Source organism: Emys orbicularis, chromosome 18 (genome assembly GCF_028017835.1).
Source record: "Emys orbicularis isolate rEmyOrb1 chromosome 18, rEmyOrb1.hap1, whole genome shotgun sequence".
In the NCBI taxonomy this organism is placed as follows: Eukaryota; Metazoa; Chordata; order Testudines; family Emydidae; genus Emys; species Emys orbicularis.
This window is the reverse complement of record NC_088700.1, coordinates 22,159,999-22,230,050: the sequence shown is the minus strand read 5'-3', so window position 1 is coordinate 22,230,050 and position 70,052 is coordinate 22,159,999. Positions and strand designations below refer to the sequence as shown.

At 55.2% G+C, this 70,052-nt stretch overlaps 2 protein-coding genes across 2 annotated transcripts; one reads left to right on the top strand and one right to left on the bottom strand.

Moving 5' to 3' along the window:
* Positions 1-28,972: 28,972 nt before the first annotated feature.
* Positions 28,973-29,386, bottom strand: CYSRT1 (cysteine rich tail 1). The gene has a single exon (XM_065419001.1). The coding sequence runs from the start codon at positions 29,384-29,386 to the stop codon at positions 28,973-28,975; it is 414 nt and encodes a 137-aa protein (XP_065275073.1).
* A 7,148-nt stretch (positions 29,387-36,534) lies between these two features.
* LOC135891444 (zinc finger protein 436-like) lies at positions 36,535-46,979 on the top strand. The gene is made up of 7 exons (XM_065419000.1): positions 36,535-36,588; positions 36,832-36,888; positions 39,589-39,641; positions 39,946-40,005; positions 40,453-40,568; positions 41,075-41,164; positions 45,460-46,979. The coding sequence occupies exons 1-7, from the start codon at positions 36,535-36,537 to the stop codon at positions 46,977-46,979; spliced, it is 1,950 nt and encodes a 649-aa protein (XP_065275072.1).
* Positions 46,980-70,052: the final 23,073 nt, after the last annotated feature.

The following is a 70,052-nucleotide window of genomic DNA, read 5'->3' as shown; positions in this document are numbered from 1 at the left end:
CTTGTGTACAAAGGCGACTCAGTGGATATAGTGTATCTGGACTTTCAGGAAGCCTCTGACAAAGTCCCTTACCAAAGGGTCTTAAGCAAAGTAAGCTGTCCTGGGATAAGAGGGAAGGTCCTCTCATGGATCAGTAACTGGTTAAAAAATAGGAAACAAAGGGTAGGAATAAATGGTCATTTTCACAGTGGAAAGCAGTAAATAGTAAAGTCCGCCAAGGATTTGTGCTGGGACCCATGCTGTTCAACATATTCATAAAGGATCTAGAAAAAGGGGTAAATAGTGAGGTGGCAAAATTTGCAGACGATACAAAATTAATCAAGATAGTTAAGTCCAAAGCTGACACCAAAGCATTACAAAGGGATCTCACAAAACTGGGTGACTGAACAACAAAATAACAGATGAAATTCAATGTTGATAAATGAAAAGTAATGCTGGAAAAAATAATCCCAACTATACATACAAAATGATCGGGTCTAAATTAGCTGCTACTACTCAAGAAAGAGATCTTGGGGTCATCATGGATAGTTCTCTGAAAACGTCTGTTCTATGTGCAATGGCAGTCTAAAAAGCTAATAGAATGTTAGGAACCATTAGGAAAAGGATAGATAACAAGACAGAAAATATCATACTGCCATTATATAAACCCATGGTACGCCCACACTTTGAACACTGTTGTGACACAGGGCCAGAAAGGGTTATACAACTAGCGGACTAATTGACCCAGATTCAACCTTTAGAGACATATTATTAGATAATGTTTGTGGTTTTATGTGTTTACATATATATTGTTAGAGGTTGACAATGTAACAAAACAGTTCCTGTCTACTGCTGTATTCTGTTAATTCAGAGATCAAAAGAAGATGTTAACATTTAAATGAACTATGAATGTTGTGATATCACTGTCTTAAATTCTCTTGGAAGTCTGTAGCAAACTACCTGCAAATGGCGGGAGATAGGCAATTGCCTTATGTTAATCCATGTAGCTAAAATGATGCTTAGGAAATAGGAGGTCTACTTCAAAGCTAGGATAATTGCCTATTGTTCACCCAACGTCTGCATACTGTCAAAAGGCTGCCTGGGAACTGTAGGCTCTTGGACCCTGATCCTTTTTATCTCAGATCTGCTTAAGCTTCATCAGGGGAAGTTTGAGTTGCAAGACTGAGGTCTCCAGTTCCATTTTGGATCACCCTGATATTGGATATTTGGACATTGGACTATAGTCTGGTGAACTGATTCTGGAAAGGACTCTTTGCAACTTTAAAGATCACCATCTCTACTATGAAACTGACCTAAGAAATCTATTCAGACCTGTATGTATAATGATCTTTTAATCGATACTCTCTCTTTTCTTTTTTAATAAATCTTCATTTAGTTAATAAGAATTGGCTGTACACGTGTATTTGGGTAAATCTGAGATATTCATTAACCTGGTGGGTAATGTGTCCGATCCTTTGGGATTGGTAGAACTTTTTATATGATGAACAAGATTTTCAGTCATCTTCATCATATTTGACTTGGCTGTCTGGGTGGAAGATCAAAACTGGGTTGCTTTAAGGAAGCTGTGTTTTGGGTAACCAGTAAGGTATCGTAGAAGCTGTTTTGTTGCTGGCTTGGTGAATCTAAGTATTAGAACAACCACCAGTTTTGGGAATGTTCTGCCCCATTCTTTGCAGTTTGCCCTAATTGAGCAATCTCAGTATGGCCCCCCTGGAACCCCGGTCACAACAGTTCTGGTCGCCCCATCTCAAAAAAGATGTATTGGAATTGGAAAAAGTACAGAGAAGGGCAATAGAAATGATTAGGGGTATGCAGCAGCTTCCATATGAGGAGAGATTAAAAAGACTGGGACTGTTCAGCTTAGAAAAGAGACACCTGAGCAGGGATATCATAAAGTTTTATAAAATCATGGAGAAAGTGACTAGAGAAGTGTTATTTACCCCTTCACATAACACAAGAACCAGAGGTCACCCAATGAAATTAATAGGCAGCAGGTGTAAAACAAATAAAAGGAAGTACTTCTCATAACACACAACTAGATAAGTTGATGGAGGATAGGTCCATCAATGGCTACTAGCCAAGGTGGTCAGGAATACAACCCCATGCTCTGAGTGTCCTTAAACCTCTGACTGCCAGAAGCTGGGAGTGGGCGACAGGGGGTGGATCACTCAATAATTGCCCTGTTCTGTTTATTCCCTCTGAAGCACCTGTCATTGGCCACTGTCAGAAGACAGGACACTGGGCTAGATGGACCTTTGGTCTGACCCAGTCTGGACGTTCTTATGTTCTTATGTGAGGGGCACAGGAGAGGCGGCAGCAGGCCGGGCGAGGGAGAATGGGAGGGGAGATGGGGCCAGGGGAGGGGGAACAGGAGAGGAGGTGGGGTCAGAGTTGGGGGAAGCAAGAGTCTGGGGGAGGGGAAATGGGAGGGGAGGCAGGATGCTGGGCAAGGGTGGGGTTGTGGGAGGGGAACAGGAGGGGAGGTGGGGCTGTCTGAGGGGGAATGGGAGGCAGGGGCAGCTGGGGAAGGAGGAAATGGACATGAGGGCAGGTGATGGGGAATGGGAGGGGAGACAGGAAACCTGGAGGGAGCCCAGTGAGACATGCTCCCTTTCCTGCTGAGCCCCGGCTGGCCGGGCACTGAGTAAAGAAAGGGCCTTGTTTTTGTGACCTCCTGCGTAGGATCTGCACCCTCAGGAATCTCACCTTTACAGTACAGCTCGAGGGGGCAAGACGGAGCGAGGGGCTGGCAGCCCCTCTGAGCCCTGCACTAGGCACAGGCCAGGCTAGATCAGGAGCCACCTGACTCGGCCCAGGGCAGAGGCCAAGCGTTTGCAGGGCTTGCCTGGCGTGGGGAGGAGAGAGCCATGCAGCTCAGGTTGCCTGGCAGAGCTGTGCAGCCCGGAGCCCTCTGCGGCGGCCGACGACTAGAGTCCTGACAGGGAAGGAGAAGGGGCTATGGAGAGGGGGCTCAGCTGAGTGCCCTGCTGTGCCATACCACACTGGGGGGCATTTTGGGGGTGTCTTCTGGGCCTCAGACACGAACCAGTTCCCATCACGCAGTCCAGGGAGGTGACTGCCAGCCGCATGTGGGGTCGCCCTGGTACCCTTCTCCAGCTACATTCCTACCTGTCCCGGTGGCGCTGTCACCTCTGGCAGGGCTCAGCAAGGCAGTGAGAGGGCTGCGCAGTGCCGGGGGGTTGCAGCCTCTCATAAGGAGCAGTGGGGGGCCCTGGTGTATGTGTGGCTCTTCAGGGAGCGTCTTCACGCAGATCGCAGCTGCTGCTCCTCACTCTGGTAATTATCCGGGGTTCACGTTTCAGGGACAGGCGCGCTATTATATCTGCCAGAGGGAAGCCAACCCAGCTAGGTTGGGTTACAAGAGCCCTGGCTAACAATGGCCTCTGAAATCCAATAACACCTTCCCTCTCTGACTTCCTGGGAGGATTTAATACCCGACTCTCCCCTAGCTCAGAGATCTCATTAGTGAAAGCAGCAATTTGTACGATGCCCTGGGCTTTACCCGGGTAAGGAAATGTTTAGAAAATCAGCTTTGCCACATGTGAATGCATGATGACTCTGCCCACCCGTCAGATCTTAAGTGCCAGCCGGCAGCCACGGGGGATGTGTTATGCAGCAGGCATGACCCCATGTAGTTAGCACAGTCAGTGTCAGTGCAGGAGCTTCCCCCAAGCAAGGGGGCCTGTGCTCCAAACGGCCCTATGCTCAGTGGAGCCAGCTCTTGAACATCCGCTCTGTACCGAACGGCTCCAGGAGTCATAGAATATCAGGGTTGGAAGAGACCTCAGGAGGTATCTAGTCCAACTCCTCTGCTCAAAGCAGGACCAATCCCCAGACAGATTTTTACCCCAGATCCCTAAATGGCCCCCTCAAGGATTGAACTCACAACCCTGGGTTTAACAGGCCAATGCTCAAACCACTGAGCTATCCCTGCCCCCCAGTTTAGATGCTGCTTAGGAGTCCTGGTCGTACCAAGGAGAACGCTCCATGAGAGCGTTGCAGCTGGAGACGCCCCCTGGAGGCAGGGGATTGTGTCATTAGACACAGCGATCTTGGTCATGTGCTGGCCATGAGAATCTTTGGCGACTGGCATAGTGGGTGTGTTGGAATTATGAGTATTTTGCAGGGCATTACCACGACATTAATTTAACCATAAATTCCTTTATTAAATCCCAATGCCAAAATGGCATTTATACAATTGCTGTAAACATGCCTGTAGTGGGGTGGCTGCCCCACTCCCTGAGAGTATAGGCTGCGGCAGGCCAGTGGGCCGGCGCCGATGAACAGCCAATGAGAGAAGGGCTTAGTGGGAGCCAATCAGGGCCCAGGTTGGAGACGGCCAATCAGGGCCAGGTTCAGCCCTATAAAAGGCTGCACAGGGCGAGAGCAGTCAGGCTGTCCCAGGCCTTCGAGAGGGGAAGGTCTATCTCCAAACTGGGAGACTAGCACCGCGGACAGCGCAGTGCTGGCCAGGCTCAGGGACCGGAAGGGAGCTCTAGCCTGAGGCCTGCCAGGCTGCAGGCCCTGATTGGAAGGGCCTAGCGGGTGCAAGGGGCCGTAGGGGAAGCGGCCCAGGGAAGCGGACAGACGAGGGGAGAGAAGGAGGACAGCGAGGCTGTCGCCCGAGGGTCCCTGGGTCGGGACCCAGAGTAGAGGGTGGTCCTGGGTCCCCCCCATCCTCTTGCAGTACATCTAGCCATTGGCCGTAAGGAGCGGCCAGTACAGACCACGCCAGATCCCTGACGGGAGGGATTAGACTTTGGGGTGTGTGGTTGACTACGGTGGCTGGACGAGGAGACTGCTGATTGACCCCCCCCCCCCGGAAGGGGGTGTGGAAGGACTGAGGGGCACTGCCGGAGGGCAGTGGTCCCGAAGAGGACGCCGCGAGTTGGTGAGCGACGTGGGCTCAGACACGCCAACCGAAGGCGAGACGACGGTCAGGACACCACCAGGAGGGGGCGCTCCACTGGACTGAGCTAGTTCCCGGAACAACCAGTAGGAGGCGCCGTGGTGGTGAGTCCTAACCCCGTTACAATGCCTAAAAAGCCTAAATAATAAGCCATGTACTACACCCGAACAGTAACAGAACACTGATAAGCATTTGCTCAAGAGACTTACAAACAGGCTAAACCAGGGGCGCTTCGACCCATACTGGTCCGGCCCCAAAGCGGTCAGGCAGGTATTAGCAACGAACTCCTTGAGAGTTCACTTTTGTATACACTTTAACAAACAAGTGATGTCATTGCCAGTTACTGACTTCTGTGAACCACCTGTTTTATGACAGCTCACCCTTATTTCCAGTCTGGATCCAGATAAGATTTACAACCTCATTTCTCCCAAGGCCTTTCCTCCCTGTCTCTCCCTCCTTCTTGCTGACCAAGTTTTCCCTTTGCCCCTGGGTTCACACAGGCCCTACTTTTTGAGATAACGCTGGTATGTGGGGTGGGAAGGGCCATGCTGGCTTATCTTAAGACAGATTCTCTGTGTCTTATTTAAAGCCATCTGCAGTGACCCCTCTCAGAGGCCTTCTTTTTAGAACTTCCCTTCATTTTATTAGTTATTCTTTGAACCAGACATTCTCCCTACTTCATTCCTTCTGGCCTTATCACTCATGATTTTCAGGCCTTTCCTTCTACTTGATAGTCAGGGCCTTTCTATATTTCCTTAACCAAACTTAAGCTAACTCTTATTTGGAAACTCTTCAACCTGTCCCGACTTAAGTCAAAGACCAAAGTCAAAAAGGTGCTAACCAGGGAACTTCTATTCGCTGATGCTGCTGCCCTCATAGCCTACGATGAAGATCTATTAAGAACTCATGGACCGCCTTTCAAGTCCTTGGCAGGCATTTGCTCTCACCAACAGCATTAAGAAAACAGTTGTATTAGGACGGGGGGTCCACAAGATCCTTCAATCACCTTAAATGCCAACCAGCTAGAAGTCGTCCAAAAAGTTCAGCTATTTAGGTTCTACAGTGACCAACAACCTCTCACTGGATGAAGAACTAAATGTTCCCATTGGAAAGGCTGCCACCACCTTCAGCAGACTAACTGAAAGAGCCTGGAACAACTCAAAGTTTACCATCAAGACCAAAATGCTAGTGTACCAAACCTGCTTCCTCAGCACTCTCATGTATGGTGGGGAAACATGGACACCTTATGCTCATCAGGAGAAAAGGTTAAACAGTTTCCACCTACGTTGCTTACACCGCATACTCAACACCAAATGGCAAGATAAAGTCACCAATGCAGAGGTTCTTCAAAGGACAAATTTACCAAGTGTGACAGCCCTGCTCAAGCAAAGACGACGGCGCTGGCTGGGCCATCTGAGTAGGTTGGAAGACGGACGTATACCCAAGGACGTGCTATACAGGGAGCTATCAGAGGGGACATGAACAACAGGACGTCCCGAGCTTCGCTATAAAGCCACATGCAAGCAAGATATGAAGGAATTTGGAATTGATCCTGACCAATGGGAAATCTTGGCAAGTGATCGTAACAAGTGACCCTGATGGAGACGATGGCGCATCAAAGTCCATGACAAGAGCTGTGGGGGATTATTCAAACCAGGAGCTGGGGGAGCCGATGGAGCCCTCAGGGATATGCTAGTGGAAGGCAGTGACACAGCGGGCACTGGGCATCTGAGGGTAAAGGGTTGAATAAGAGCAGGGACAGGGGAGGGGGGACTCACAGAGACCCATTCAGGGAAGTAGCCTGGGGCCAGACAAAAGAGAAATAAGCCAGAAATAAAAATTATAAGGGCCAGGTGCTCAGGTGCACCAGAGCTCTGCATGGTGCACGGTGGGGGCCTGGACAAAGATGGCTGAAGGTCACTTCCCTCCATCCTGGGTGAAGATGGGTTTCAGAGGTCCCCCTTGTAAACCTACAGCAGCCTCGGGGCTATTACAATGGCAGGCATTGCTAGAGAACACCCTGCCTCCATCTCCCCAAGTACGCTCCTGACCCAGCCTCTGTGCCGGGGCTGGGGTGGGGGGTGTGGAGCCAGCTACACTGTCTTTAAGCTACCAGGAGATTCCCCCATATGAGGGGAATCTTCCTCTACCCACTTATGGCAACTTTAAGTCTCCTTTGCCCCCCCAGAATGGCACCAAAGGGCTGGAGCCAGAATGGCTGGACACCAGTGTGAGGAACTTACCAGCAGAGCGAGGTGAGCTGGACCATGTGGCGCTGGGACACCGCAGATCACACTAACGCACTCCAGAACCACCCAGCGGAAGTGACGGAGCATTCCGTCAGAAATGGCATGTCCGCAAAATCAATATTTTCCACAGGAAAATAGCTAGTTAAAGGGGAGGGTAATTACCCACTGGAACAATTTACCCAGGGTCATGGTGGGTTCTCCATCACTGGCAATTTCTCAAATCAAGATTGGCAGTTTCTCTTTTTTCCTGTGAATTTTTTGTTAATTTTTTAAAAATATATGTACAGAAATAAAACAAACATAACAAACCTCACACAAACGTCTATTGACCCTTTGCTACCTAACATTTGCTATACTTGAAACATTTAATTATAGATATTGGGGATGGCCCAACCATGGCTCACAAGCCGCATGCAGCTCTGTTACACTTCAAGTGCAGCTCGCAAAGCCCTCCACACTCCTCCGTTCTCCGCCTACCAGACTGGGGCGAGGGGAGCTCGGGGCTTCTGCCCAAGCAGAAGGAAGGTGGCATGTTTATGCTGCTAGATATATTTCCACTCCATCTTCATCTCCACATTGAACCTTTCCTTTAACATTGTCAAAGGGAGGAAGGTGTTATGTTCAATAAATTAATTGGTGGTCAGAATCCCAGTCCTAATCCAATCTGGCCAAATGACAGGTTGCCTATGTCTGCTCTACAGAGTTTCCAATTACCTCAATTAGAGGCCTTGGTCTATAGAACGGGACTGGACGTGTGTTGGTGTCACCCTGCAAGTAGTAACTGTGACATTACCCAGGGTACAACCTGGACCGTTGAACAGTTGTGTCCCCTCAGTTCTTCAACCTGGGATGCCTTTTACATGGCTTCCCCCAGCCTGTTACTGCCCAGCTCTCTCCTGGACAACACAAGCACATATAAAGTCCGTCATTTTATTAAAAGAAAATGATATGAACTAATCTTGTTACCCCAAATGGAGCTTCAGTCCAAACACATTGGATCTAGATAAAACAGTAAAAGAAGTTTATTAACTACAGAAGATAGAGTTTAAGTGACTATAAGTAATGAGACATAAAAGTCAGAATTGGTTACAAGAAAATAAGAGTAAAACGCAGTGCTTGGAGAGGGGTGGGGCTTTGACCGCCATGCCATGTAGTTGTGAATGACGATGAATTATGATTCCGGTGGGCAAGGATTCACAGTATGGATTCATAGAAGTGATTGAAGTGTGGCTTGCTGTACCTAACTGCATAGAGGAATAATGTTTGCTTGCTAATTCCTAATTGTTCCCTGATCACATGGAATCATATGGAATAGCTAAATTATTTCAAACGATGATGCGATGCAGTGACAGCAACAAACTTTCTTGATGACATTTAAAACTTTATATTTAAATGTGTGAAAACAGTGCACCAGTCACCCATTGCCAGGCAGGCCAGCTGCCACTACGACCCAACCTTTCCAAAACAAAAATAAAAGTGCATGAACAAGTGCACACAGAAACCCCCTCTCGCTGCATATCCCCTGCCCCCCCCACTTTCTCCTTTCACTTGTGTCCCTGTTCTCCGCATACTTGGCACCAGGAGTGAGGTACGGAGACATCCGCAGGAGAGGGGGTCAAGACGGGGGACTTCATGGGGCTACGGTGCCCTGCCCAGCTGCTCATAGGGCCTGATCTCATGGAATTTTCTGTGCTGTTTCTGGAGTGAGGGTGGTGTCAGCTGGCGTGCGTGTGCTCGCTTCGTGCGCTGTCCCAGCGCTGCTCAGGCAGCTGATCCTGCAGACCTCGCTGATATTCCCCAGAAAGACCACAGACTCGGTTCAGTGGCGAAGGCGCTCGGCCAGGCTTATTGTTAACCAAGCATGAGTCCTGGTGCCCCATAAGTGCTACAGCTACACTAACACGTGTGCCCGTTACAATGGACCAGCGTCGTCAGCAGCGGGGCTTTCTGCTGCCCCCTAGGCCAGACGGAGATGCTCCCCTATGATTTCTCTTTTCTACGTCCATTCAAACAAGTTACGTGTTACCCTCTTGACGTAGCTAGTTACCACCCTACTCCTTGCACCTGTTGGTTTGAACAAAACATCCCCCTCCATTCTTCTGCCTTCCTGACTTTATCTGACGAGGGGTCGGTGTGTCCCTGTACCATCATCAGGGAGTGTGTTTACATGAATACCCAGTACCTTGTACTTAGGAGTGCCTGTGTTTTTGCCATGCTAACTGTATTTTTGCCAAGTTCATGTACCAGACGGAGAACTTGTGTGCAAGCATCTGCTTTCCGACAGGGTCTGCATTTGGTTCATAGCCTGGCTCATGGCTGAGATGAGCCGCTCCAACAGTTCTCTCTGCTGAGCACTGTCCTCCTCCCTTCGCCATTACTCCTGTTCCAGGACCTGCGTCACAAGTGCCTGCTCCCACACTGAAACCCAGCCCTCCGGTTGTGCAGCAAGCCCCAGCCTTTCCTCCATGCCTTTGCTCTAGTCCTACATCCCTCTGGTTCTGGTACTGGACCTGCTTGGTGGCCCTCTCCAGAACTTCAACCATCGGCCATCACTGAAACGCTTCCACGGCCATGAAGGTCCATTGGGCCAGGCTTGTATTGCACTGAGGTCGAGCTGTGAAGGTCCAGCAGCCAGCAGCGGTCGAGGGACATGCAATAGGACAGGACACAGAGGGCTGCTGTCTCAAATAGCTCAGTGGAGGAGCTCAGAAAAATTCCATGTGGAATTTCAAGGACATAAAATGTTATTTCAAAGCTGGACCTCAGTATATTGTGAAAGGGCTGTCTCAGGCCACAGACGCAGCCTGGTTAATCGCCACTAAAGAAGTGCAGCGTCACTGGTGAGTTACAAATTCTACGCGGTTTTTGTTTTATAAAAATTGCAGAACTGCTTGGCTTGAGGGGGCTGTTCACTGGCCTTGCTACAAAAGCTTTTTCTCTCATGTCAGGCCTTTCACACTGTTCTTGTGGTGCCCTGTTAGCAACGGGAGCAGTTATTCCAAACCACTGGTGGGGAACCCGTAGTGAACAGCACATGTATGAGTGGAGTGAGCTGGTCAGCTACTGAGGTGGCCCTGGGCAATATGCCCTCCCCAGGGCCGGCTCTAACTTTTTTGCTGCCCCAAGCAGCAAAAAAAAGCGCCGCCCCCCCGAACCCCCCCCTCCCCCGCCGAGCGCCGCGCCGTGCCACCCCCCCCGAGCGCCGCGCTCCGCGCCGCCCCCCCCGCCGAGCGCCGCCGAAACCCCCCCTGAGCGCCGTGCCCCACGCCGCCCCCCCCGCCGAGCGCCGCGCCGCCGGAGCCCCCCCCCCGCCGAGCGCCGCCGAAACCCCCCCCGAGCGCTGTGCCCCACGCCGCCCCCCCCGCCGAGCGCCGCGCCGCCGGAGCCCGCCCCCCCCGCTGAGCGCTGCCGGAACACCCCCCCAGCGCTGCGCCCCGCGCCGCCCCCCCCGCTGAGCGCCGCGCCGCCAGAGCCCGCCCCCCCGCCGAGCGCCGCACCGCCAGAGCGCCCCCGCGCCGCGCTCCCCCCGCCGCCCCTTACCAGGTGCCGCCCCAAGCATGTGCTTGGGTGCCTGGTGCCTGGAGCCGGCCCTGGCCCTCCCCCGCAACATGACTGCCTAGCTGGAGTTCCTGCTTCAGGAAAAGTTTGCAGATATCAGTACCCGGGACGGGGTCAGAATTCGTGAGTGAATCAACAGGATGCTGCGTTAGCTTCCACATGGTGGACACTGTTATGGCTGCATGCAAACACGCAGCCCTCCACACACAGCCTTCCCCCTCCCCACTCCCAGCACACGTCTGGACAAAAATTCAAAGCCCAGTCGTACTTGGGACAAATGATTTTCTCCCCTATGGACTGCGTGGACTGCCTCCAACGGAAATGGACTAGATTTGGAAACGGGACACATTTCTGCAAACACACACACAGAGTTCACTGTTTCCAGGTGGCTCCCTAGACCGTTGAGTGATCACAGAGCGGCAGACTGAAGAGCACAGCAATGTAAGGCCTAAGCAAAAATCTGTGACTTTCCAGTCAAAATCATCTTTAAAGGTGTTCCTTACTGCTTGAATTTCCCAGTCACCATTATGAACGCCACTGGTGGGACTGGGGGGGACTCCTAGGCACTGGGATACGATCCGCTATTAGCAGATACATGTTGCTAGCTGGGGCTTCTCATAACTTTTGCATCAGTTCATAGAGCAGACACCCCTCCCATTACTGTAGCAAGAAACATTCAAATGGAGCCGGCAACGTCATGGGCTCAAGGGCAGCTTCTGTCCCTTCTGTGTCTGCTGCCGGCTCACCAGCGGGCTGCTCCTCAGGGGAGCATCAAACAGCTCCTCAGACAAAAAACCCACAACACCCTCCACCACCACCACCACCCCTGCCCGGGCTACAGCTGCCAGGGGACTTTCCCCTTCATGCTCAGACCCTCCTGCAGGATTCTTCCATGGTCGATGAACTGAGCCCTGCCTCCCCCACGGCTTTCTCCCATAGCAAGGAATGAGCAGAATTTCACACTGGAGTCTGGCAGTTCCTAGTCTGGAGCAGGCAAAAAGGTGACAGGAGCAGTGGGAAGGGGGACAGAAAATCGTGGCTGGGCTGTGAAAAAAGTGCCTTCCCGCAATTCTGATGGTAGCCACAAGAGGGCAGCAGCAGCACACTCCCTGGCACCGGCAAGTGACCACCCAGGCGCAGAGTGCAGCACTTGTGAGCCAGCCCCCCAAATATCATGAGATTTAAATAAATCCTTTCTCTGCCTTCTGGCTCCTGAGCCCAGGACACACGCCGGCCACATCTCACAGCCGTCTCGACAGCCCAGGCTGAAATGACAGCTGGAATTCTCCCATTATCACGGGACTCCAGGAGCTGGGGCTTTAAGGGAACCACCAGCTATTGTGAAGATTGAGACAAAGCCACAAGAGGTGCCTGCACTGCATCGGAGGCCCAGGGCTGGACTCCCCCGTGCAGGCACGTGCAGCAGTGGGCATGAAATGCTCCCGTTCTCTTTGCACAGGTGCAGTGTGGTAACCCATGCCCTGGCACTAACACACAATGCAGCAGCACAGAACGCTGGCCTGGGCAGAGAGACAGCCAATGAGAGGGCAGCTCGAGCCGGGGCGGGGGGAGGGGGGGTTCGCAATCTGCCAATGGGGCTGGGGGCAATTAGAGAGGAAGGAGGAGAAAGCGGCAGCGCTGGGTGAAAAGGGGATTGGCTGAGGAAGCTGGACCATGAAGGGCCCTGTGCAAGGAGCCCAGCCACAAGGGGCGCAGAACTATGACCAGTGGGAGGCCGACCCAGGGAATAGCGCTTGGGCCCCTGGACCAACGGGCATGGCCCTGTGGGCAAGGCGCTGTCATTCGCACGTGGACCTGCTGGAAAGAGGTGTGAACGTCGCATCGCAAGGGGGAGAGGGGCGCGGGCAGGACAGTGGGTGACGCGGGACGTCGCAGCCAGGAGGAGGAGCTGATGCCCTCCTGGGGTGACTGAGCGGAGGGATGAAAAACGTCTTCTGTGCTGGTCATTAACAGTTGCTTATGTTCCTGCGCGAGTTCCGCTGGTACTTTCTGTCCTATTATTACTCCCCTATTGCCATGATATTATTGTCCCTGCCATGTTTTGGGGGAGGGGGGGTCCTTCATAAGGTTTACAATTTAAGGTTTTCTCCATTGTGTTGGGTTGCTTCTGCCTCTCCTCACCATAGCCTGTCACTGCACAGGGCGAGGAGCCCAGCCCGCAGCCTGCGTCTGGGACGCCCCCTCACCCCGCCTGTGACCTGAGCCCTGCCGGCTGCCCTCAGGAAGTGGAATGTCTTGGTTTCTGAAATCTTCAGCTGTAGCCCAGCCAGACTGACCTGTTCTGCATCCCCCTTGGGATGGCACAAAGCAGCCCCCAGCTCTGGGAGTTGAGACCTTGTGCCGCATGGGTGATGCGCCCCACAAAAGGGGTTTAAACCCTGGCTCCCAGCCCCCGTTCCCCTCCAGACGGTGCCCCTGCTCTGAGCTTCCTGCTGGACCGGCCCAGCCCTGCCCCCAGGACACAGTCCGTGCTATGCGAGCCTGTGGGGTACTGGTGGGGGCAGACGGAGCAGCAGGAGCCTGAAGCCGCCCCCCCTTCCCCCAAGGAGGGGTGCGCAGTGAGCTGGATGCAGAGCACCCAAAGAGCTGCCCTGGAATCACAGCTGGGGACCCCGTCCTTGCAGGGAGCCTGGTGCAAAGGCCACACAGATACGGGAGGGCTGCCAGTGGTTGGGGTGACCCCGATTTCTCAAGGCAGCCCCCCAGCAAGGAACCCACATGCAGATCCCACCCCACACAGAGATGAGAGAAACCCGCGAGGTCCCTTAGCCGTCCAGCCCTGCCTGCCCTGGCCCCAGCAAGCTCAGACTATCCCCGAGCCTGGGGCGATGAGGACTTGGGGCACGGCCAGACACAAGAAGCTGCTGTGGAAGCCCCGTGGTGGCCAGGAGCAAGGCAGGAGTCACGCAGGGAGCAGGCAGGAGCTGGGATTCGGGGGAGTCGATTGGGGAGCATGGGGTTACTGTGGCTTTACGAGAATCACTAGACTCTCCGGGGTGTATAATTCATTTGAGTTTAATGTTAGAGAATGAGCTGACTATGAGTTTGTCTTAAAAAATCTGAGGAATACTGATCACCAAAAGAAAAGATAACAGGAGTACTTGTGGCACCTTAGAGACTAACAAATTTATTAGAGCATAAGCTTTCGTGGGCTACAACCCACTTCAGCTTATGCTCTAATAAATTTGTTAGTCTCTAAGGTGCCACAAGTACTCCTGTTATTTTTGCGGATACAGACTAACACGGCTGCTACTCTGAAACCTGTCAAAAGAAAAGAAACATTTGAAAGATTTCAGTTTCACTGAAGAAATCAAATGGAGGAAGAGACTTTTGAATCATTTTTAACCATCTAAAGATAAGAAGTCAGACATTTAATTTCCAGAATCTGAGTCAAGGATAATAAGAGATCACATTTGGATGGGTATCAAAGATACCAGTGTAAGAAAAAGACTCTTAGATGGGTTAGATCTAAATCTGGAAAAAGCAGGGAGAATTTGCCAAACTGCTGAACTTAATCAACAATGACTGCACACTCTAGAATGAAAACAAACTGCTGTGAATATAGATTTAATAAGGAAAGGCAAAAAACAAGCCTATGGAGGAAAACAGAGTGAAAGTTCAAACATACGAGCATGTGACAGAATGTTCTAGATGTGGAAGGAGGCACCAACCAGACTGGCAGGGCAGGAGGCTGTAGGCGTGGGGTTAGACTGGCAGCTGGCCTGGTTCGGATGCTCTGGCTCCATGTTAACTATGAGTCTAATCCAGACTCTTACATTACTTTAGAACCTGAGAGTTACGAACATCAGAGTTACAAACCGACTGGTCAACCCTCATTTGGAACCAGAAGTACGCAATTGGGCAGCAGCGGAGCCCAAAATGAAAGAAAGAAAGAAAGAAAGGGGGGAAGCAAACACAGTCCAGTGCTGTGTTATAACGTAAACTACTCAAAAAAGGGAAATTAAAAAAAAAAAAAAAAAAGGATTGACAAGTTAAGGAAACTGTTTCTGTGCTTGTTTCATTTAAATTACGATGGTTAAAAGCAGCATTTTTCTTCTGCACGGTAAAGTTTCAAAGCTGTATTAAGTCAATGTTCAGCTGTAAGCTTTTGAAGAACACCCATACCGTTTTGTTCAGACTTACAAATTACCTCCATTCCCGAGGTGTTCGGGACACTGAGGTTCTACTGTACTGCAATGAATGATCATTAAGACTAGTGATTTACTTGAATACAAAACCAAAAAACAGGGAACAGATGGGGCCTGGCCTGGGGGGGAGTCGAAGAGGGAGCAGGCAGGGGCTGGGCTGGGGGGGGGGAGTTGAGGCAGGAGCATGTGGGGGCTGGTCTGGGGGGGAGCTGAGGGGGGAACAGGCAGGGGCTGGGCTGGGGGGAAGGCAAGGGGGGAGCAGGTGCGGGCTAGGCTGGGGGGGAGTTGAGGCAGGAGCAGGTGGGGCCGGGGGAGGTGAGGGGGAGCAGGTGGGGGCTGGGCTGGGGGGAGTTGAGGCAGGAGCAGGTGGGGGCTGGGGTGGAGGTGAGGGGGAGCAGGTGGCGGCTGGACTGAGGAGGAGTCGAGGCAGGAATAGGTGGGGGCTGGGGGGGACTCGAGGAGGGAGCAGGTGGGGGTTGGGCTGGGGGAGGTGAGGGGGGAGCAGGTGGGGCCTGGGCTGGGGGGAGGTGAGGGGGGAGCAGGTGGGGGCTGGGGGGAATCGAGGAAGGAGCAGGTGGGGGCTGGGGTGGAGGTGAGGGGGAGCAGGTGGGGGCTGGGCTGGGGGGGAGTTGAGGCAGGAATAGGTGGGGGCTGGGCAGGGCCGGCTCTGGCTTTTTTGCCGCCCTAGGCAAAAAAGCCACCGGCCGCGCGCCCTCCCCCCCCTCATTGCAGCAGGGGAGGGTGCCGAGCCCGGCCGCGGGCCGCAGTCCCCGACCGGCCGGAGCACCGGGGGGAGGGCGGAGAGCCCGGCCGGGGCCCCGCTCTCCCCAGCCACCGGAGCGCCGCGGGGAGTGCAGCGAACCCAGTCGCGGCCCCGCTCTCGGGCCGGAGTGCCCCGCCGCGCCACCCCCCTCCAGGCGCCGCCCCAAGCACACGCTTGGTGGGCTGGTGCCTGGAGCCGGCCCTGGGGCTGGGGGGGAGTCGAGGCAGGAGCAGGTGGGGGCTGGGGGGGAGGTGAGGGGGAGCAGGTGGTGGCTGGACTGAGGGGGAATCGAGGCAGGAATAGGTGGGGGCTGCGGGGGAGTCGAGGAGGGAGCAGGTGGGGGTTGGGCTGGTGGAGGTGAGGGGGGAGCAGGTGGGGGCTGGGCTGGGGGGGAATCGAGGCAGGAGCAGGTGGGGGCTGGGGGGCAATCAAGGGGCAAACAGGCAGGGGCTGGGCTGGGGGGAAGACGAGGCAGGAGCAGGTGGGGAGATGAGGGGTGTCACGGACTCACAGATCGTGCCCACTCTTGGCCCCGTGCGGTCCGTGGGGGGGTGCCCCTTTTAGTGAGACAGCCCTTCTCGGGGGTCCACTCTCTCTCGGGGTCCGGCCCCTCCACCTCCTGGATCCGCACCTCTCTGAGCCTTAGCACGTCTGTCTCTGCCGTGGGCCCCCTCAGGGAGTCCACGCGCTCTGGACCCCCGGGGCCTCCACCCCCGAAGGGGTTGATGCAACCCTGTTCTCTAGACCGGAGTGACTCTCAGCCAGCATGAAACAGAAGGGTTTATTGAGAGTTGAACACAGCACAGGAACCTCTCTGACCCTCAGGCCTGGCCTCCCTCAGCCCAGCACATCCCAGTCTCTCTGCATCCCGGTGGGCTCTGCCTGCTTCCCCTCTCCAGCCCAGAGCCCCCCTGCTCGCCGCTGGGCATCCGAGATCCCCGGCCCCAGGCCCCGCCTCTGTCCATTGTCTTCCCTCCAGGTAAACAGGGTCGTAAACCGGGGCCTCCTCTCCTGCTTCTCCCTCTGGCTGGAACCGGCTGGTCAGGTCACTGGGTCCTCACTCTGCAGCCCATTGTCCTCCAACTGGCCAGAACCGGCTGCGTCTCCTCGGCTGGGCCTCTGGGTCACCAGGTCGCCAGGTCGCCGGTCGCTGGGGTATCCATCCTCCCGGCCACCGGCTGGGTCCCCACGTCCTCTCTCCGGTCCTCTGCAACACACACTCCCTCTCCCCTCACCTCGTTAAACCAGTAACACCCAGGGAAACTGAGTCCCACCCCCTCCGCATGCAAACCATTGAAACTCCACAGAAAACAAGAACACCCCCCACTTCGTCACATCTCTCCCCTCTTCGAGGCTGAACGGAGCAGGGTCACGTAGCCAGTGACCTGGGGAAGTTCAGGGTCCCCGCCCCGCGATAAAGCATCCGCTATAACATTGGCGCTCCCCCTCACATGGACCACCTCCATGTCATACCCCTGGAGGAGCAGGGCCCACCTCAGCAGCTTGGCATTAGCCCCTTTCATTTGGTGCAGCCACGTCAGGGGCGAATGGTCGGTGTACATGGTGAAGCGCCGCCCAAATAGATATGGCTGCAGTTTGTTAAGGGCCCACCCCATGGCCAGGCATTCCTTCTCTATGGCCGCATAGTGCTGCTCCCGGGGCAGCAGCTTCTTGCTCAGGTACACAATGGGGTGTCTCTCCCCCTTAGTACCTGTTTGCATCAGCACCGCCCCCAGCCCTGTGTCCGAGGCATCGGTGAACACCAGGAAGGGTTTGTTAAAATCCGGGTTTACCAGCACCGGCCCCTGGATAAGTGCCCCCTTCAGCGCACAGAGAGCCCTCTGGCACTGCTCGGTCCAGACCACCTTGTCCGGCTTTCCCTTTCAACACAGCTCCGTGAGGGGTGCTGCCAGGGAGCTAAAGTGGGGCACAAACCTCTGGTAGTACCCCGCCATCCCAATGAAAGCCTGGACCTGCTTCTTAGTCTGGGGGGCGGGCCAGGCCTTGATTGCCTCCACTTCGGCCGGCTCCGGCTTCAGGTGGCCACTCCCAACCTTGTGGCCCAGGTATAAAACCTCTGCCATCCCCACCTTGCACTTTTCAGCTTTTATGGTCAGTCCTGCATCCTGGAGGCGACCCAGCACTCTCTTCACCTGGGACACATGTTCCTCCCAGGTCTGGCTAAAGACACAGTTATCGTCAATATACGCTAGTGCAAAGTCCTCCATCCCCCTTAGTAACTGATCCACCAGGCGCTGGAAGGTGGCAGGTGCCCCCTTGAGGCCGAAAGGCAGGCCCAGGAACTCGAAGAGCCCTATTGGTGTGGTGAAGGCGGACTTCGCCCTGGCGTCCGGGTCCAAAGGCACCTGCCAGTAGCCTTTGGTAAGATCCAGGGTAGTGAGGTACCGGGCACCCCCCAACTTGTCTAGGATCTCATCGGTCCTAGGCATGGGGTAGGCATCGGACACGGTGATGGCATTGAGCTTCCGATAGTCCACACAGAACCGGATCGACCCGTCCTTCTTGGGGACCAGCACCACGGATGAGGCCCAGGGACTGGCGGACGGCTGGATCACCCCTAAAGCCAGCATGTCCCCGACCTCTCTCTCCAGGTCCTGGGCTGTTTTCCCAGTGACCCTGAATGGGGAACACCTGATGGGAGGGTTGGTTCCCGTCTCCACCCGGTGGACAGCCAGGTTAGTGAGCCCAGGCCGGCTGGAGAACAGCTGCCGGTATGAATGCAGCACGGCTCTGATCTCTGCCTGCTGGGCAGGGGTTAGCTGGTCTGAGAGGGGAATTGATTCTAGCGAGGGGTTAGCCCCAGCCTCAGGGAGGAGTCCCACCAGGGGGTCCTCTCCTTTCTCCTCCCACTGCCCACACACAGCCAGCACCAACTTCTCCCTGTCCCAGTACGGCTTCATCATGTTGACGTGATACACCCGGTGGCTGTGAGCCCGGTTGGACAGTTCCACTACATAGTTCACCTCGTTTACCTGTCTGATGACCGTGAAGGGGCCGTCCCAGGCCGCTTGCAGCTTGTTCTTCCTCACGGGGATGAGGAGCATCACCTGATCCCCGGTAGCATATAAGCGGGCACGGGCTGAGCGGTCGTACCAGACCTTCTGCTTCCTCTGGGCCCTTGCTAGGTTCCCCCTAGCCAAGCCCATGAGCTCCACGAGCTTTTCCCAGAAAGTCAGTACATACTCTACCACTGATTCCCCATCGGGAGAGGCCTTTCCCTCCCACTCGGCTCTCATCAAGTCCAGGGGCCCCCTCACCCTCCTTCCGTACAGCACCTCGAACGGGGAGAACCCTGTGGATTCCTGGGGCACTTCCCTATATGCGAACAGCAGGTGGGGTAAATACTTGTCCCAGTCCTGCGGGTGCTGGTCCATAAAGGTTTTCAGCATCCTCTTTAGGGTCCCATTGAACCTCTCCACTAGCCCGTTGGACTGAGGGTGGTAGGCTGAGGCCCAGGTGTGTCGGACCCCACACTTCTCCCACAAGCACTGGAGCAGGGTCGACATGAAGTTAGACCCCTGGTCTGTAAGGACCTCCTTGGGGAACCCCACTCTGCTGAAGATGGTCAGCAGCGCGTCTGCCACGAGGACAAGGCCACCGCCTCGGGGTAGCGCGTAGCAAAATCTACCACCACCAGGATGTATTTCTTCCCTGACCGGGTCACCCTGCTGAGGGGCCCCACTATGTCCACGGCCACCTTCTGGAAAGGGTCTTCTATGATAGGCAAAGGTCTCAGCGGGGCTTTACACTTATCCCGGGCCTTTCCCACCCTCTGGCAGGAGTCACAGGTCCTGCAATACTGTCGGATAGCGTCAAAGACCCTGGGCCAGTAAAAGTTCTGCAGCAGCCTCTGCCTGGTGCGCCGGATGCCCTGATGCCCCGAAAGGGGGATATCGTGGGCCAAGAACAACAGTTTGCGGCGGTACCTCTGGGGAACCACCAGCTGCCTCCCGACTTTCCAAGATTCAGTTCGCCCTGAACCAGTCCATTCCCGGTACAGGAATCCCCTCTCCCACAGGAATCGCTCCCGGCAGTCCTCCCCCTGGGATCCTGCACTGCTGGGGCCAGCCAGGGCCCTCAGTTTCTCCAGGGAGGGATCCACCTGCAGCTCCGTTTGGAATTCAGCTGCTGGGTCTGAGGCGACAGCCCTGGCTGGTGGCGCCTCAGTTTCCCCACCCTGGGACGGAGGCTTCGGCCCAGCCCTGTCGAGCCCTACCCTTGGCGCTTCAGCCCCCCCCCCTCGGGAGGTCCCGCGCCCCTCGCGGGCTCTGGCTCCGGGTAAGGACCAGGGCGCTATGAGTGTCATCCGGCCAATTCTCCAAGTCATCACCCATTAGCACCTCGGTAGGCAGGTGGTCGTGCACCCCAACCTCTTTGGGTCCCTCCTTAGCCCCCCATCTACTGTCCACGAACTCATCTGCCAGCGCCCCTGCACGGCGCAGATCTTTGGGCTTCCGGTCCACTAGCCACATCTTAAGGTCCGGAGGGCAGATGTCATACAGCTGCTCCAACCCCACCAGGTTATACACATCCTCTGCGGTAGTGGCCCCTGCGCCCTTCCCCCACTTGCGGAGATATTCCCCCAGCAAGTTGGTGACCTCCTTGTAAGAGACACCTGGGGTCTTGCGCACACCCCGGAATCGTTTCCTGTACGCCTCGGGGGTCAGTTCAAACTTCAGCAGCAAAGCCTCTTTGAAAAGGTCATAGTCCCCCTTCTCAACACCATCCATTTGGCTGAGCGCCTGTATGGCTTTGGGACCCAGCAGGGGGGTCAGCCAGCGAAGCCTGTCTGCGGGGTCAATCTGGTTCAGTTCACAAGCCTTCTCAAAGGCTGTGAGGTAGGCATCAATATCCCCCCCCTCCTTGAACTGGGGCAGCAGTTTGGTGTCTAGATTCCCCACACCACTGGCGTCTCAGGGCCCTTCCCCACTTACCCCGTGGCAGGCCCTCTTGGCCCGCCTCTCGTCCATCTCCAACTTGTGCTTCCGCTGTTCTACACGGTCCGCTCGTTCTCTCTCTCTGTCCACCAGCCTCCGATCCTCTAGCTCCAGCTCCTTTACTTTCAGCTGCAGCTCCAATCTCCGCAGCTCCTCTAGGGAGGAACCCGACGGGGGTCTCCCTGTACTGACTGGGGAGTCAGGTCTGACCCACTCCCGGTCACTACACATACTGCCCCCACGGCTACTCCCCGGCTCTCCGGGCACCCCGGGAGCCCCCCCGGGGTCTGGAGCCTGCGCCTCAGACGGGTCATTCTCTACAAGCTGAGTAATCAGCCGCTCCTTAGTGAGCCTCCCCACGCTCAGCCCCCTCTCCCTGCAGAGACGTGCCAGGTCGCTCTTACAGAGCTGGTTCTAGGCCATTTCCAGGCTGGTTCCATTCAATACCCTCGTTCTATCGCTGGCAGCCACTCACTGCAAAGCGCCTGCGCCCGCAGCCAACGTCTACAGGGTGCATCCGCGAAACATCCCACTCCTGACACCACGTTGTCACGGACTCACAGATCGTGCCCACTCTTGGCCCCGTGCGGTCCGTGGGGGGGTGCCCCTTTTAGTGAGACAGCCCTTCTCGGGGGTCCACTCTCTCTCGGGGTCCGGCCCCTCCACCTCCTGGATCCGCACCTCTCTGAGCCTTAGCACGTCTGTCTCTGCCGTGGGCCCCCTCAGGGAGTCCACGCGCTCTGGACCCCCGGGGCCTCCACCCCCGAAGGGGTTGATGCAACCCTGTTCTCTAGACCGGAGTGACTCTCAGCCAGCATGAAACAGAAGGGTTTATTGAGAGTTGAACACAGCACAGGAACCTCTCTGACCCTCAGGCCTGGCCTCCCTCAGCCCAGCACATCCCAGTCTCTCTGCATCCCGGTGGGCTCTGCCTGCTTCCCCTCTCCAGCCCAGAGCCCCCCTGCTCGCCGCTGGGCATCCGAGATCCCCGGCCCCAGGCCCCGCCTCTGTCCATTGTCTTCCCTCCAGGTAAACAGGGTCGTAAACCGGGGCCTCCTCTCCTGCTTCTCCCTCTGGCTGGAACCGGCTGGTCAGGTCACTGGGTCCTCACTCTGCAGCCCATTGTCCTCCCACTGGCCAGAACCGGCTGCGTCTCCTCGGCTGGGCCTCTGGGTCACCAGGTCGCCAGGTCGCCGGTCGCTGGGGTATCCATCCTCCCGGCCACCGGCTGGGTCCCCACGTCCTCTCTCCGGTCCTCTGCAACACACACTCCCTCTCCCCTCACCTCGTTAAACCAGTAACACCCAGGGAAACTGAGTCCCACCCCCTCCGCATGCAAACCATTGAAACTCCACAGAAAACAAGAACACCCCCCACTTCGTCACAAGGGGGAGTAGGTGGGGGCTGGGCTGGGGGGGAGTTGAGGCAGGAACAGGTGGGGGCTGGGCTGGAGGGGAGGGGAGGGGGAGTAGGTGGGGGCTGGGGAGGAGTCGAGGCAGGAGCAGGTGGGGGCTGGGCTGGGGGGAAGGTGACGGGGGAGCAGGTGGGGGCTGGGCTGCGGGGGCGGGTCGAGGCAGGAGCAGGTGGGGCCTGGGGGGGCAGTCGAGGGGGGAACAGGTGGGGGCTGGGCTGGGGGGGAGGTGAGGGGGAGCAGGTGGGGCCTGGGGGGGCAGTCGAGGGGGGAGCAGGTGGGGGCTGGGCTGGGCGGAAGTCGAGGCAAGAGCAGGTGGGGCCTGGGGGGGAGTCGAGGCAGGAACAGGTGGGGGCTGGGCTGGGGGGAGGTGAGGTGAGGCAGGAATAGGTGGGGGCTGGGCTGTGGGGGAGGTGAGGGGGAGCAGGTGGGGGCTGGGCTGGGGGACGGCGAGGGGGGAGCAGGTCACAGGTGGTGGCTGGGCTGAGGGGGAGTCGAGGCAGGAGCAGGTGGGGCCGGGAGGGGAGTCGAGGAGGGAGCAGGTGGGGGCTGGGTTGGGGGGAGGTGAGGCAGGAATAGGTGTGGCAGTCTCTGTGTCAGAGCGACAGGAGCCCTCCTCCCAGACAGGTGCCAGCTGAGGGCTGGGCAGGGCCTGGTCCGGTCACATTCCAGGCCCAAGGGACTTTTCTGGTGGAGCTAAAGTGAAAGTGAAGTGAGCCGTGGGGCGCATGCTGCTCAGGCTGATGTGGGGCCAGCTGCCAGCTGCCCACAGCAGGGCTGCGTTGGCTGAGGGCAAAGGGGTCCCCATGGCTCTGGCTTGGGCAGGGACTGCAGCCCGAGGGGGGGGGGCAGCCTGGGGGCGAGGAAGCAGGAGCTTCCCTGGACACCAGAGACCCTTGATGGGGTGGGAGGGAGCCAGGTGGGTGTATCCCAGCAAAGCCCCTCAGTGCCAGAGGGGAGGGGGCAGTGGCTGGGCAACCGGAGAACTTCAATCCAGGGCAACAACTGCCACATCTCCTTGACAGTGACTAGAAAGAGCCGCTGGGCTCATGCCCCCGACGACCCTCCAGCGCACAGGCCTGGCCCTGTGGGAGGGGCTGTCACGGGAACCGGACGGGTGCCCTACAGCAGCACTAGGCAGCCCAGAGCTCTGGGATCAAGGCACCAGGGCAGCTGTCACTGCACCTCTGGGAGAGCAGGAGGGGTTCACCCCTCACTGACCAGGGGCAGCACCCACAGGCAGTGCCAGCCCCAGCTCTGCACCCCCTCCCCCCACAGCGTGGGCCATTGCTCAAGTCGGGAGAGCCTGGTGGCTCTGCGCAGCCTGAGGTATCCAGCCTTGTTTCTCCCCCTCCTGCACTGGTACGGGGTGAGCTTGGTTTAATCATTGCCGAGAAAGCTGGCAGGCAGAACTGTGCCCAGCACTTCCTGCTCCAAGGTGCAGCCTCCCAGGCAAAGTTTAAACAAACTGAGCGAAGGGCAGCGCGTGCGACGTCACAGTGCCGACTAGCCCTCACAGAACAGCCGGGATAGGGCTAGCCAGCCAAACGCTGCGCCACAACCCTGTGGCCCGTTCAGTTCTTGGCCTCTGCTGAGGATGCCAGTTCTGGGGCAATCAGTGTCACGTCTGCAAAGCTTTTTATGGTGTCGGCAGCAGCCCCAGGAGCTGGACCAACCCCAGAGCAAACCCTTTCCCACAGGCCCCGAACAGCTGAGTGATGAGAACAGCTGTTAGTCACATGGCCAGGTTGGAACCGGCGCCCTAGAGGGGAAAGGCCCCATATCTCATTTCCTAACCCTCAGCAGCCAGCCAATCCCCCTGCCCCAGGGATGGAGCTCAGCCAGTGCCCTGGAAGGGGAAGGCCTCGCGTCCCATTCTCTAGCCCAGTGGTCATTAGCCCATCAATCACCTGGGGACTCTCCCAGTCGATTGCCATCTCTGGCCGCAGCGGCGCAGCGGGGCTCCCTGCCTGCTGTGGCCCCACGCCGCTCCCAGAAGTGGCCAGCGCAGCATGCCCCCAGGGGTCCTCCATGTGCTGCTCCTGCCTGCAAGCACCGCCCCCACAGCTCCCATTGGCTGGGAACAGGGAGCTGTGGCCAATTGGAGCTGCAGGGGCCATGCCTGCAGAAAGAGGCAGCACACAGAGACCCCTGGCGCCCACAGGGGCCAGGGGCGCGTTGGCCCCTTCTGGGAGCGGCGTGGCCACTTGGTGCACTACTGGCTGGCAGGGTGGAGGGATGGCCCGGTTTGTGATGGTGAGGAGGTGCTGATGTGCCTGAGTGGGGCCGGGGCAGGCAGGGAGCCTGCCTTAGTCCCACTGCGCCGCTGACCAGGAGCCACTAGAGGTAAGTGCCTCCAGCGGGATCCCCCTCCCAGAGCCAGCACCCAATACCCACTCCTGCACCCCAAACTCCTTCCCAGAGCCAGCACCCCATACCCCTCCTGCACCCCATACCCCCTCCCACAGCCAGCACCCCATGCCCCCTCTTGTACCCCAGCCAGGAGCCCCCTCCTGCACCCATACTTCCTCCCAGAGCCCACACCCTACACCCCCTCCTGCACCCCAACACTCTGCCCCAGCCCAGAGCCCCCTCCTGCACCCATACTCCCTCCCAGAGCTTGCACCCCTCACCCCCTCCTGCACCCCAAGACCCCTGCCCCAGGCTCAGCCCGGAGCCCCTCCCACACTGCGAACCCCTTGGCCCCAGCCCAGAGCCTGCACTTCCTCCTGCACCTCTACCCCAGCCTGGTGAAAGTGAATGAGGGTGGGGGAGAGTGAGCGATGGAGTGGGGGATGGAGTGAGTGGGGCAAGGCCTTGGGGAAGGGGCAGGGCAGGTCCTGGGTTGCCCTTAAATTCAAAAAGTGATCTTGGGTGTAAAAGGGTTGGAGACACTGCTCTAGCCCTAGGGTGACCAGACAGCAAGTGTGAAAAATCAGGACAGGGGGTGGGGGGTAATAGGCACCTACATAAGACAAAGCCCCAAATATCGGGACTGTACCTCTCAGTACATCTGGTCACCCTATCTAGCCCCTGGGAGCCAGCTAGTCCTCCCCATCCTGGGGCTAGATTGGAACCGGTAACCCCTACTCCATCCAGAGACACTGAGCTTCCCCTCCCCAGCTGAGCTCCACAAAGACCCGTGGCCTATGTGACAAAGCTGGGGAGGGGATGGGGGCGCGGAGGAGCATCAGAGAAATAACAAGGGCTGGACACTGGTCAAATTACTTTATTCACAGCAACAGTGACAGGGGCACCAGGAAACGCCAGATTTCTCCGCAGGGCCCAGGCATTGTTCAGCAGCCACTTGAGCCAACCACAGTGAAATCCTGAATCGTCTGCTCCACACAGGGGCTGGGACGATCTGGGTCCGAGAGCACAGGCAGAACCAGAGCCCCACTCCCAGCACAGGCGCTCTGTGTAGCAGCAGCACCGTGGACAGCCCAAGGCTTTAGCACAGTTCAGGTGCAATCACACCAGATCCGGGCTTTAACCGGGTCCAGGGTGAGCCCTGCTGGGAATGGGTCCTCCCACAGCCGTGTTATAGACAGGACCTCTGCCGCTGTCCCAGCAAGGGCAGTCCTGTAGCCATTTGCACACAATGCCCATTGAAACCATGCAGAGTTGGCAGCAGCAGCATCCAGACCTGGCTACGCGGTTGCATGGTACCCCGGCAGGCAAGCCACAGGCCTCACCTGGGGGTCTAGGGGAGGCATGCGCTGCAGCTTCCATCAGAGATGGGGGCTGGACACCCCATGCAACGCTCTTTACACTGCAGCTTGTGATCCAGGGACCGGCGACATTGCACGGAGCGTTCACACTCACCTGGCAAGGGACAAATTGGCCTTTGGAGGCACTAGTTGGAGTACAACTGGCCTATTGCTCTAGATCACCTGCAGGGGGGAGCAACGCAGCTGAGGGACAAGAGGCACAGATGGGCTCCTGGGTCACTCCTTGCGGGTGATCATGGCTCAATGCACTTGGGTGAAGGCCACAACGAGCTGGAGCTCTGCAGCATGGCTCCTTGGTCCCACCCGTGGAACCCCATCCCCCTGGCCTGTACGCCCAGCATCCCAGTGACACTCCAGTCCACGGAGCTGACACTGTCCCCTGCTGCAGAGCTCTGGGCTGGAAACACTCCTGGATGTTGGCAGGGGGAAGTTCTGGCAGCTGGGCAGGGGACAGCGGGAACTTTTGGTACCTGGGGATATCTGGGAGGCAGCTAGGGTTAGGGTGAGCAAAAATGAGCTGGGTGTTTCTGCTACAGTGATCAGCAGTGAAATAGTTAAAATGCTGACATCATTAGGTTTGAGTCAACACACATCAAGAGGGTGGGCCCTCTCCGAAGGATTGTTTCAGGCTGTCTTACAGCGAGCCCTCACGGGGAAGGTTTTCTTTATAATCACCAAGGTAGGGTTGGAAGGATTCGACTTTTATCGGTAAATATCCATGAACATCGATTTCACCATACACACCCAAATGACCAAAAACTGTTTCCATTGATAATACCCCAAATTTACAGATCGCCTTATATCAAAGCAGCATTTTTCTTACATTGCCTACTTCCTTTGTATACTTCGACAGTTTGTGTTTTAATGGTTATAAATCTTTAACTTTTTGAATCTCATCGTCTATGGTCATTAAATAATTGTCTGATCCTCCATTTTCTGACCCTCCAATAACTTCCCCTACTGTGAAAATTTAAATCAATAAAACTAAAAATATTCTTAAAAATAAACATTGATACTCTCCGTAGAGATCACAAACAAATAAAAGCTGAATTCTACCCAGCCTACACAACGGTTAGAATCTTCCTAGCCGGGCAAGCTGAGATTCTGCACACAGGACCCTGGGCATGGTCCCTGCCCCTCCTGCTGCACTACTCAGTCAGGGCGCCTGCCCCAGAGACAGTGGCCCGTCTGCTCTCGAGGAGTGATGCAGCAGGTCTAGCAATGGGGTAAGCGCTAGCACAGAGCTCAGGGAGTTTTACCACCGTGCCCCAAGCCCCCTGGGCCCCGGCTGTGCCAGCACTTACACAGTGCAGCTGCTGCAAGAGAAACACCCCTTGTCTAGGGCAGAAACTCACCTGTGAGGCAGGTCGGCGCCGGCACCAGCGCTGCATGGGGCTGTTTATGAAGGACAACAGTGGGTCTGGTTCAGGTTTCACATGCAGACCACTTGGCCTTGCACAGAGCACGCATGACACCTGGCAGGAAAGCCAAGTCTGGGGCGACACTGACAAGCTGCAGAGGGACTGAGCAGCAATCAGCCAGCTGCAGTGCATGGGAAGGGACACCCAGCGTAAAGGGCCGAGAGGTGCTGCCTCATTCCCCTTGCTCATTGCCCAACCAGCTGGCGCCCCTCTGCCCGTGCAGAGGACAGCACCGCTACTCCCCATGGCCCTGCCCCCCACATCAGGGCTGGGGCTTCTGCTTTAGAAACTCCCCCAAGGGAGCAGACCCAATGACTTCATTGCACCCTATTCCTGGCCATCTGACAACCCCAGTGGCTTGGAGTCTGGCAGGTCCTGCACAGCTGACTGGGGCCTAGAGGACTCCACACCCCTTGTCCCACTCCTTCCCTTTCCCCCCCCCATTTCATTCTGAACCCTCCTCTGCAGCCTGCACTAGTCCCACAGCAGCACTGGCACTAACACCAACAGCCGGGCACTGGCCAGGCCCTGCTGCCCCCTCTCCAGACCAAGCTGGGGGTACAAGTGCACAGCCCCTGCCTGCGCTGCAGGGACAGCAGGCCAGCCAAGCCCTGGAAAGCAGCTCCTGCCAGCACCGAGGGGGGTGAGGTGTCAGAACAGTCTCCTCCCACTGTGAGTTTAGACCCAGAGGCCGGTGTGTCCAGCCATGGCACATCCCCAGAGCAGAGCCCAGCACATTCTCCAAGCTGCTTTGTTTGTTTGTTTGTTTTTCCTGGGTGTGTTTCCTTTTGTCCGGAGGGTGAGCAGGCAAGGACTGGCAGGATCCTCATTCCAGCCTGCTTAGCAAACAGAGTTTGTACCTCTCACCCGTGTGGGTCAGGGGTGTGAGCGTTACCTACCCCGTTCGACCAGCCCAAGTCCCAGCATGGACACAGCTAGAGCAGGACCCAGGTGCTTCGTACCAGTACAGCTCATTCCCTTCCCCTACCAGATGCTAGGCCAGTCTGAGCACCTTTCCCCAGCCACACTAGAGAATTGTACCACATTAACCATGACTGTTGTGTGTAGACAAGGACTTGGTTTGCAAGGCCACTTCCCCGCACAATCAAGAAGCACGCAGCCTTTGCAACTAGACGAGACTGTTCCCCGCATGCCCCAGCCACGGGGTGGGGCAGTGAGAATCCACAAGCACCCATGAAACACTGCTCAGGCCCCCCCAAGCTCAGGTTCTTGCTTCTCCAATGGGTGAAACCGGGGCATGGCTTTGTCTGCGTGGGGGTCAGCACAGCTGCACCGCCTGTTGCATCAGGGCTGTTCCCCAGCCAGACAGTAAGTGGGAGCAAGCGGTCGAGTTTCCACCACAGGGCACTGCACAAGGCACTCCAGGCTTCATCAGCATGTCTTGAAACTCCCCCGAGGCCTGGCCACGATCCTGGCAGCACATCACTGCTACGTGCCCATCACCATGGCACCTGAGCTCACTTTCCATAGGATAAACAAGGTCTAGAAAGCCGCCCTGCAACCAGGGCAAATATAGTCACACCCCCTCCCCACGCCCCGAGAGAGCCAAAGATCACTGAGAGTCTCAGGAGACTGCAAGGCTGCTGTTGGCTCCGCTCGCCCCCAGAGGCGCCCCACAGTTCCTGCTAGGATGGGCACCATAGCTCAGGGGCTGTCCATCCCAGCCCCCTTGCTGCAGTTCTACCGGCAGGATCCCAGCTCCTTAAGGAGGCTGGCTCAGGCCGACAGCCTGGGTGTGGCAAGGGGTCACGGCTCGTGGGGTTAGGAGACGACACAGCAGCATTTCCGGCAGCAGGGGCAGTACTTACAGCAGCAGCAGCCACTGTCCGTGCCCACCTCAGGACTCTTCTGGTGCTTGTCTAGCTCGATGGTGTAGAGCGGGGCTGAGGAAGCGCCATTCAGCAGCTTCAGGCTGGCATAAGGGTTATAAGGCTGGGCCCAGGACTCCCGCGTCAGGACTTTTGAACCATCCCAACTATCCAGTGGCACCGATTTACTGGCCCCATTCAGCTGCTCTGGGGCTGGGTAGGTGGGCACGGCCCCAGGATTAACAATGACAGTGGGCGAGGGCAGCTCCTCCCCCAGGTAGCGCTTAATGAAGCTGTTCTCGAGCTGACCTCGTGGAATATTCACGCTGGCGTAGGGGTTCTCAACAGTGATGCCACCGCGCTGCATGTTCCCCCAAGGCAAGACGAGCTCTCACAGGTCCTCTCTTGCTGCGGTGCCTCCAGCCACCTGGCAAACTACGGCAGAGGGAGCTAAGTCTGTGCTAGCAGCAAATCTGTACCACGCCCATCCACAGGGCACGCCGACCCAGGCCAACGGGCTCGGCCCCAGCTCAGTTCTCTGGGCGGCTGCAGATCTTCCCAGATCCTAGGAGAGAGAGACTCCATTAACCCAGGAAGAGTCACTGGACAGTCTGGGCAGCTCCAAAGGAACCAGGGCAGCAGTGACGGAAGCTCTTCACAGTAGTGTCCAGCTCCTAGGGGCCAGTGGCCAGGCCGCCCATCTGAGCCCACAGGGCAGGCAAGAGACTGAGCCCTTCCCCCTCCAAACTCCAGCTAAACCCAGCCTCAGTCCCAGAGGCAAACAGTGGGCACGGAGAACGTGCCAGGAGCTTTAAAATCATTGCCCTGGGCCCAGCCTGCGGGTGCTGGGGGGGGTGTCCCCAGGAACAGCCAAGGGCTCCACTGGCAGGTATCAAGTTCCGAGGTAGGGGAGGAGAGAAGGGGGCCAAGTGCCAGATGGGGGGGAGGGGGTTTGAGGTGGGGGGTGAGAAAAGGGAACTAGATATCAGGTGCAGAAGGGGGGGGGGAGAGGAAGGGAGCCAGTTGGGGGGAAGGGGAGAGAAGGGGCCAGGTAAAGGGACATGCGGGGGGAAAAGAAGGGGGTTTGGGGGAGAGAAGGGGGCCAGGTGCCAGGTTCTGGGGGAGGGGAGGAGAGAAGGGGGCCAAGTGTTGGATGTGGGGGAGGGGGGTGAGAGTAGGGGGCCAGGTGTCGGGTGTGGGGGGGGTTAGAGAAGAGGGGCTGGGTGGGGGAGAGAAGGGGCCCAGGTGCTGGGCTGGGTGCGGAGAGAGAGAAGGGGGCCGGGCTGGGGGGGGGGGAGAGAGAGAAGGGGGCGAGGGGCCGGGCTGGGGGGGGGGAGAGAGAAGGGGACCAGATGCAGGGCAGGGGGGTGAAAACGGGGCCAGGGGCCGGGCGGGAGGGAGAGAAGGGGGCCGGGTGTCGGGCTAGGGGGAAGAGGGAGAAGGGAGGCAGGTGCGGCGAGGGGGGGGGCAGGTGCCGGGTGCGGCGGGGGGGGGAGGGGGAGAAGGGGGCCAGGTGCGGCGGGGAGAAGGGGGCCAGGTACCGGACTGGAGGGGAGAGAAGGGGGCCAGGTGCCGGGTGCGGCGGGGGGGGAGGGGGAGAAGGGGCCAGGTGCGGCGGGGAGAAGGGGGCCGGGTATCGGGCTGGGGGGAGAGAAGGTGGCCAGGGGCCGGGTGCGGCGGGGAGAAGGGGGCCGGGTGCGGAGGGGGGGAGAGGGAGAAGGGGCCAGGTGCGGCGGGGGGGGAGAGGGCCGGGTATCGGGCTGGGGGGGAGAGAAGGTGGCCAGGTGCCGGGTGCGGCGGGGGGGGAGGGGGAGAAGGGGGCCAGGTGCGGCGGGGAGAAGGGGGCCGGGTGCGGCGGGGAGGGGAAGAAGAGAGCCGGGTGTCGGGCTAGGGGGGAGAGGGAGAAGGGGGCCAGGTGCGGCTGGGGGGGGGGCAGGTGCCGGGTGCGGCGAGGGGGGGGGGGGACGGGGAGAAGGGGGCCAGGTGCGGCGGGGGGGAGACCCAAGCAGGCCCGGGTGTGGGTTCCCCTCGGGGCCACTCACCGCCCCTCCGGTCCGGCCCCTCCGCCGGACACTCCTGCCGGCGGCGGCTGCAGGCTCCGGGCAGCGCGATCTGTGCCCGGAACCGCTGCGGCTTCCTCCTCCTGCCCGGCAGCCGCACCCCGGGCGGGGCAGGGCTCAGCCAAGGACCAGCCTCCCGACCAGCCTCCCGGCCCCCCTACCCCGACTCCAACAGCCCGCAACTCCCCAGCCCAGCTTCCCTAACCCGGGCCCCCCGCCTCGAACAGCCCCTCAGCCTCAATACTTTCCTGATACCCCCACCCCCCTGACACCCCTTCCCTTGGCCCTGCCCAGCCTCTAATCCTCTCACCCCATCAACCTCCCACCCCATAGCCCCTCAAGTGACACCCCAGCCTACACCCCAACACTCTCCTGACACCCCCAGCTGAGCCCCAACACCCCTCAGCCTAACCTCCCCCTGAGCCAGCCTCTGACAGCCCCCCAACACTCCCTGCCCAGCCACCAACACCCACAAGCCAAACTTCTCCCCCCAGCCCAGCTTTGGACACCTCCTGGCCTCACTCCCAACCTCCCATCCCAGCAGCCTCCTCTCCCACCTCCTGACACCATGTAGCCCCCAGGCCTGCGCCGAGACCCCCCCCTCCAGCCCAGTCTATGGCACCCCGCTCTCCTTCCGCCCCTCCCCACTGAATGCACTTTCTGAGGAGGTACAAATAAATCCAGAGTCGATGGCTGTTAACATTAGTCAAGAAAGGGGTCCTTTAGGCTGTGTGTCAGCCCCTTGCTTGTCCCTGTTGATCTCAGCCCAGGCATGGCCTGTTCACACCAAGCGTGGTGGAGAAGTGGCCAAGATCTGGTGCAATGGATAGTTGTTGAAGGGGTGTTTTTAGAAGTAATGGCCATTTTCCTGTTCTTCTCCACAACCCAGCCTTTCTCCTGCAGCAGAGGATGAAGAATTCTCCTGTAGGGACACATGCCAAGAATTGCCCTCTTTCAACATGGCCACCATTGCCATTATTCTCAATGGAACTGATGCCACAAGTTGCCCTTACTAAAGATGGCTACTGCCAGCCTTCCCCTCCTCCTCTTGCTTCCTGAGGGAGCTGGTGGCCATTTTGAAGAAGGTAGTATTTCATGGCATTCTCTGCAGAAGCACATGCCCTCAGCCTTAGTCCTGTTTTCAGAATCTACTTGTTGCACCACATCTACTCTACAGGGACTGCAGGAGGGATGGGGACCTGGGGAGTAGGGAAGGGGGAAAGAGGTGGGTGGGTGCCCATACAGGGACCGTGGAGATGGGGAAGGGGATCTGTGATGTGCACTCCTGCTGCTCTGGTGCAAAGCAGCTTTAAGCACCTCATAACTAGCCAGTGCTCTCTGTGCTGCTCTACGGTGGAGTCTCCTGTCACAGATCGTGTCCTAGTTTCCTATTTTGATTTAATTTAAATTGGTTTAGCCCTTGTCTACAAACAGAAGTTGTAGCACTTTAACTCTACCCGCAGAGTTAAACTGGTACAACCACTGCAGTGTGGATGCAGTTATATTGGTATAGTGGTGTCTGGTTAGTCCTGTGCGGAAAGCGGAATAAGCTCTACTGCTATATGGCACCTTGATACCAATCTCACTGCATCCACAGTAGGGGACTGATTTAACTATTTGGGTAGAATAAACCCCCCTGACAGAAATAGTTCTCCCAGCACCAAGTCTGCGTGTAGAGCAAGCCTAAAGCCTAAAGCTACATCCAAATAGGCCACTTCGTCCGAAATAAGTGTCCATCCATAGACAGAATGACTAATTGTGTGAATTAAAATCCATTTGGGGGAAGGCATTGGCTAGTGTGGTAACCAGTCCTTACCTAGGCTTGGTCTACATTAAAAGCTACAGGAGCTAAAGATGTGACGTTCAATGATTTAACTGGATGTACATTTGTGCGAGGGCACTATGCTATCGACTGAACCCTGCTTTCTAGCGGTCTGGCTTGTGTCGATAGATATCTGGGGCTAAGCTAAGTTGCTATAATTGCTCTTACACTGATAGAAGAGTGTCCTCCCAGAGGTTTGCATCAGTGTAAATCGGACTTTAATTTGGTTTCAGTTACACTAGTGACTTAGTGAAGCCTCTGGGGCAGGGATCATCTTTATTGTGTATGGCTAGAGCCCAGTACACAGAGGCATTGATTCCTGACAGGGCCTCTGGAACTACTGCAGTAGAAATATTCATGCTAATAATACTAGTTTCCCTGTCACTTGGGCTGAACGGACCTTGCAGATGGTCACCTGGACCACGCACTGGTCTCCATGGAAGGCCTCTGGGGTGGTGACACTCACCTTTCTGTGCTCACAACCTGGGTTGGGAATGCACAGGGATCCTTTTCGTAGCTCTGGTCTCACTACTGCAGCCAGCCTCCAAAGTCCACTGCATCCCTTGCGTTAGAAGGGTTTGAAGCTGCCTGCTCCATCAGTGGGAAGCAGAAAGGGGGTAATGATGTCACTGGCTTTTTGTATCTACGCTGCTTTAGAACATAAGACCATAAGAACGGCCATACTGGGTGAGACCAAAGGTCCATCTAGCCCAGTATCCTGTCTTTCAATAGTGGTCAATGCCAGGTGCCCCAGAGGGAATGAACAGAACAGGTAATCATCAAGTGATCCATTCCCTGTCGCCCATTCCCAGCTTCTGGCAAACAGAGGCTAGGGACACCATTCCTGTCCATCCTGGCTAATAGCCATTGATGGACCTATCCTCCGCGAACTTATCTAGTTCTTTTTTGAACCCTATTATAGTCTTGGCCTTCACAACATCCTCTGGCAAGGAATTGCACAGGTTGACTGTGTGTTGTGTGAAAAAATACTTCCTTTTGTTTATTTTAAGTCTACTGCACATTAATTTCATCTGGTGACCCCTAGTTCTTGTGTTATGAATAAGGCTGTGTGTCTGTCACGGAGGTCACGGATTCCATGAATGTCCGTGACTTCTGCAGCACCTGGTCCTGGCTCAGGGGCTGCCTGAACTGGGCAGCCCCTGGGCCAGCAGTAGCAGCAGCAGTTTGGGTGTGTGGGAGGGGGCTCAGGGCTAGGGCAGGGGGTTGGAGTGTGGGGCAGCGCACAGCTCAGGGGAGGAGTCCCCGGCTCCGACCGGCATGTCCCTGCAGCTCCTAGGCGGAGGGGCCAGGGGGCTCCGCACGTTGCCCGCATCTGCAGGTGCCACCCCCACAGCTTCCATTGGCTGTGGTTCCCAGTCAGTGGGAGCTGCGGAGCTGGCACTTGTGGCAGGAGCAGCACACAGAGCACCCCTGGCCGCCCCTCCCCCTAGGAGCCGCAGGAACATGTCAGTCGGAACTGGGTAGGGAGCCTGCCAACCTTGCCAACCCTCCCCCCCAGCACCAGCAGGGGTCCCGGCTGTGCGCTGCCCCCCACCAGTGCCAGGCGGGGGTCCTGGGCCACACGCCACTGCCCGCCCCCACTCAGCCCCAGTGGGGGTCCCGGGCCACCACCCCCAGCACCCGTGGTGCCCTGGACCGCCCCTGCAGAGCACTCGGGACTCCCGGCCCAAGTTTTAGTTACGGGTATATAGTAAAAGTCATGGACAGGTCAAGGGCCGTGAATTTTTTTACTGCCCCGTGACCTGTCCATGACTTTTACTAAAAATACCCGTGACTAAAATGTAGCCTTAGTTATGAGGAGTAAATAACATTTCCTTATTTACTTTCTCCACACCAGTCATGTTTTTATAGACCTCTATCATATCCCCCCTTGGTCGTCTCTTTTCCAAGATGAAAAGTCCCAGTCTTATTAATCTCTCCTCATATGGCAGCTGTTCCATACCCCTAATCATTTTTGTTGCCTTTTTCTGTACCTTTTCCAATTCCAATATATCTTTTTTGAGATGGGGCGACCACATCTGCACGCAATATTCAAGATGTGCGTTTACCATGGATTTAAATAGAGGAAATATGATATTTTCTGTCTTATTATCTATCCCTTTCTTAATGATTCCCAACATTCTGCCCACTTTTTTGACTGCCGCTGCACATTGAGTGGATGATTTCAGAGAACTATCCACAATGACTCCAAGATCTCTTTTTTGAGTGGTAACAGCTCCACTTTAGGACTATATCAAGAATTGCTTCTCCCCTTGTGGGTTCCAGGACTAGCTGCTCCAAGAAGCAGTCATTTAAGGTGTCAAGAAACTTTATCTCTGCATCCCGTCCTGAGGTGACATGTACCCAGTCAATATGGGGATAGTTGAAATCCCCCATTATTATTGATTTTTTTATTTTAAAGCCTCTCTAATCTCCCTGAGCATTTCACAGGAAATACTGAAAGGTGAAGCCCTCCAATGTGGCCATAGGGCCAAAGAGAAAGAAAGAGCACAAGACAAGCCCTCCACCACTCCATTATTTCTATTTCAGTGCCTCCTTGAGACCCGGTATCTGCCCCCAAAGGGTTTGAACGCTAAGCACATGGTGAGACAGCAAGAGAGGGATACAACAGATAAATGGGGAGAAGACAAGCTAACAGCAAAGCCATCATAATAGTGCAGCAGTGCCAGGATGCCCAGCGCCCGCCATTGGGTGCCATCCCAGCAGGGAGGAGTTGTAAGAAGGGATTTGAACAAAGGCATTGGTGGCTTTGTGGAGAGCACCTGCTATGCAAGGGATTCGGTCTGGTCCTGGTCCTGGCTGCTCTGGAGGGTTCATTACTGATCACTAGCCCCCCCCCCCCCCCCCACTCTCCTTGTGTGCTGGGAGTCTCAGAGAAACCATCTCCTGGAGCAGCAGGGTTGCATTCAGGGTGTGGTTCCTCATCTTTCTGCTGCTTGCTGCCTCCTTCCTTGGTGAGGAGGAGGAAAATCTCTCTCCCTTGGAATGGGCATCATGCTAAGCAGCTTTCCATCTGTAGCTGAATCATGAGGAACTAGTCTGGGAGGTCAGTTACCCGTTCCAGGTAACCTGAGAAGGCAAATGGAAGCCAAAGGAATAAGCATCAGATTTGGTGCTGGGTGCAAGGAAGATGGTCCCAGGGAAGAGTCTGGGAGGGAGAAGGTGAAGGAAGGCCCAGGCCGTTATTCTTTTAAGGGCCTGGGACCTTGAGCCTTGCAGGGTGGGTAAGGCAAAGCTCCTCCTGCTGGCCCAGACAGATGTTTGGGGCAATTAGACCCTCCCGGGAAGAGTCAAGGAGTGATCAGGTGACTGGAGGTAGGTGACAAAAAACAGGTTTAGTTAGAGACTGCTTAATGAAGAACTCAGCCAGGGCCCAGTCCCAATGAGGGGGGCTGTGAACCCCTGAACTTAAAGGGAGAGTTTGCAGGCCTTGCGGCGCCCCAAACCTAAGGGGTGGGAGTATCAATTGGGTTCTTTTGGGAGCTGGATGTTGTTTAATAGAGCAGACACCGGGATACTGTTTAATGACTGGGGGTGGAAGTAGGTCACTCCTGATACTTGGAGGGAAACTGAGGCCAGGGCTGGCGGTGGCGAGCGCTGCCGCAGGCGGGCATGTCCGGAGACCGCCCCACTCTCCTGCAGGGCGAAGCTCCCTTCCAGGCGCCGGTGGGGTGGGCAGCCAGCGCCCCAGGAGCGCGCCCCGGTAGCCCAGGCCTGTCGCCTGCCCCCTGGGGACGTGGTCGGAGGCTGGCGGCCCTGAGGCAGGAGTCGCTGCGGCCGGGGAAGGGCCAGGCGGGCGCTCCGCAGCGGCGGGGCCGGGGTCACGGCTCCCGGGCCGGCTGAACTACGTTTCCCACAGGCCCTTGCGCGGGAAAGCCGCTTCCCCGGTGCGTCCCCGGGTCCGTGCAGGGCCGGGCGGCGGGCGAGGAGAGGCGGGCGCCCGGCCTGGCTGCGGAGCGGGCCCAGGTGAGTGCCGCGGCGGGGGCAGGGGGCGTGGAGCCGGGGCCCAGCGAGGGGCGGGTTGGGCCCAGCGGGGGGCCCGCGATCCATCGCTGCGTTCCGGGGGCGGCCGGCACGACCCCCCCCCGTGCCTGGGCCGCGGGCTGGGCTCGTGCTCGGGGCTGGCCGGCGCGCTGCGGGCACATTTGGAGGGGCCAGTGGGGCCCAGTGGATGGGGCCCGGCCCGGGGAGTCAGCAGAGCTGGGTAGCTCTGCCACTGACCTACTGGGTGACACCAGGCCAGTCACGCTGCTGTTCTGTGCCTCAGTTTCCCCACCTGTCCCATGGCCCATACTAAGGCTGCTGTTTAAAGTGCTCCTAGTGGACGGGTGGTCAGTACCTTCTATCTAAGGCAGCCCGCACCTCCCATTGAAGTCAAACTCCCACTGACTGGAAAGACCTTGTGTCACTTCACAAGTGTAAAGCTGGTGGCCACTTTTTCCATATTCCTTCCAACTTGTTATATTTTGCCTATCTAAATCAATCCTCTTCCTTCCCCCCACCCCCGCACTTTCAGTTGGATATGAGAGTTTTGCCTTTCTGCCCCAGTGTTGCTGTGAACAGTGGTTGCTGTGTTTCACCCCAGAGGCAGCTACGCTGCTGTATAATGTGGTCTCTAAACGTATGGACCAGATATATCTTAACAGCTCATGGTGGTGGCCTTGCCTGCTCTAGGGAGAAAGTATCAGGGGGTAGCCGTGTTAGTCTGTATCTACAAAAACAACAAGGAGTCTGGTGGCACCTTAAAGACTAACAGATTTATTTGGGCATAAGCTTTCGTGGGTAAAAACCTCACTTCTTCAGATGCATGAAGAAAGGAGAAAGGGAACCAGTCTGCCCTTCAGAGCTAGATTAGCAGGTTGCAAGAACTACACACACCAGTTACAAACCCCTGGGGCTTTCTCTCACAAGAAACATGCCCAAAGCCCTTTTCCCTGGATAGGCATAAGAAGAGCGATTCATGGATTCTAAGGCCAACAGGATCCATTGTGACCCAGTCTAGGGGTATCAGCCAGATCACCCATTCTGTTAAAGTTGTGGGCCAGCAGTGAAAGTGTCACTTCAAAAGGTAAACTTTGCAGCTCCGTTTGGTGCAGAACATTCCCTGTTAAGTAGGGCAGTTACATATTGCATGTAAAGGCAATAGTATGTTTTTTATGTAAATGCCTCCTATGCAACCCCCTGTTCTCTGCTCAGTAATGTGCCTCGGCCCTCTCCAAGCCAGCCCAATGTGTCCAGCCACTCACAGGACTGCAACTTGCTAAGTAGAATTTCTTGAAAAAACAATTCTCTTTAAAGCAATAGACAACCAGACTACTCAGGTCCAAAGCCCTGCACGCTTACTGCCTGAAGCTAAGAAGGGCATGTTGTACCCATTAGTAGCTGCTGTTTAAAATCCTTCTAAGATATTATTGGAGTAAAAAGAGTATCATCATCATCATGAGACAACATCATCTGTTTTTCCCCCCACAAATACAGAACTGAAATATTTATTAAACCCTTCTGACTTTTCTGCATTATTATTGCTACTTCTACCATTTACATCTACTAATGGACCAATACCATTGTTAGGATTCTTTTTGTTCCTAATATACTTAAAAATTTCCTTCTTATTGTCCTTAGCGCTCTGCTGGCCATAGATTTCTCCTTGTGTCCCTTTGCTTCCCTTAGCAGTTTCCTACAGTTCCTAGCTTCTGATTTATATTCAATACAGTACTATCCATTTCCCCCTTCTTCCATTTTTTGGCTTTTTGTGCATCCAGTAAAGTGTCTTAACCAATTCCCAGTTGTCATTCACATTTTTCTGATTAAATTCTTCCTCCCAGCTGATTTGTCTCAATTGTTTTCAGGTTTGTGAAACTCGTCCTTTTAAAGCACTAAGTATATATATTGCTGTTTTGAACTTTTACACATTTAAAATGTGATCAGGTCATGATCACTTGCATCTAAGCTACCATTAATTTTTAGTTCCAAATGATAGGCTCTTGGGTCCAAATGAGTCATCTTGGGGAAAGTAAAGGCAGCCCAAGGCAGAAGGCGTTGTTCTGAGACAGAGCTGGCTGGCTGCTGGAGCTATGGTTTTGGGGCAGGGTGTATGCATTAATAATGGTGGGGATGTGACTGCCAACTCAAACTGCTGAGATCCTGAGCTGGCCTGTTTTTAAATCTGCCTTCCAGGAAACCTGCAGCTCATTCCTCTTGTCCTTTGAGCCTGGTCTCCCTTCCTCTCACCCGTAGTCCTGAGAATGGCTCCCCTTTTCTGAGGTTTTGCTTCACCAAGGGCAGCCCAGACTTTACAGGCTTCTGTCCCTGTAAGAGATGGGGCACTGTCTCCCCATATCCTGCGCCACACCTCTCCCACTGACACCCCCCACCCCCCAACTCCACACTCGTTGGCAATAAAGGTGCTACTGTCCCTTCAGGGGGCTGCCCGCTCCCCATAGCCTGCTGCAGCCCAGCCCCAGCCCAGCAGGCCCTCTCCCAGGCAGCCTCTTCTCTGGGCCTTGGTCCCAGCAGCTGTTTCTGCCCCAGGTTCCTTACTGTCCTGGCTCTGGCCCTCCATCCCCCATACTGCTACGCTCATGCTAGGATCTCTCACCACCAGTGCTGCCAACCTGAAGAGAGAAAAAGTCCTGCGATGTTCTGGGTGACTGTATTGTGTTGTAGGGTTGGACTGCCGTGCCCACCCCTGAGTGCTGCCACGCTCCCAGCTGGATTGGGTGAGGGGATTTTGGCTCCTGCTGCAGGAGCTCTCGCCCACATCTGCCCATCCCTGCCCAGCAATTAATCCTGCCCCAATCTCTGCTCCCCCTGGGCTCTTCAACCCCTCTCCCAGGCCTGGGGGGGTGCAGAGGGGTCCCCTCTACCCCTTCCAGGCTGGGGAGTGGTTCCAGGGGTTCAGCCCCCCACTCACTCAGGCGGGGGAGGGGGGAGGACACCCCAGTGGCTTTGGTTTGCTGAGGGGAGGGAGAGAGAGAGCTCCGCCTGCAGCAGCTCTGATCAACTGCCCGCCCCTTTGGGCAGAATAACCAATCAGAAGGCTCGAATTGACCTGAGAACGTGGCCCGAGCTGGCCCTGCTGCGGTAGGCCTCACCCAGCCAAGGCCGGGCAGCGATGCGCTCCCCAGTGCCTGCGGGGTCCTAGACACTGCTCCCTCCAAGAGCCTCCTGGCAGTCGCCCCTAGGCCCCATGGCTGGGTGCCTGGCGTCCAGGCCATGTCTCCAGGGTCGCCCCAGGAGAAGGAATCTGGGTAGTGAGTTTGTAGGTGTTAAATGCAGGGCTCAGCTGCCTGCAGCAGGGGACGAAGCTGGCTGCAGTGTGGCCTGGGCCCTGGAGGGCTCTGGCACTGTCTTCCTGGCCTTTTGGCTGCGTTTGTGGGACTCAGCCTGGCCTCAGCCCTCCAATTTCAAGTGTGTTTTCAAGCTGCTGGCTCTGCTCCTCCTTCCCCATCCCTGGCCTGGGCAGGCTGGGCCCTGGGGCCAGGGACAGCACTGGGGGAAGATATTGCATGGGGCTATCTGTTGTTTCAGGTGCTGCTGGTTTCGCCAAGATGCCTGTGACTCTTGGAGGCTGAGTGGGCTGTTTGGCCAAAGGGCAGAGGCCCTCTCCATCATGCAGGAGAATGACCAGACTCTGCTCTCTCAGGGTAGGGGATTGATTTTACTCAGACCTGCTCTCAGTGACATGCATGGATCGATTCCAGCCCATACGTCTTCCCTGGCTCCTTACGCTTCGTGGCATTAAACTTTGGGCTCATGCAAGGATGGTAAAGCACCGGGAAAGGTGTGGGGGCTGTAGATGTGACACCTGAACAGCAATCCCTGGTGCTCCCCTTAGAGCTTCGTGGGGCAAGGCCAGGTGTGTATGTGTATCGGTGTTCTCATGCTCCCCTTAATTCCCTTCTCCCTCCCCTGGGACTCCAGGTCCCCCGTCCTGGGGGGGGCCTGGGCTCTGTGCAGGTTAGAAATGGGAAACTGACTAATAGTGGTGGTGCGCTGCGTTCGGGGTCCCCGTGGAACATGGCACATCTCCCAACAGATGGCTGACTTCCCTGACGTCCCCCGGCGTTTTCCCTCCATTCAGGCTGTGTGTCTCCTCCAGCCCAGCATTTGGAGTTTGTAACCTGCTGCCTGTTTCCTTTCCCCTGAGCAGGATTTGTGATCTCCTGGATGGAGCAAGAGGAAGAGCTGCAGGTCCTGGATCCCCAGGACTTGGAGGAAACCGAGCTCCCAAGGTTCACAGGTGAGGGCTACAAGCTAAATCAACTCAGGAACCATCGGTGCGTGAACCCAAGAGCTGGAAAGCCAAGAAGAACTGAGCTGTCACTTTCCTGCCCCATCTCACCAGTCTCCTGTGCAAGGGCTGAAGCCCACTTAGCCACCTTCCTCCCATGGGGCTTTTCTGCTTCATTGTGATCAGCCTGAAATTAGAGCATCACAAATGAAAGCCCCATTTAGTGGCAGGTCTGGTTGCGGCAACCCAGTGCTCACCCATGCGAAACTTCAAAAGCACAGAAACAAGAGGTCAAGAGCAGAATCTGCTGCATTCCTGGCCATCGTCCCGTCACATACGGTGCTCTCTGGACATCCCCTCCCAAACGCTAGACAAGGCTCTTCCCCTTCCACCTCCAGTAGATACCTCAGAGTAGCACTTCCCCCAGCTTCGTCCAACTCCTGCTTTACCACGCAGCTTTCACTCGACCCTGGTGCTAAGAAACCTTCACACCATCCTATGGGTAACGCTGTGGTGCCTGAACACTGCCCAGGTTGTATGAAAGCGCGAGTTGGATGGCGAAGGGGGACGTGCTGCTTTGCAGTGTCTGGTAGAGGTGGATGGGAGCGCTGGACAGTGCTGCTGACCGTCCTGTAGTGAGCCTGAGTCAAAGACAGGGAGCGCTGTAGTTCATTAGCCCCTTAATGCCGGGAACGGAAAGAGACGTCAGTCTTCCTGTTTATTCCTATCAGAGATGTCATGATTTTGGTTGGAAGGCAGCTCTGCCCTCTGCAGGGGTTGGGAGGACAGGTCCTCCGACAGCGCAGAAAACCAGGAGTGTATTCTCCACCAAGGGAGCAGCACCACATTGGAAGCAAAAGGCTGGACGGCTTCTGGCAGGAGTCAGTCTTGTGAAGAAAGTGGGGGGCGAGGAAGGGAACAGCCAGCTGGCCCCCTCCCCCTGAGCAGGATTTTCAGGGAAGGGGTTTTCATGCTGCATCTCCTGGGTTGTCCATCTTCTGGCAAAAACCTCTATACTCTGCAGTGCTGCCATGAGGAGAGAAGGAGATTCTCCAATCCCCCATCTGGCCTCAGCCTGATTTGCTTTCCCTTGGCCTTCCCCTTGCATCCATTAATGATGGTCCCCCTGTTGCCCCCCACAGCCTCCTCCCTAGATGATGGGGAAACCTCTGTGCTGCTTGCTCTCTGGGAAGGGAGGGGCTCTCCTTGGTCTTGGGCCCGCCCGCCCGCTGGGGCTGGGATCCAGCAGTGCTAGCTGACTGGCCTTGGCATTGCAGCTCAGTGTGAGCACTGCAGGTGTCTCACATTTAGTGAGTGTAGGCAGCGACCTATAGTTAAGGTTACCTGACACTTCCCATTATAAGACCCTGTTTTCAGTGGCTTATGACTTTAAGTTTAGCAAACTGCTTGGGTTGAAATTTCCCATTCTGTGTGTCTGCCTCAGCCTGGATTTTTTGTTTATTTGTTTTTAATTTTCAGCTAAAATGGTCTGCCATTTTCGAGAACGAGATTAGGGGAAAATAATGGTTTTGTCCATGTTTAAAAAACCCCAAGAAACCTTACAAGCATTTCACTGAGACACTGTAGCACCTTCTTGCTTTGCAGCAGGGACTTAAAATTTGGCAGGGGGTCACCCTGAGGTCGGGGTGTACCTTTTGCTCTTACCATGGAAAAATACCCACATTTGGCCAAGTTACAAAACTGAACAATTTCAGTTCACGCTCTCAGGAGAGACTTGTTAGTCGAAATTCTCCAAAGATTCCATTTGCGCTGAGCACACTGCAGCCCCCACAGCGCCTGTGTGTGACCGGAGGGCGCATCCACCTCCCACAGAGCACCTGAGCTTGCACAGGGCCTGCTCAGGACGGTCACTCATCGGGGCAGCCAGGGCTGAGAGCAGGGACCTGCCTCTCCTGTGCTCTCAATGCTCCCCCTGCTGGGCCCAGGCAGCGGGGAGGGGAGGAAGGAGCAGCCTGGCTGGAATGTGGGGTGGGGGGAGATGAGGGGAGGGATGATGGGGGGATGAAGGGAGGAAGAGAAGCCGGGGGTGGGGGGAGATTAAGGAGGGGTGAAGGGAGGAAGAAGGGGAGGTATGGAAGGGAGGAAGAGAAGCCGGGGAGATAGGGGAGTGGATAAGAACAAAGTGGTCGAAGGGCAGGGACTTGGGTTGGGGGAGGGTAGCTGGGGGAAGGGCAGGAGCCATGGCAGAAGGGGTGGGTATAGGAGCAGAGTGTGGGACAGGGCAGGAGCTGGGGAGGGACAGAGACCGTTTGAGGGGACTGAGGCAGCAGGACCTGTGAGCACTATAGCACCCCCAGGAGCCCTAAGTCTCGTCCCATTCTCAGTTTTCATAGGACCCCTGCCTGTCAGAGCACAGGATGGACAGTCCTGTCCCTGCCTCTCAGTTCCTGGGTGATGGGCAATCAGATAAACCAGCATTTTCATAGGTGGCCACTATGTGTGCCTCATGTTCTGGGTGCCCAGTTGAGACACCTGGGGCTGGGCTGTGGAAGTGCTGAGCACTCAGAACACAGCTGCAGCTGATGTGATGGGAGTTCTGCCATGAACACACAGTGCGGTAACTTGCCGAGTGCTCTGAAAAGTCAGGCCCTCGACATCCCAAATCGGGCACCCACAGTGAGTTGACATTGACACCTTTGGTCTCCGTTCCCAGGTGTAAAATGGAGGTAATTCCTCCTCCCCTCAGAGCTAGTGCTGTGCCACCATTCATCAATTAAGGCAGCCCTTGAAATCAATGGACGGTTGGAGCCTAACTACCCTTGAGGATTGGGCCTAAGCTGCTGCCAGGAGAGCGACCTAGAGAAGCCTGCGAAGAAATGAATAATTCTGAATTCGGGCAGGGTTTGGACGGGGTCTAGTAGCACTGCATAGGGCCACACACTGACTGGTGAGGGCGAGAAGAAATACGGAAGTACCTGTTCTCTGAGCACCTTCTGTCCCATACACTGAATGAGGCAGGGTCCTGTGGAAAAAAATAGCATGTGGTCATGTAATGAAAGACTGTCTCCTAATTCATATGCCCCAGGGCGCAGGGTAAGGCTGCAGAGCAACCTTAATTCTGGCATTTCCTAACTTCTGCGGGTTTGACTCTGCAACCTTAATGTTTTGTTAATATCATTTAGACATTTATAAACCCTTTCCGGGTGCCCTGTCTCGTTCATTAGAACACATGCTGCACGATACAGTATAAAGAGCAGCTCATTCCAGGGCTGACTGGGGACAATAAATAAACCTCTCTCTCTCCCCAAAAGCCTGGAATGTAGACAGGCATTGCAGGCTAACAAATCCAGGTTCTGGTGGGTCCCAGAGAGAGCAAGGTCCAGCACTGCTGGAGGCCATCCCAGAGGTGCCGTCAGCCCTTCCTCCTCATCCATATTGAGGGGCTCCTCCTGCAGTGCCTGTGTGGCTCTCAGCAGTGGCACTGAGGCTGCTTAGGGCTTTATAGGGTAACACCATCTCCTCAGATTCCAGCTGGAAGCCTGATGGAGCAGAACTCGAGAGATGGGCTAGTGCTTCTCAGGGGTGGAAGCTGCCAGGAGAGGCAAGGGGAGGGCAAATAGAGAACATCCCTAGGCGTGCTGTAATATTTGGGGCATGTATCTCAGCTGGATGGGAAGCGGGTGTGTAATTGGGCACAAGAAGGCAGCTTGCCTTGTGTGGTGCGGGCACTTCATGGAGTAGAGGAGCATGCACGGGAGGCAGGGATCTCAGGGACCGAGCAGATGTTGGGGCAGACGCTCCCAGCCTGGAATGAACCTGTTCCAGAAGGAAGGTGAAAGGGGCTTGGTGTTGAATGTCTCTTCAACCCAGAGCTAATCCGAGCTCTCCCCAAGTCCTGAGGGGGCTCTGGGAGAATTCTCATCCTTGCTCTGGGTGTTAAGACAGGATGTTGGCCTGTGCTCTGTCTTGGGAGGGTGTACAAATCACCTGCTGATTTTCAGTCTTCTACACTAGGAAGTTGCTGTGTTTTAACTTTAGGAGTGAAAACCCATTTAATGAAACTGGTTCAAACTCCTGTGTGTGGACGCTCTGATTTTGCTTTGAGTGGCTTAAAACTTATGCCCAATTGACTTAAGCTACGCTGAAATAAGCGCATTCACACAGCCTTTGGCACAGGCTTGACCAAATAGATTTTGGATCACATCTTAAGTTAAACAGGTGCCACTCTGTAGACAAGGCCTCAAACGGGCTGAACCCCCATGTCTGTGTCTGCAGCACCCCCCCGCTCCCCCCGGTTGCCTTGGCACATGGGCTGAGTCATGGCCAGATTCTCTTTGTTCCAGCAGTAGATGGGGGTTTGGGTGACAATGTGGTGGAGACGCCTGATCCTGAGGAAACTGATCTGCATGGGACACTGCTAGGGGGATCCAGCGGGGCCCCTCTCCAGAGTCCCAAGAGTGACTGCAAGGCGGGCTGGGAATGGCAAGGCCCTGCAAGCCAACCCACCCCCGGTGAAGGAGCTACAGGGGATCACCACGATGCTGCTGCCCAGCCAAGAGCCTCCACAGGGGATAAGCCCTATAAATGCAACGAGTGTGGGAAGGGCTTCAGCCAGAGCTCTGACCTCATCCGGCACCTGCGCACCCACACCGGCGAGCGCCCCTACAAGTGCCCCGAGTGCGGCAGGGGCTTCAGTGACAGCTCCACCCTGCTCAAGCACCATCGCGCGCACACGGGCGAGCGCCCCTACAAGTGCACGGAGTGTGGCAAGGGCTTCATCCTCAGCTCCTACCTCATCCAGCACCAGTGGGTGCACAGCAGGGAGAAAGCCCACAAGTGTGCCAGCTGTGGGCGCTGCTTCGGCCAGAGCTCGGAGCTGGCGCAGCACCAGCGCGCCCACCTGGGCGAGCGCCCCTACAAGTGCAGCGAGTGTGGGAAGGGCTTCAGCCAGAGCTCTGACCTCATCCGGCACCAGCGCACCCACACCGGCGAGCGCCCCTACAAGTGCCCGGACTGCGGCAAGGGTTTTAGCGACAGCTCCACTCTCATCAAGCACCAGCGCATCCACACCGGCGAGCGCCCCTACAAGTGCCCGGACTGCGGCCGGGGCTTCAGTGAAAGCTCCACGCTCATCAAGCACCAGCGCACGCACACGGGCGAGCGCCCCTACGTGTGCACCGAGTGCGGCAAGAGCTTCAGCCTCAGCTCCACGCTCTTCAAGCACCAGCGCACGCACACGGGCGAGCGGCCCTACCTGTGCACGGAGTGCGGCAAGGCCTTCAGCCTCAGCTCCAACCTCCTGCAGCACCAGCGCACGCACGCGGGCGAGCGCCCCTTTGCCTGTGCCCAGTGCGGCAAGCGCTTCACGCAGAGCTCCAACCTGCTGCAGCACCAGCGCACCCACACCGGGGAGCGCCCCTACCAGTGCACCCAGTGCGGCCGCCACTTCAGCCTCAGCTCCAACCTCCTGCAGCACCAGCGCACCCACTTGGGCGAGCGCCCCTACGCCTGTGCCCAGTGCGGCAAGCGCTTCGGCCTCAGCTCCAACCTGCTGCAGCACCAGCGCACCCACACCGGGGAGCGCCCCTTTGCCTGCGCCCAGTGCGGCAAGCGCTTCGGCGACAGCTCCACCCTGAGCAAGCACCGCCGCACCCATGTGGGGCAGTGCCCCTATGCCAGTGCACGGTGCACTGAGGGTTTGGGGGACAGTGCCACGCTCCTGCAGCACCCGCGCACCCACCGGCATGAGCAGCCCTACCAATGCACCCAATGCAGCAAGGCCTTCAGCCAGAGCTCCGGCCTGGCCCAGCACCAGCACACCCACAAGGACTGGCCCCTCTGTGCCATCGCGCCCTGCCCCTAACCTCAACCGTCAGGTCCTGGGAAGTGCCAAGGGGCCCTGCCCCTAACCTTGGCCACCAGGCCCCAGGGAGGGAAACATCCACCCAAGGCCCTGCAGCCCTCTGGCAGCGCCATAGCAGCATGGGACAAATGGAGAGCTCAAGCAGCCCGCCTTGGGCTCAGTGTCCCAGCGACTGCCCGTGGGCTGGCATGCACTGATTACCTGCAGGCTACCAGCGGTGCCCTCCCGGAAGCTGTGCAGCTCAGGCTTCAGCCGTGCAGCGTTGCTACCTCTTGTGGAGCTGGCTGTGAGAGAGGCCCGACATGCAGCAGCACCTCCTACTCCACATGTCAGTGCCCCAACCAGACACATCCCACGGGGAAATTGGGTAAGAACCTGTTTGAACGCCGTGGGTGTCAAAGTTCGACTCGTGCACGAACATTGGCATTGGCTTATGAGAGACTGGAGAGAGCTCATCTAGTGGAATGACGCAGGCAGGGTGAGACTAATTCCCACTCCCGGCAATAACAGGATAAAACTAAGAAAAAGAAAATCTCGGCCAAGTACTGAGGGAAAACTTCCACCAGTGAGATCCGTTAGGCTGTGGGGTCGTTTCCCCAGCGAGGGGGCTGGGGCCCCATCTCTTGAGTTATTTAAAACGGAACTGGATAAAAAGAGCTTTCCTTAAAAGTCACACACAAAATTGTCTCTAAATGCAGGGAAGGAATTGGGCCAATCCCACGCAGCTGCTGTCCAGCTCCAATGTGAGACCGTTGTAGGGTCAGCAGAGTCGGGAGCGACTGTCAGCCAGTGGGGCTTTGGTAAGAATTGGAAAGGAAAGGACCTGCTCAGTGCATGTGCCGGCAGGGAGGTGACACAATGTGGGCTGGGGGTTTCTGACCTGGAAGTAAAATGTGTTCTCTTTATTCTCATTCTCTTTCTGTGTCCTTCCCAGACCGTGTGTGGTTCTATGTGAGATGTTTCTGGGAGGTCTGAGGTAGAGCTGTTATCATGTACATACAGTAAAGGGACTTGATACATTTTAAAGCACAGAGCTGATTTTAATTCTTCCCCCAGCACCTGGGAATCCTTTCTTTCTATCATCTCCATCATTTATATTCCCTGAGAGCCCCCAAGTATGCCAGGTATATATGTCAGGCCTAGAAGAAAACAGGCCCCTTCCCCAGCGAGTTCAGAAGACTCTCTTAATAGCTCTGTACCGACCCCCAGAGCAGACACCCGGTCTTCGGCCCCTGCTAGGACATTGGCTCACCGGTATTTCTGGGAGTTGCTGGAGGAGGTGGCAGTGAGAGTAAGCTGGCCATTCGAAGGATCCCTGCTGCTCCAGCAGCATCTCTGTGATCAGCCAGTGGAAGTTTAACGCTCCCTGGGAGTGGCTGAGTAGCTGGATTAGGACAGGCAGTAGCAGCTGGGCGTGTGCACCAGTTGGGTGAAAGGTGCCTGTATGCAGTGCAGAGGCAGGGAGCCTCCCCAGAGGCCATGCACCAGGAGGGAGCTGTCAGTAGGACTGGCTTTGGGGAGTGGAAGCTGGTAGGTAAACCTACCCTCAGAACCCCCCCAGATTCCTGGTCATTACTAGAATGTAATCATTTCACTTCTTATAGATGGTAAAAAAAATTGGTCCATTCTGTAAGTAATGGGATGGGATATTTAGTAGCGCCAAGTAATTCCATGTGATGAAATTGTATGATTTATTCTATGATAGAAATGTCTAAGTAAATCACTTAGATAGAAAACACAAACCTAATATAACTGACATGAATTACTGAATAGTCTTAAAATAGGGGGGAGGGAGAGCTCAGGGGTTTGAGCATTGGGCTGCTAAACCCAGGGTTGTGAGTTCAATCCTTGAAGGGGCAATTTGGTGCAAAAATCTGTCTGGTCCTGCTTTGAGCAGGGGGTTGGACTAGATGACCTCCTGAGGTCCCTTCCAACCCTGCTATTCTATGCTAAGTAACAAGTAATCTTAAATCATTTATTAAAGTGCAACCAATTAATAGTTCAGTTGACAAGATACTACCATAAAATGAACTCCCCGAGCCAGTATACATGCTGGAGGTCTCATGCAGCCAGTAGTAAAACAGCACTAGAGTTTCTAAAAATTGTAGATGACTGTTTTCTAACACAAAAAGGGTTGGACCAACACATGGTAGGTCTATTTTGGATCTCATAATGACAGATAAAAATGAGTTGATCACTGGACTGGAAGTTGGTGGCTGTCTAGGAACCAGTGATCATGAGCTGATTACATTCACTGTGGGAAAAGCTGAGAAAAATTATTAATGAATTTGATTGGGGGGAAAAATTAGAAGAATGTGAATTAAAATCAGGAATTCTTTAAGAAGAATTTGTTGAATGGCCAGAAGCCCCTCAATTCCACAATCAATAAGGACAACTTGGGTAAAGTCAAGAAGAGAAGTGAAGATCACAATTAAAAATTAATTTTTATTTTCATATATGTATGTATGTATTACTCCTGGGGGCATTCTGTGCACAATATTTTAAAATTCTGCAAATTTTATTTGTCAAAATAACACTATATAATCAGGCCAGTTTCAATTATTTTGGTAATTTATTTGAAAATACTTGTCAGCAAGTGTCTGTAACAAAACAGACACACACAAAAATTCCCCCATGAGTAGAGAGTTAAAGAAACCCCTACAACAACCCAGTTCCCCTTTCTCTGCTCCCTCCCCCCAGAGCCCAGCCATGACCACCCCCAGCCCAGACACTCACACCCCCTCCCCCCCAGAGCCCAGCTGTGCCCCCCCCAGCCCAGACACTTGTATCCCTAACCCCTCAGAGGCCAGCTGTGGGGCTCCCCCCAGCCCAGACACTCACACCCCCTCTCCCCCAGAGCCCAGCTGTGCCCCCCCCAGCCCAGACACTTGTATCCCTAACCCCTCAGAGGCCAGCTGTGGGGCTCCCCTCAGCCCAGACACTCACACCCTCTACCCCCCCAGAGCCCAGGGAGCCAGAGGGAGAAACAGCCTGATGCTGGGCCCCAGGCTTGCACCGAGTTTCCTGCGCACCACCTCCTTCTTCCAGAGTGTGCTGGGCACTGCAGCTGCTGGGAACCCTCCAGTTCCTCGCCCTCCCCCTGCCCCCCCCCCCCCGTCTTCTATTGCAGGGATTGGCAACTTTTGGCACATGGCCCACTAGGGAAAGCCCCTGGCTGGCCGGGCCGGTTTGCTTACCTGCAGCGTCTGCAGGTTCGGCCAATCACAGCTCCTACTGGCTGCGGTTCACCATCCCAGGCTAATGGGAGCTGCAGGAAGGGCGGACAGCACATCCCTCGGCCCACGCCGCTTCCTGCAGCCCCCATTGGCCTGGAGCAGCAAACCGCAGCCAGTGGGAGCTGCGATCAGCCGAAACTGCAGACATGGTAGGTAAGCAAACCGGCCCGGCCTGCCAGGGGCCTTCCCTGGCAGGCCGCATGCCAAAGGTTGCCGATCCCTGTTCTATTGCAAGCTGGGCTGTGCCGGGTCCAGCGGCCCCTAGTGTCAGCCAACATCTCTGCAGCCCATTTCAGTGGGGGGAAAAGGAAATTCTGCATGCACAACATGAATTTCTGGAAAATTTTGCATTGCGCAGTGGTGCAGAATTCCCCCAGGAGTAATGTATGTATAACTAATGGAAAAATGGGGAAGTAGATAGCAATCAGTATAAGTTAGAAGTAATGACGTGTAGAAAATTGATAAGGGAAACTAAAGACATCAAGGAATCTGTGGTTGCGAGGGCTAAGGACAATAAAGAGTTCTTTGGCTGAGTGAGGCAAAGCCCTGTACTCCCCCTGAGGGCATTTGTCTCTAATACAGTAACTTTGGAACACCATCTCTGCTCAATTCCAAACATTCAGGGAATATTCTAGGGAGAGCAAGAACCCTGTTGATTTTGGGGAAGACCGGAAAACTGAAAGGAGGAAATAGAGAATGCACAGATCCCCTCACAACTGCTTAGCTCATCACATCTATAGATCAAAAAACTATTCATGTCAGCCATTAACATTTTCAGCCTAACAGCAGCTCCCAATCTCAGCTCTCCATGTGCCCCAGTAGAGTGTAAATGACTTGTCTCCTACAAAGAAAAGGGAGTGTGAAGGCGGCTTCTTTGCTTCCTTCCTCCTAGCACATTGCCTCCCCAAAGTCTGCTTCATGGTGGGGGAGAGACAGATGCTACCAGCCCTCTTGTCCCTTCCAGTCCAGGAGAAGAAAAGTATGTAGGAGTGGGGAGAAGAAGTAGTGATGCACACAGCCCCTGGTATGGAGGGAAGAGGGAATTGGGAGCACACAGAGAACCTGATATAAGGTAGGGGTTGTGTAACAAGCACACAAAAAACTCTTACTTTAACCATTTGGGTGTTTGATATTCCTTCCCATGGGTGACAGTTTAAAATAAGTACCTGTCTATATTGATGTTATACTACATTATGGTTTTGAATTTTACAGTTCACTACTTGGATCATGCCAAAAACAAAAACCAGCTGGCATCTCCAAAGCGACACATCCGGAGCACTTTCAAGGACCCAAACATTTGAGGAGAGTAGGATTGACCCTGGGTTCAGTTACCAATGGATGCAATATACCAAAAAAGGTACTGATAAAACAACAAAGAGAAGAGCAGCTTAAGACAATTTAATAATCCAATTCAGGTTTAATGGCAGTACCCAGTAAAACTGCTACAGGTTAGAGTCTATCCACAGACTCTCACTGTGTATGTTGGTTTTGGGTTTAGACCTGAAAAGCCATCTGCACTTAACATCGAGACCACACAGCGCTCAGCCTGTAGGAGCAACAAAGTGGAGATGGCTCATGGAGGGATGCAAGGAGCCCCTTGAGCGTGCAGTGAGCGCAGATACAGAAGCAACTAAACATGTAACCCACTGGTTAAATATAGTAGGAGCAAAAGAAATCCTAGCAATGGTATAGGCCCATTACTAGATGAAGATGGTAAAATTGTTAATAATGATACAGAAATATTTAGTAAAAATTCTGTTCTGTATTGGCAAAGAAGCAGGATGGTGTATTCCAATCATTAGTAACTAAGCAGAAGTTGTTTAACATCCTCCTACATGTAAACATAAATCAGCAAGCCTGGATAATTTTCATCCAAGAGTCCTCAGAGAGTCGGCTGAGGCGTTCTCTGTCTCACTGATGTTAATTTTTAATAAATCTTGTGAAAGCAGGGAAATTCCAGAAGACTGGAAGAGAGCTAATGTTGTGCCAATATTCAAAAAGGGCAAGTGGGATGACCTGAGTAACTATAGGCCAGTTAGCCTGACTTCAAACCTGGGTAACTAAGGGAAAAGCTGATACTAGGATCAGTCAATAAAGAATTAAAAACTGGGAATATAATTAACACAAGTCATCATGGTTTTACCTAAAATAGGTCTTGTCAAACAAGCCTGATTCCATTTTTGATGAGACTACAAGTTGGTTGATAAAGATAACTGTAAACTTTTGTAAGTCATTTGACATAGTACTCGTGACAGTCTGATTAAAAAATGACCACTGTCCACTGGAGCACGTGTTAAATGGGTGAGGAACAGGCTAACTGACTGATCTCAGAAAGTCGTTATCAGTGAGGAACCATTGGAGCCTCGTGTTTTTCACAAATATAAAATAACATGAAATAAAACAAAAAACTCACTCTGCAGCAGCAGCTCCCATGGCTCCTGTCCTGTAGGGCTGGGTCCAGCTCCCTGATCTGGGTGTTGCCACCTGGCGCACAGGGTTGCAGCATCATGCAGATTTGGATCAGCCTTCCCGCCATCATGATGGGGAGAAGGCCAGGCCAAATTTCAGTGAGTGGCATTATGAGCTGGCACACGAGGTTGCAGCGCTGCTCTTATTTGACCCGAATGCCCCTCTGTCATCATGAATACTACCCTGTAGGGCCTCCCAACCTCCAGGGCAGGACCCGACCAACATACACCTGCATGGATAAAATAAAATAATGAAACTCCTGAAAAAACTAAAAATGATAAAAAATAAAAATGTCCTGGGGTTCTAGGCATCAACGTTGCATGGAGTGTTTCTAGTGGGGTTCTGCAGGGATTGGTTCTAGATCTGACACTAGTCAACATTTTCATTAGGGATCTGTAAGTAAATATAAAATCACTGCTCATAACAGAGCGATTATTCAGAGCCATTTGGATCATTTGGGAAGCTCGGCCCACTCACATAAAATGTGTTTTAACACTGCTAAATGCAAGACACCTACAGAATGGGGGGCTGTATTCTAGAAAGCAGTGGCCCTCAAAAGGAATTAGGGGGCCCAGCAGTCAAGCAACTGAACATGAGCCCCCAGGTGATGCTGTGGCAGAAAGGGCTAATGCGATCTTTGGAAGAGAAGAATGAGGGGGGATTTGATAGCTGCTTTCAACTACCTGAAAGGGGGTTCCAAAGAGGATGGATCTAGACTGTTCTCAGTGGTACCAGATGACAGAACAAGGAGTAATGGTCTCAAGTTGCAGTGGGGGAGGTCTAGGTTGGATATTAGGAAACACTTTTTCACTAGGAGGGTGGTGAAGCACTGGGATGGGTTACCTAGGGAGGTGGTGGAATCTCCTTCCTTAGAGGTTTTTAAGGTCAGGCTTGACAAAGCCCTGGCTGGGATGATTTAGTTAGGGATTGGTCCTGCTTTGAGCAGGAGGTTGGACTAGATGACCTCCTGAGGTCCCTTCCAACCCTGATATTCTGTGATTCTTTGGAACCCCCTTTCAGGTAGTTGAAAGCAGCTATCAAATCCCCCCTCATTCTTCTCTTCTGGAGACTAAACAATCCCAGTTCCCTCAGCCTCTCCTCGTAAGTCATGTGCTCCAGACCCCTAATCATTTTTGTTGCCCTCCGCTGGACTCTTTCCAATTTTTCCACATCCTTCTTGTAGTGCGGGTCCCAAAACTGGACACAGTACTCCAGATGAGGCCTCACCAATGCCGATTAGAGGGGAATGATCACGTCCCTCGATCTGCTGATAATGTTCCTACTTATACAGCCCAAAATGCCATTAGCCGTCTTGGCAACAAGAGCACACTGTTGACTCATATCCAGCTTCTTGTCCACTGTAACCCCTAGGTCCTTTTCTGCAGAACTGCTGCCTAGCCACTCGGTCCCTAGTCTGTAGCTGTGAATGGGATTCTTCCATCCTAAGTGCAGGACTCTGCACTTGTCCTTGTTGAACCTCATCAGATTTCTTTTGACCTAATCATCTAATTTGTCTAGGTCCCTCTGTATCCTATCCCTACCCTCCAGCGTATCTACCACTCCTCCCAGTTTAGTGTCATCTGCAAACTTGCCGAGGGTGCAGTCCGCGCCATCCTCCAGATCATTAATGAAGATATTGAACAAAACCGGCCCCAGGACTGACCCTTGGGGCACTCCCCTTGATACCGGCTGCCAACTAGACATGGAGCCATTGATCACTACCCATTGAGCCCAATGATCTAGCCAACTTTCTATCTACCTTATAGTCCATTCATCCAGCCCATACTTCTTTAACTTGCTGGCAAGAATACTGTAGGAGACCATATCAAAAGCTTTGCTAAAGTCAAGGAATAACATGTCCACTGCTTTCCCCTCATCCACAGAGCCAGTTACCTCCTCATAGAAGGCAATTAGGTTAGTCAGGCACGACGTCCCCTTGGTGAATCCATGCTGACTGTTCCTGATCACTTTCCTCTCCTCTGAGTGCTTCAAAATTGATTCCTTGAGGACCTGCTCCATGATTTTTTCCAGGGACTGAGGTGAGGCTGACCGGCCTGTAGTTCCCCGGATCCTCCTCCTTCCCTTTTTTAAAGATGGGCACTACATTAGCCTTTTTCCAGTCATCCGGGACCTCCCCCGATCGCCATGAGTTTTCAAAGATGATGGCCAATGGCTCCGCAATCACATCTGCCAACTCCTTTAGCACCCTCGGATGCAGTGCATCTGGTCCCATGGATTTGTGCTCATCCAGTTTTTCTAAATAGTCCCGAACCACTTCTTTCTCCACAGAGGGCTGGTCACCTCCTTCCCATACTGTGCTGCCCAGTGCAGCAGTCTGGGAGCTGACCTTGTTTGTGAAGACAGAGGCAAAAAAAGCATTGAGTACATTAGCTTTTTCCTCATCCTCTGTCACTAGGTTGCCTCCCCCATTCAGTAAGGGGCCCACACTTTCCTTGACTTTCTTCTTGTTGTTAACATACCTGAAGAAACCCTTCTTGTTACTCTTAACATGCCTGGCTAGTTGCAACTCCAAGTGTGATTTGGCCTTCCTGATTTCACTCCTGCATGCCTGAGCAATATTTTTATACTCCTCCCTGGTCATTTTTTCCTGCAATCTCAATAAGGATTCTTTAAAATACAGCCAGCTCTCCTGGACTCCTTTCCCTCTCATGTTATTCTCCCATTCCCTTCATTGCACCATCGCTTTGCTTTCTGCCATCATCTGTGACTATCTGATCTGACACATGTTCCAATACGTAGCATGGGGTAAGTGAATGAGACCTGAGACTGCCATGATCCTAGTTCCACCTCTCCTGCGCCCACCTGAATACTTGTCTTCTTCTAGGTGAGGGTTGTAAGGCCTTGGTCAAAACATACAGGGAGATTTACATAAATAGTAGCAGATGTCAACAATAGAGGATGCTTGACGCTTGTGTATGTGGGGAAAATCACCGGTATAAACGTACTGTTATAGTTCTAGTATATAGCTCTCCATGTAGACTCTCGTACTGGGAATAACAGTGTGTTTTCCTGTACAGAATATGTCGCCCTGTGCTGTTAGGGTGGGTGAAAGTCTCAGGGAAGGAGAGCATCAAACGGGATCCCATAGTTGGGATCCTCCTCCCAGGTAATGGCATGGTAACCTCTCACACCAAGGACCCCTCCAGGGAAAGGGACCCCATTATTAGGAAGAGCCAGGTAATAGTAATGGGGGATTCAATTATTAGAAATATAGGTAGCTGGGTTTGTGAGAAGCAGCACCACATGGCACATTGCCTGCTGGATGCAAAGACTGCAAACCTCTTGAGACATCTGGACAGACGTATGTGCAGTGCTGGGGAAGAGCTGGTGGTTTATTACATGTAGGTACCAATGACATAGAGAAAGGCAGGAGAGGCGTCCTGGAGACCAAATTTAGGCTGCTAGGTAAGAGACTAAAGTCCAGGGCCTCAATGGTAGAATTCTCTGAACTGCTCCCAGTTCCACGTGCAGGCCAGTTAGACAGACCGAACCGCAGGGTCTCAGTGTGTGGATGAGATGAGGAAGGATTTAGGTTTATTAGGAACTGGGGAACCTTTTGGGAAAGGAGGAGCCTGTTCAGGAAGGATGGGCTCTACCTAAACCAAAGTGGAACCAGATTGGTGGCAAGTAAAATTAAAAAGATCATAGAGGAGTTTTTAAACTAAGGGCTTGGGTGTGTACAGGGGCAGAGGAGCACACAGTACAGACAGACACATCCTTTAGGGGAGGATTTACTAAAGGGGATAATCTATATCCTAGTAAAGAGGCGAGGATAGACACTGATAAAGAACAGGTAGAACTGAAGAGAAACAGTCAAATAAAAAAAAGTCTCATTGAATTACATCGCATGAAGGCAAACAACTAAATATTGACAAATTTATAAGTGCTTGTATACAAATGCTAGAAGTCCAAATACTAAGATGGGTGAACTGAAGTGCCTGGTATTAAATGAGGATATTGGTATAATAGGCATCACAGAAAGTTGGTGGAATGATGATAATCAATGGGATGTGGTAAGACCACGGTACAAAATATATAGGAATGCCAGAGTAGGTTGTGCTGGTGTGGGAGTGACACTATATGTGAAAGAAATCAGAGAGTCAAATATAGTAAAAATCTTAAATGAATCAAACTGTACCATAGAATCGCTATGGACAGAAATTCCATGCTTGAATAATAAGAGTATAGCAATAGGAATATACTACCAACGCCTGATGGATGGTGGCAGTGAGTGTGAAATGCTCAGGGGGATTAGAGAGGTTACTAAAACAGAAAACCCAATAATAATAGGGGATTTCATCTATCCCCATATTGACTGGGAACATGTCACCTCAGGATGGGATGCACAGATACAAGTTCTAGACACCATCAGTGACTGCTTCTTGGAGCAGCTAGTCCTGGAACCCACAGGGGGAGAGGCAATTCTTGATTTAGTCCTCAGTGGAGCACAGGCTCTGGTCCAAGAGGTGAACGTGGCTGAACTGCTCAGTAATAGTGACCATAATGTAATGAAATTTAACATCCGTGTGTGTGAGGGGGGAAATACCAAAGAAACCACCACAGTAACATTTAACTTTGAAAATGGGAACGACACAAACATGAGGAGACTAGTTAAACAGAAATTAAAAGGCACAGTCACAAGGATGAAATGCCTGCAAGCTGCATGGAGACTAAAAACGTCATCATAGAGGCTATGGAACAAGCCCGACAAGGTATTTAACAGGTGGGAGAAAAGCAGGAGCCAGGGAATCGTTATTACTGTTGTTATCAAATGAATACTGCAGCGGCTCCTACAGGCCAAAATGTCCTTGTTCAATCAGCTAGCAAGTGACGGTCCCTGCCCTACAGCGCTCACAAGCTAAACGCCAGGACAGAGCGGGGGGATGAGACTGATGCGTCATAGCCCAGGAACATGGCCAGGTCACTTGCTTAGAATTTGGGGGCAGTCCCAGGACCCCAGAGCATCATGGTCTCTCGCCTGCCCTGTGTTGCCATGTACACTGGTTTGCTCATGGCCTTATCAGCATCCTCCGTGCTGTCCCCCCCAGCTTGTCCACCTCAGGTGATGGGAAGGACGCCCGCTCTGTCAGTCTCTAAGACAGGGTCCTGCCTGGAACCGCACCTCACACAGGTGACGCCCCGGCCGTGCCAGCACCCTAGTGCCCGGAGGGCCGGAGATGATGCTCGCACTGCAGTTGGCAGTGAGCAGGTTGGCACTGGGCTTGAATCAGAGCTCAGTCTGACATGTCGGTTCCCCTTTCTGCCACTAGAGGGCGTGACAGGGAGCAAAAGCAGCAGAGCAGCGCTCCAAGCTTGCCCAGGCCTATGTTTCCCACGGGCCGGCGCGCGGCCCCGCTCCTGCTGCCAGCGGGCTGAGCGCGCCTGCGAGTGCAGGGTGGTGCTGGGTGCGCTGGGCCAGCACCGTGAGGCAGGCTTTGCGTTGTGTGGCAGCCTAGCACCCAGGCATGGAGCAGGACCCTTTGTGCCGGGCGCTGTGGAAATTGTGCCAAGTGGCCTTAACGGGCTTCAGATCGTTCTGTTCTTCTGCGCCCGTACGTCTGCCCCCGGCTGCTCCGGGCCGGCGTGGGGCTATTTTCTGCCAGCGTGGACGGGGCTGCACTCGCAGACTGAACCCCCCAGCATGGGGGGCGCATTGCCGCAAATGTGGCAGGCAGGGCCTGGGGGCACCGGTGGGGGCAGTGGCAGCTGGTGCTAGTGCAGGTGCCAGGCGTACCCCGCCCAGGGCCCCATTGCTTGGTTCCTGCTGGCTAATGCTGGGGTTTGCCCCTGCCATCAGGGAGGTGGGTCTGGGCCCGGGCACAGCCGTTGGCTCCTGGTGCTGACTGTCGGCAGAGCCGATGTGCTAGCTCCAGGGAGGGCAGGCTGCCGTGGGCTTGGGGAGTTGGCCTGTCGCGTGGTAGCTCTGGTATTTTTGCAGAGCCTGCCCTCGCAGTGGGGGTGGATCTCCTCTCCTGGGAGCCTGTCTGAATCCCACAGGGAATGAATTGGGTGACCCCAGCCTGAGCCCAGCCCCAAGAGCAGGGGCAGAATCAAGCAGATCTCCCTTCTAAAGGACAGGAAAGGGGCCTGAGCCTTGGGTGGCTTTGGGTAGGGTCTTCTGCTCATCTGGAATCAGCCTCCTGCGCCGTGAATGCAAAGTCTGCCCCCCTCTCCGGGCCCCAGAGTCCTGACTGGGCTCCTCGGATTAAGCCGCAAAGGTTGCAGGATGGGCACTGCTGGGATAGACTGGGAGCAAGAGGCAGCAACGCTCATGCGAGGAAAAAGTGCTTAATCCGCCATGTTCTCTGTGGGCCATGCTTTGTGTGGTCTGTGTGTGTGGGAATGTGTGAGCTGTGTACGGGGGGGATGGTGTGGTTTTGTGTGTATTTCTGTCGTGTGCGATGGGTGTGCTGTGTGTGTGTGTGTGTGCATGCAGGTGGCGGGGAATATGTGCTGTGTGCTCCTGCGTCCCAGCCCGGGAGCCTGTCTCTGGCCCAGGCGGGGGCACGGCTGCGTTCCCTGTACGTACACACTGTCAGATAAATAACTCCGAGCGCGAGTCCCTCTGGGCTTGGCCTGGGCCCGCTGGCCCCCTCGCTTTGTGCTGGCCTGCAGGCACTAGAGACAAGCCCCTTATCGCCCCACCCCAGTCCCTCCTGAGCCCCTGCAGATGAAGGCTGGGTCCGTCTAGCCCCCGTGTCAGGCAGGGCCACGGCACAAGCAGGGGAAGCGTGCATTGTGGCTGCCGACTGCGTGCCTGGCTGGAGCAGAAAGCAAGGATTTCCTGTTTTGGAGCAAGTGCTTCCCGTCTCCTCCCCGAGGGCTCCGGGGCAGGCCCTTCCCACCGGGCTGTGTGCTGGCAGGAGGTTGCCAACATCGTATTTGAAAAACACAGGACAGACCTCAGATGTCCCCAATCTTGACGTGAACCTCCAGAGGCAAGTCCCTCTCTCCCCCGCCCCACATGCTTCCTAGGGTCTCTCGCTGCAGCGCTGGATGCTGGGAGCAGAGGTGGCGAGTAACTGTTGATAGCAGGGGGGCGGGGGGGGGGTTCAGCCACCCTCCTGAACAGCTCATGTCACAGTCCCCCCGGTCAGGCTGGGGGCTCCTGCGCATTAGTCACCCCATGACCCTGGTTAAAGCCCCGCCAGGTCCCTGTGTGAGACCTGAACAAACACCCGGGCAGGCGCCCAGCCCCACGGGCCAGCGGTGACCCCAAGGCGGGCCCAGCCCTGCAAGCCTTGGGCAGGAGCAGAATTTCCCCCTGCCCACAGTCCCGTTGGCCTGGCTGGAGAGTCACAAAAAAAGAAATAATATGAACCCTGGCAGAAATCTGGGGGGACACATGATCCGCATGCTCCCCCCACACACACACACACACGCGTCGCCTCTGCAGAGAACCCAGGGCCTCAAGTGCTGGGCCAGCAGCCGCTGCAACTCCTGGTCAGGGAACCCGGAGCCGAGCTGGAGGCTGCGTGGCTGTTTTTTCCCTGCTGCAGCGCTGGACACGGTGCTGGGGCCATTGGCAGAGACTCTGCGAGCGGGGAGGCTGCACCCCGGGAGCACTGACCCCGGCCAGACACAGCCTGCCCAGGGAAAGCTCAAGGGCTGGAGTCACGGGTGCATCTTTCCACTCCCCTCTGGCCCGTCTGCTTTCCCTGGGCAGCAGTGACGGGCCAGGGCCACGAGGGGAGTGCAAAGATGCACCCGTGAGCACTGGCCTCCTGCCTTTGACTGACGGGCCCTGGTTGAGAATGGGCCAGGCAATCTTCTATTTAAATATGTAATACGGGTCTGATGGCAACCCAGCTGGGAGCCAGGAGCTGCCCCTTGTCCCTGTACAGAGCTCCCTTTGGGTCATGCCGGGGCTGCAATGGTGGGGCCTGGGCTACATGTAAGGGGACTGTTGGCCCCTTCCTAAAACTCCATGGGGGTTTTGGTTGCCCATCTCCCAGTACCAAAAGAAAGGGGAAGGGTCAATGAGAAAGCAGGACCCTGTGACTGACAGTCCCCAGGGGCAATGGGGAGGGCCAACGCTCCAGGTCAGCCTGATTGACAGGGCAGGCTAATGAGGGCGTGAGGAGGCCAGGGGGGTCCCGTCCTCCATGTAAGCTGGGGCTGCCTGGCGCTGAGCTAAGGGGAGAGCAGGGGCCCGAGCTGAGCTGGGAGCAGAGCTGCACGGCCAGAGACAGAGGGGCCAGGGGAGCAGCCCACGGAGCGGTGCTGAGGCAGAGTGGGGCTGGGGCTGGGGCTGGGGGCGGGGAGCAGCTGGGGAGAGCGAGGGGGCCTGGGCAGGGGGCCCAGCACAGGGAGATGCCCCAGCCGAGAGGCTCTGCAGGCCAGACTTGGGGGGATCGTAACCCTGACGGGAAGAAGGGTCCTGCCACCTGGAGCCTGAGGGTGTGTGGCCACCACCAGAGCAAAAACTTCAGGACCAGACTCCAAAGAGAAACTGCTGAGCTCCAGTTCATTTGCAAATTTGACACCATCAGATCAGGATTAAACAAAGACTGTGAATGGCTATCCAACTACAGAAGCAGTTTCTCCTCCCTTGGTGTTCACACCTCAACTGCTAGCAGAGCACCTCACCCTCCCTGATTGAACTAACCTCGTTATCTTCATACTGATTTATACCTGCCTCTGGAGATTTCCATTACTTGCATCTGAAGAAGTGAGGTTCTTACCCACGAAAGCTTATGCTCCCAATACTTCTGTTAGTCTTAAAGGTGCCACAGGACCCTCTGTTGCTTTTTACAGATTCAGACTAACACGGCTACCCCTCTGATACTTGACACCAGAGCAAGTGTCCGACCCGCAGCGTCCCTGCAGCACAACCGGGGCCTGGGCCGTGGGAGGGGCAGACTGTGAACTGCCCGGACGTTCCAGAGATGCTGGTTGTGACGTCCCCGGGCCACAGAGTGGGGTGACGGGTTTTCCTTTCATGTTCCCCGTTTTTTCCTGATTTTTTTACTTAGTTGCTGTTTAATAAATTGTATTTGTGTGAACTGTATTGAATGATCAGTGGGTCAGGGAAGTGTCCAGTGCAGAGAGAGCCCCCCGGAGTGGGGACACCCTACCCCTGTCCTGGGTGACCACAGCAGGGTTGGGGGTCGAGCCCCTCAGGAATCCTGGGCCCAGCCTTGTCGGGGTTACGAGGACTCTGCCACACAGGAGAGTGGAAGGGGAGCCCTCGAGGTCAGGCAGGCCTCTGGGTAAAGGGAGTGGGAGTGAGGACTCAGATCCTTTCGCCAGCCAATTCCACCGGGGTCGTGTATAAGCCAGGAAAGTTCCCCACACTAGTGGGACGTTCCCCCACTAACGTATAGACAGGCCCTATGTATCACGATTGGACTGCCAGGGAAAAGGCTGGTTTCTCCCTGCTTGCCATGTGCCGAGATCCCAATCCACAATTGCCAGCTCAGAACCTTCCAAATGTGACTCAGACATGCCATGACCTGCTGCCGCGCTCTGCCTGAGGCTGCAGAGAGCCTGAAACAGCCTCGCCGAGCTCAGTAACACTGGAGCCTAATGATGGTAATTTCAAGGCCAGTATGGTTAAGTATTTCCGTGCTGATCAGGCAGCAGAAACACGCTATTGTGTCAGTTGACTGATGCTGGGGGGGTGCGGCGGAGGTGCGGGGGCAGTTGTGTCAAGGACAGCTGAGATGAGGAACAAAAGAGTCATCTCCCCAAACTGCAAGTCACTTCTGCTCCTGCCCAAAAGAGGGAGTTAGAGGAGAGATGCCACCCATCCTGCCTCCGGTTCCCAAGCCACCTCCTACATGTTCTCAGGTGTCAAGTGGCCCAGCTGTCCTACACCCTGTGAGCAAAACCAGCAGCTCCCCCAGCACCTTCTTCAAGGCAGCAACACAAGGCAAAGCATCATAGGGTCACCCTCTTTCTAGCCCAGTGTCCTGCTCTAACACCAGCATCTCCTCTGCTGAGCAGTAGCAGATTCCTGGGGCCTGGCCAGCCAGTTTGCCAATGGAGAAGCAATCAGTGATGCAGCGTCTAGGTTTAGTCACAGTGTAACTTGCTTTATTCACACATACACCAGTCCTGGAACACAGAGAGTCAAACAGCATGCAGGAATCGCAGCCCAGCACCAATGCCCAGTTCCCAGGGAGCCTGCTTCTCGCACAGCACTTTCTACCCAGAATTAGCCTAACTAAAACTGACCACTGTCACGGAGTCCCCGGGCGATGCTCTGGAACTGCTCCCTACGAAGCCAGGCAGGACTCTGGTGAAGTCTCCTCTCTGTGAGCAGACTGTCTCCAGGGCAAGAAGCTCACACGGCTTCCACCTTCCTGGGTCTGACCTTGGAACATTCAGCATCCTCTGCCCCTCCGTGCGCTTCCCACAGCGAGTCCGCCCAGGCAGGGTCCTGGGGAAGCCAGAGGGTCCCGCACCCCCACTTCGCAGGCAGACGTGACTCTTAGCCAGCCAGTAAAACAGAGGTTTATTGGATGACAGGAACATGGTCTAAAACAGAGCTTGTAGGTACAGAGAACAGGACCCCTCAGCTGGGTCCATTTTGGGGGGCAGTGAGCCAGACACCCCCGTCTGCACTCACTCCCGTCCCCAGCCAGCCCCAAACTGACTCACCCTCCAGCCCCTCCTCCTCTGGGCTTTTTCCTTTCCCGGGCCAGGAGGTCACCTGATTCCTTTGTTCTCCAACACCTTTAGCTATCACCTTACAGGGGGGAAGGGCCCAGGCCATTAGTTGCCAGGAGACAGAGTGTCGGCCATTTAGGTGCACTGGCCCTTTGCGCTGCAACAATTACACCCCCTTATCCCACCACTTAGCGACTTAAGAAATGCATATGGGAAACTGAGGCACCACTACAGTATTCAGAGGAAACATTAAGAACAGTCCCCCTTCGTCACAACCACACAACATGTCTTCCCGAGTGTGATCCTTGTCAGCTGGCCCACCGGGCCGCTAGGGGCGGTGGGGAGCTACGGCATCACTGGCTGGCCTGGGTCACGCCTCTGTCACCGGGGAATTAGTGGCGGAAAGAGCGCTGGACAGAGTCTGGAGCGCGCCCCTCAGGCAGGGGAGCGCCGGCAAACATCTGTGGTGCGCCCCTCAGGCAGGGGGGCGCCGGCAAAAGGCTGTGGCATGCCCCTCAAGCAGGGGAGTGCCGGCAAAAGGCTGTGGCGCACCCTCAAGCAGGGGGGGCACCGGCAAAAGGCTGTGGCGTGCCCCTCCAGCAGGGGAGTGCCAGCAAAAGGCTGTGGTGCACCCTCAAGCAGGGGAGTGCCGGCAAAAGGCTGTGGCGCGCCCCTCAAGCAGGGGAGTGCCAGCAAAAGGCTGTGGCGCACCCTCAAGCAGGGGAGTGCCGGCAAAAGGCTGTGGCGCACCCTCAAGCAGGGGAGTGCCGGCAAAAGGCTGTGGCACGCCCCTCAAGCAGGGGAGTGCCGGCAAAAGGCTGTGGCGCGCCCCTCAAGCAGGGGGGGCACCGGCAAAAGGCTGTGGCATGCCCCTCAAGCAGGGGAGTGCCGGCAAAAGGCTGTGGCGCGCCCCTCCAGCAGGGGAGTGCTGGCAAAAGGCTGTGGCACGCCCCTCAAGCAGGGGAGTGCCGGCAAAAGGCTGTGGCGTGCCCCTCAAGCAGGGGAGTGCCGGCAAAAGGCTGTGGCGCGCCCCTCAGGCAGGGGGGGCGCCGGCAAAAGTCTGTGGCGCTGTTTGGGTTTTGGTCCCGAGGCGGGTCGGCTCGGTCATCAGCTGCTGGCAGCTCCAGCTCTCCCTCTGGCTCAGGCTCCTCCGGTTCCTTGGGGTACTCGGCTGTTGGCAGTCCTGGTAGCTCCAGTCCTTCCTGCTGGTCAGGTTTCCCCTGGTCCAGGGCCTCCCCTGGCGTGGCAGCAGGGTCTGAAGGGAGCAGCCCACGGTCTCCATCTGCCTCCCTCCCTGGTGCTGCCCTGACTGAGCTAAGGGCCCCGCCCTTTGTACTGCCTGTCCCACCCCTCCCCTTCCGGGGGGTGGAGTGAGCTTGGCCTGGCCCCGCCCACTCAGGCTGAGAGAGCGGCCCTTTACCCTCAGGTTCGGAGGGAAGCCACCCTGGCTCCCTACAACGAGACTGAACATTTCCTTGCACACTAAGAAAAAGACTATGTGTAATAGCACCACCCGGGGATTCCTGCCATAACAATCACAAATTATATTCAGAGCACGGGAGATCCTGCAGAACCGGTCTGGAATTAGGGAGTGGGGGAGAAAGTTGGTATGGGGCAGTGCCATGTTAAGCTGGGGTCCCCGCGGCATGGCTTAGGGCTCATACAAACCACAGGGCTTTGGCTATGATAGAAGTACAAGTTGTGGTGCCATAGTTAAGGAAGAGTTGAGTTTTGAAGGAGTTCCCCTTTGTTTTGGCTGAACAATGCAGCATGTCCTCCCTAAGTCTTGGAACATCAAATGATTTTTCTGAGCATTAACAAGGAAATCCATAGAATATCAGAGTTGGAAGGGACCTCAGGAGGTCATCTAGTCCAACCTCATGCTCAAAGCAGGACCCATCCCCAGGCAGATTTTTACCCCAGTTCCCTAAATGGCCCCCTCAAGGATTGAACTCACAACCCTGGGTTTAGCAGGCCAATGCTCAAACCACTGAGCTATCCCTCCCCCCATTTTTTTAAATTAGTTTATCAGTTAAATTAATTTAAAATAGGTTCCTGAAAGAACTATAGTCCCCTGGGTTGGACCATTTTTTGTCCCAAGTGATCGTAATAACAGAACAGTGCAGACACTTCAGCCTTGTCATACACGTAAGCCTCACTGAGATCTCATGCCTAGGGCCCAGTGGGAGCCGTGCTGTAGGAGCAGTGGTTTGCCTGTCAGCAGCGGCTGGAGGATAATGTTCTCTCGAGAACGGCGTGAAGAACAGCCCTCATTCAAAATGGCTGCCAGCTCCTCTTGGGTTCGGTGGGCCAGGCTGCAGGCGGGTGCCCTGGCTCCAGTATTGCCAGCCCCAAATGTTCAAAAATCCTGAGTCAGGCTCACCAAAAATCATGAGATTGGCTTTAAAATCATGTGATTATGTACAAATAATAGCTGTGGTGTTTGTTCTTTTATCGCCGCCTTCTTTTTGAGCTTGTCGGGTGCACTGGGGTCATATTTTGAAGCTTTCTCCATGGCCACAAGGGCTAGAAACTGACTTTTTCTTTAAGACTGAAGGCTGAAATCATCTCATAGCCCACTTGACTCCAGGAGCTGGGGCTTTAAGGAAACAATAATGATCATGAGACTCAGGACAAAAGCAGGCGAATTGGCATCCCCACTGGTCACTGCCGCCCCTTGTTCCCGGTGGGAGTGAGCAGCAAAGCAGAGGCAGCGTGGGGTCAGCTCTCCCTGAGCAGGGGGGTGGCAGATCCTTGGAGAAGAACCCAGGGTTCCAGCCACGTGGGAGTCCTGGGCTCAGGGCATGGCTTGGCTCCCGCTCTCTGCTAGCAGTTGGCCGTTTGCTGACCCACTGTCCGTTTGTTCTTCCTCTCTTCAAACAGCCCCCCCTTTCTTTGGCCTGGATGCCAGCTAGAACTGGAGCCTTTTGTCTGGGCCATCCCCTGACAATGGCTCATTGTTTCCCCTCCGCTTGCTCCCTCACTTGCCTGTCCCTTGTCTGCTTCGGCAATTATCCCAATTAACACAGCCCCCTCCCGGGCTCTGCCTCGAGAGCCACTCCAGGACACACCACACACCGTGGTACCTTGTCCTCCCTGGCAGCACACAGCCATCCTGGGGCCCGGGAGCACATTGGGCACACCAACCTCACAATGTGCCAAGGGGCTGCCCTGGGGCCAGGCCATGCCCAGCCTGATGCAGCCGGGGCCCACCGGGGCACTCGCAGAGATGTTGTTGCTGAGATTCTGGCAGCACGAGGGTGTGAAGGTGCCCGGCCTGGGGCCCTGTGCTGGACCCAAAGGCCTGTAAAACTTGCTGCAAGGGCTGAAGAAGGTTGGTAACTTTCCCTTCCAGGTTCTCCCATCTCTGCTCCCTCCAGGCTGCAGGACCAGCTCCTTCTTGGGCTTTTCCCAAACTAGCCTTCCAAGCCACTTCTGGCTGGGGCTGCAGATGGTGTGTGACGGCAGGGTGGGAGGCCCGTGGTCTGGCCTCCATCCTTTACAGCAGTCCCCACAAGGAGGAAGGTGAAAGACACTGGGCAGGTTGCATAGGTGCTGAGAGATCTTGCTGGCATGACTCAGCACTGACACAGCTGGGACACATGTGGCTGTACCCCCCCCCCCTTCACAGGGCAGGAAATGGATCCCTAAACCTTCCCTGGGCAGCTCTCTGAGCTGCTACTGATGCTCCCGATTCACGTTTATTCTTGTCCTCCTCTTCTAGCTGAGCCAGCCCCATGCCCAGAACCGTGGGGGGTGCTGCTGCAAGGGGCAAGCCCAGATGAGACCTAGCCCCAAGGTCCTGACCCCTGTCAGTCAGGAAAGCTCCCATGACACCTTATGTAAGGGCAAGGAGGGCGTCCTGGCCAAACTCCAGTCTGTGCAATTATATCCTGTGTCTCTAACCCCCCGGAGCATCAACCCAACGCAGCATTTAGCGTCACTCCTCGTCCTAGTGTCATGGGCTGTTGCTGTGCACTGTTAAACAGCTGCCTCCTTCCACCCCAGCGCTTGGCACATCTCTGGCTGTGCCTGCACCAGAGCCAGAGCCGACACGCACGTGCTGGCTTTGACTGAGCCAACGTACAAAAAACAACGGCACCGGCAGCAGGATGGTGTAGCCAGGCCAAGGCCAGTCCCATCTACGACCCTAGGTACGTAGTCAGGTGGTTAGCCTGTCCCACCGCCCACGCTGCTGCGGCTCGTTTTAGCATGTGTACATCTACCCAGGCTGGGAAATACACCTCCAGCTCCCTTGGTGGTGGAAAGGAGGCTGCTTCCTGTGCGCTGTCAGCCTCTCACACTGAAGTCAGCTAACGCCTCAGACGCAGACGTGGGGCTGAAGTTTCCACTTACAAAGCCGGGTTGATGCTGCTGCTGCTGCTCTAGTTTTCCAACCCGTGGTAATCGTGGTAATCCCCTAATTTACCATCAGGGGGAATTGGCTGTGGTGGCGCTGTGTGCCCCTGACACAGTGAGCCTATGCTGTCATCCCTACCTGACCGGGAAAGGCACTCGCATACCATCGGGAGGGTGGGGTAGAGCGGAGAGGCGGGAGCAGGAGATGGAACATTTGTCTGCGAGTTGGCTGAGTGCCACCCCTCTGGCAGTGTGGGATGCGGCAAGTAAAGGGTTAAGTCTTGAGCAAGAGAACTGCCCCCCAACAATGACCCTAGGAGCGAGCCAGGTGCAGGGGATTGCTTCCCCCCGGGCAGGACATGGAGAGCAGCTCGTGACCCCACAAAGTCCTGAGAGCAGAGCTGCTGTCATTGCTCTGGTTCAGCACCTAACATTACGGGGCCAGGTCCTCCCGTCCCCTGCACCTTGGGGGGTCAGTTCCCTCTGGCACCTTGTGTGGCAAATGCTGCCCCTGAGGGAGAGAGGGAGAGACCCTGGTTTGGCAGCACTCTACGCCCACTTTGCCCATGTGAAAATGACCCCTCGAGAGGCTGGGCAGAGAATCAGGCCATCTCTGGCTCTTGCAGCTCCCCACTCTAATGGTAGAGTCACCCCAGCCCCATGTTACACTCCCACACCAGGAACAGTTTTAAACCTGGAGTTTTATTCAACTCAGTAGAACCCCTTCCCCCCCTCAGCCAACTTGCACGAGCCCCAGTGCTGCTCAGTCTGTTCAGAGCACACACAAGCTGCTACTGCAACAGAGCTGTCCCCTTTGCCCCCTCCAAAGGCCTTGCATCCTTGAAGGGGCAGGGCACAGGTATAGCCAACCCTGACATTCCCTTCTGAGTGCTACACCCAGTGCTGCCGGGCGAATACGTCATCTGAGCTGCAGCCATCCACTGTCAAACTATGGCCCTGGTGCTATGCGGGAAGCAGCAGCCCTGCCACAACAGCCCTACTTGGCCTTTGCATCTTCCAAGCATTTTGCAAACATTACTCGTGGGAGAATTCTGTGCCACTGCTCACATGCAAAATTCATGTTCCCCGCAGATTTCTTTGCATCCCCGCAAAAAAATGGGGAATTAAAGAAATCTGTGGAGGACATGTGTCCCTTCCCCGGCAGCCCGGGCACATCTGTTCAAGCACCCGGTGCAGCCGGCAGAGATGTAAATCAGTGCAGTGAGGGGAGGGGGGCTGGGTATACACATGCATGGGGAGATGTCAATCACCACGGGAGAGGGGGTAGGAGGGTTGGGTGTGCAGGGAGAAAGACTCTGTCCCTGTCCCCTCAAGCAGAGCAGAAAATGTGGCGACGTGTCTCCAGAGTTGTGCCTGTTGTTGTTAGTGAATTGTTCCCATTAGTGAATTCCCACAGGAGCATAAAACAGGTGTAAAAGTTTTAAGGCTCCTTTCCAGTGCCAGAGTGGGGTAAAGGACCCCTATCGTAATGACAGTGAGGGAATCCTCAGCTCGGAAGATCTATGGGCTTTCCTGCTTTTGTCATGGGCCCGAGTGGCACAATGGAGTTAGATTACAGCTCAGGATCTATTTTATTTCCCCATTGAAAAAAGACTGTGAGGGCAAATAAAACATTTATCAAGGAGTCAATAAAACTTCAGGCCAGTCAGAAGCAAGCACTTCCCAAAGTAGCCAGCCAGGATTATAACTGGAATGCAGGGTATAGGTTACCAGGTATTTGTAACTTAACTTTCATGTGTTTAGGAAATGCTGAATAGTTATTCTGACTTTTTTCTGTTTTGTAGTTTAATAAATTGAAACTGGCATGATTAGACTGCATTATTTGGACACATAAAATATGCAGAATTTTTAAATTTTTGGCATGGAATTTTTAAATTTTTTGGCGCAGAATTCTCCCAGGAGTAAAACATGAGCTGATCATGTGAGTTCAAGTGACACCTCCCCTGTGCCAGGCTACGGCTCTTCCCTCCAGGGAGGCCCCAGTCCCAATGCAGGGGTAGAGATGTTGTGAGTGTGGCAGCTGAGGAAGCCACCAATCCTCAGTTCCAGGCTAGCCTCACAGCCACTCTTTCCCTCCCGGCACGGCAGCCCCAGGCTTCTGGAATTTGCAGACAAACCACTCAGTTGGCTTGTCAGTTTCAATGGCATCCTTCGATCTGGAGGGCGGTGACTGCAGAGGACACCAGTGCCCCCATGACCTTGCAGGGCCGGCTTGCACCCAGCTACATGGGCTATCTGTGTGACAGGTGGCCAGGTCCTGCAGGCCTGCTTTTGCGGCTGGTCCCTCATCACTGATTCTGGGAAAGGTATGGGGATGATGGTGAATAACTGAGTGAACGTGAGCTCCCAGTGC

Bases quoted from the DNA above. Each gene is read 5' to 3' on its own strand.
- LOC135891444 (XM_065419000.1), top strand. From the start codon at position 36,535: ATGTCCGGAGACCGCCCCACTCTCCTGCAGGGCGAAGCTCCCTTCCAG. The intron at 40,006-40,452 runs GTAGGCCTCACC...CTGTTGTTTCAG, and splicing joins CCCGAGCTGGCCCTGCTGCG to GTGCTGCTGGTTTCGCCAAG. The intron at 41,165-45,459 runs GTGAGGGCTACA...TCTTTGTTCCAG, and splicing joins CGAGCTCCCAAGGTTCACAG to CAGTAGATGGGGGTTTGGGT.
- CYSRT1 (XM_065419001.1), bottom strand. From the start codon at position 29,386: ATGCAGCGCGGTGGCATCACTGTTGAGAACCCCTACGCCAGCGTGAAT.